The 50,517-nt window shown below is 40.5% G+C and overlaps 2 protein-coding genes across 2 annotated transcripts; both read right to left on the minus strand.

Annotated features, from left to right (window-relative positions):
* Positions 1-807: 807 nt before the first annotated feature.
* LOC100567015 (serpin B10) lies at positions 808-16,997 on the minus strand. Its single transcript, XM_016996345.2, has 8 exons — positions 16,955-16,997; positions 13,200-13,376; positions 11,940-11,984; positions 10,606-10,743; positions 7,563-7,680; positions 5,690-5,832; positions 3,640-3,807; positions 808-2,390 (listed from the first exon to the last, which is right to left on the minus strand). Exons 2-8 carry the CDS (start codon positions 13,365-13,367, stop codon positions 1,986-1,988), a joined length of 1,185 nt encoding a protein of 394 aa, XP_016851834.2. The 5' UTR covers positions 13,368-13,376; positions 16,955-16,997; the 3' UTR covers positions 808-1,985.
* Positions 16,998-17,691: 694 nt separating this feature from the next.
* Positions 17,692-32,507, minus strand: LOC100552019 (serpin B10). The gene is made up of 7 exons (XM_003225584.4): positions 32,156-32,507; positions 28,859-28,972; positions 26,232-26,372; positions 22,758-22,875; positions 21,959-22,101; positions 20,390-20,557; positions 17,692-19,178 (listed from the first exon to the last, which is right to left on the minus strand). The coding sequence occupies exons 1-7, from the start codon at positions 32,321-32,323 to the stop codon at positions 18,774-18,776; spliced, it is 1,257 nt and encodes a 418-aa protein (XP_003225632.2). The 5' UTR covers positions 32,324-32,507; the 3' UTR covers positions 17,692-18,773.
* Between the last annotated feature and the right edge of the window lie 18,010 nt (positions 32,508-50,517).

The raw sequence follows: 50,517 nt of genomic DNA on the forward strand, positions 1-50,517 counted from the left end.
AATAATTTGTTCAGAGGACAGGAAAAAATTCAACAATAAAGCAGGAGAACCATTTCTGTTGATATTGAGCCTCAGCAGCTTGGCCAATGAGGGATGAGGGAAAGGCAAAGATTTCCACTTGGCATTAAGTCCAGTCGTGTTTGGGAGTTGGTGCTCATCTCAATTTCTAAGCCGAAGAGCCAGTGTTGTCCGTAGACACCTCCAAGGTCATGTGGCCAGCATAACTGCATAGAGCACCATTATCTTCCCGCCGGAGCGGTATCTATTGATCTATTCACATTTGCATGCTAGGTTGGCAGAAGCTGGGGTTAACAGCGGGAGCTCACCCCCTCCCCGAGTTTGAACTGCTGACCTTTCGGTCAGCAAGTTCAACAGCTCAGCAGTTTAATCCGCTGTGCCACTGGGGACTCTTTGCATGAGGGATCATGCAAGTGGCAATTCATCAATTTTGGAGGATCAAGTTCCTCAGCCTTGCAGTATAGTCACTTTAATATTTGGTTTTATAAATATCCTCATATTTCACTTATATATGTGTAGTTTCACAAAAATCTTAGTGGAAGGGTGTGGTAGACAAAAAGGTGACAATTATGGTACATATCAGTAGAGACACATTTGGAGAAATGGTTAAAGACCTAAAGAACAAAATGTCATGGTGTATCCTGCACTGTACTTCTAAGTGACTCAAAGAAGAGAAATACATCACTTTTACAAAAGCTGTTTTCAGAACAGAGCTTCTCAACTTAAAAAAAAATAGATAATCATCAATGACATCCAGCGTAAAGCTAATGAATCAAAATGCATTTCGAGTGACAGTGCCAACTGATCTTGTATTATTTATACATCCGTGTTTACTAAAATTTTCAAGACATGTAGCTAGACATTCTCCTACATTTATTCTATCAAAATACAAGATATAAAATGCCATGTGAGTATAATAAAGAGTAACAATTTTCAAACAACATTCACAAGAAATGGCTAAACATTCATTTTCAAATACAGTACTACATGTGCCATTGCAGCACCAAACCAGGGCCAACCCAACTTTTCTATGTTTAAAAATTAAATGTTATCACATAGCATCTAAAACTTTTCTATGCATGTATAGTCTGCTTTAAAAAAGAACAGAAAAAATGATCAGAAACAGTAAAGTACAAAAGTGTTCATGCCGTTGGAGAATAATATAAATGTCACTGACTTTTATCTTTAATTACACATCCTTTTATGTTATAAAATTATAGACTGGAAGAGACTTCAAGGCGATCTAATCTCACCCCTTATGTTTTGATTAACTATTTTAGAGTATTTTGAGAACTAGGTGGGACATTGTAGCTCAAATCTTAATTGTAAGTTGCAACTAAATTGTAAATTGCACTGAATCAATGGGAGCTTGGTAAGTCAGCACTTAAGTCATTTCAGTTGATTTAATGGTTCTATTCTAGTTGAAGCTAACAATGGGATTTGGACCTACGTGAGTTTCAGTTTTCCATATTCTCTACGTTGAGCCATAGCAGTATATTCTTAAGCCCCAAACCATATAGGAAGTTGCAATGCACTCTATGATTGTATGAAAGGCAGGCATGCAATACATGGAAAACTGGCCCATGCAAAATAGATGCTCTAAAAGAGCTTGGACAAAAAGGCTACAAGAGAAGAAGCAAAAGTAAAGAGAAAGGGACACGATTGAGGGAACACTGACAGGGGTCTTGAAAAAAACAGGATGTGTCTCTTTTTTCATTTTACAAAACAAGACCCTCTGACAAACAGAATTGGTTAGCATAGATATTTTTCAGAGATCAGGTAGAAATGCTTATATGCATTGCTGTTTTTTAAAAATCAGCATTTATAATATTATAATATGATATTTGCATCTTATTCCTAAGCATTTTTGTTCCAGCACAATCCTGCTAAGGTCAGCAGAACATCCCACCTAGTGAGTGCACTTCAAATTTCAGCCTTTTAGCGCAACCTAGAAGCTACAAAGTATTCTATGGAGAACAGAATCTGCCAAAGAAAAGGATGTTTTTGGTATTGTTATGTCTGATGAAGAAGAGAAAAGGATGGTCTGCGTTGATTTTTACAGGCCGCATTGATGACCTTATTACAACCACAGCTCCGGTGGCAGCTGCTGCCTCCGTGCCCTCTTCATTCACTTCCACAAAGGACTTGTGAAACACCTCTGACAAAAACAAGTCATTTTTGCTTGAGATTCCTGAGAGATTGGCTTGGCCTTGGCTGAAGGCATCTTTCATCCCCATGCTGCTTAGGGTAGACTTGAGGTCATATCTCTCTTCCAGTTTGAATCTGGGCAGGTGGAGTTCCACTTCTATGTTCTCCATCATGTCTGGACTCGTCCATATCGATAATCTCTCGTATGTTAATTCTTTCTCCAACTATGGTAAGATTAGAGAAACGGTTAAGACAGCAAAACTGGAACTGGTCCTTTCATACTACACTATTATAGGACTACTTCAACTGGCGGTTTTAGATGCTCCTCCCAAAACTGCTAATGTAAAAATCTCATAGTGTATTGCCACAACTGTTAACGTGCAATCACAGTGCTATAATTGTATGATGTGAATGGACTGGGAGAAGAGGATCTGTAGATATTCAATTCAAACTGTGGCCATGTACATTGTAAATTTTTAAACATGAAGATGCAAGAACACAAAAGATAACCACTTCTTTACCTTTCTAGAGAACAATCCTATTCTTGGCCTCAACTACAGTAGACCAATAAAACCAATGGTCACTCGACAATTCAATATTTATGTAAATTTGAATGGGCTTGTTTGAGTTGAGAGTGACATAATTTAGGCTATAGATTATCTAAAATACTGTGTTCATCAGAGGTGGACAACTTGAGGGTTTCTAGATGATGGTGGACTACAATTCCTATCAGAGCAAGCTAACAGTGAGGATAGCTGGGAGTTGCAGTACAAGATCTATTAGGTCACATTTTGCATTCCCTAAGTATATACACTGACCCACGACTCAGTTACTTAACCTAATGGCTCTTTACATCTAAATCAGTGGTTCCCAACTAAATCAGGTTGGGAATCACTGATTTAAATAGACATGTCTTGAAAATACACAAACCAAGCAGTCGCCCCACTTACCATAATGGGAATTATTATTATTATTATTATTATTATTATTATTATTATTATTATTATACTGACACAAAAACACAGTATGACACAGCAAACGAGATGTATATGCTAGATTTCGTATCATAAAAAAGTCAAACACTTCCCAGGCATTTAGGACTGTGTGATGTATTATTGTTATTGTTATTATTTGATACACAACAAGATTAGTACACAGCAAACAAGATCACTGTGCTGGCTTTTGTATTGGATCACATGTCGGACACTTTCCAAGTATTGTTATTATTATTATTAGTAGTAGTAGTAGTAGTAGTAGTAGTATATTTATACCCTGCTTTATCTCTCCTGAAGGGGGAATCTTGACTCCACAGTTGCACTATAGGAAACAGGAAGGAGTTATACAAGCCTATAATTTATTGAATTCCTAAGCCTTCTCTGAGTCAGTGGAAAAACTAAAACACCTTTCTTCTATCTGCATCTGATTCCATATATGCTAGCCAAGTCCTCTGAAATCTGAAAATAAATGCTTTACCAGTTCTAATCCAGTAGACTCATCTGTGATGTCTTCTGGCAGCAGGATGATCATGCTGAGTTCCTTGCTAACATAAGGGAGCTCAAGAACATAAACTTTCAGAGTTTCAATGTAGAAAGCTGGAAGTTTGTCCTTTAGAAACATCATTTGCACAGGCTTTGACTGGATCTGTAATTTTTTTTAAATGCATGTTAGTAGTTTTTCTACATAAATTAACCACTTTTCAGGCTTGGCAAACCACAGGTTTCAACAGAGGTGTGTGACATGTAGACCTTCTGGGGTCATTGGACTGCAATTCCCATCCATCGTAGCACAGATAATGGTGAGAAGTGATGGGAACTGAACTCCAAGATCCAGATCAGTAACAAGTTGATTTGTATTTCTCTTTCCAAAATACTAGAATATGAGCGAGAACAAGAAAGAGCTTCATTTCCCTGATGTAAAGTCACGAAAGGGTCGTTTCTATTATACGAGGGTTATCCAGAAAGTAGATTATGTTTTGGTATTAAAAATGAACAAAGTATAGGAGAAAACATTTACCATATGCAGTTGAAAGCCACACCCAAATACAACTTCTCAACATAGTTGCCATTCAAATCTAGGTACTTATCATAGCAATGAATGAGCTTGGCAACTCCTTCCCCACAAAACTCTGCCGCTTGTGTCCTCAACCAGCCGGTCACCCCTTCCTGCAGCTGTGCATCGACTAGCGTGGAGGAAAGTTGAGTGCGGGGATTTTGCTGTTTCATGGGGACGCCCGGCCCCACACGTGAGTTCTGGAGTCTTTTGGGTGGGAGTTGTTTCCTCATCTGCCATGCAGTCTGGGCCTTACACCGAGCGACTACCACTTGTTTCCAATGACGATGCGCAGCTGCGGGAAGGGGTGACCGGCTGGTTGAGGACGCAAGCAGCAGAGTTTTGTTAGTTATCCAGAACTCACTCAACCAGAATTCTCAAGCAACAGGCAAAAAACTGAAGAAAAATTAAAATACATATATAATTCAATAAAATTATGTTACATTGTTTTTATTTGCATTTAATTGCTTTATTTCAGTATTAATATCAAGTCAATACAGAGTTTGTGGTACGTATAGTATGGGGTATAGCATTACTTAGGTCTATTTTTTAATACGAACTCTCAGACAAACACAAACTATATGAATCCCCATGGCTTGTTGACTGAGAGTCTAAGCTTGCAAGAACATTATATGGAAAGCTAAAACTATACCAACTGGGACTGAAAAGAGGAATGGGTTTGTTCACAAGGAAAAGGCAGAACTACTCAACACCTATTTTGCTTCTGTTTCCTTTCACCTAAAGAGAACTGTGTGCTTCCATGCATAAGCCTCCTTGGCAAGGAATCCCATTGCAAATCAAGACTGAAAAAGAGATAGAATAGCCTTCAAAAAGCTTCCTGGTGGGGATATTTTATCTGCACTGAGCATGATATTGGACTCGATGGCCCATGAAGCCCCTTCAACTCTACAATTCTAATGATTTTATGTTTAAAATGAGACAGGTCAGTGTTAGCATGGATAACATCTGAGCAGTTAATTGAACTAGTGGTTGTTTTGATAGCAAACACATTCTAGTGATCACACTCTTTCCTTTCTTGGAGTTTCTGTATCTTCTGGACATTAATTTACAATAATATTACAATACTTTTGATAAAGCTCCACAATAAGAGCCTCAAGAAAACAAGGTATGGGCGCAACTGTTTTGTCTGGATTGAATTTCAATTTTTTGCCCTCATCCAAATAGTCACAGCCGCCAAGCATTGAACAGCCTCCTTAGCATTGGGTGGAAAGGAGTGATGAAGTTGTATGTCATCTGTGTACAAACTCTACACTGCCATATAATCCAGTTCAAACCATATAATCTGGATTTTTTGCTATATGAATTATGTTTTACTATATGAATTAAGTGCTTTAGCAAGCCTTCTTTGTAGACTATGCTCAGGGTTACAAGTAATATTATAATAAATCAACGCCAGTAAAATTTCCCCATGTCGTAGAATGACATACTTAATTTTTTATTTACAGATGCTTACCTTACTGAGTCTGAAAGACTTCTCTGTAGTATTTTCTTTTTGAAATTGTTTGTCCCACATTCCTTTGAAGTAAATGGCATTTACTAGGACTAATGCTGTCTGAGAATCAACAGCACCATCAGGCAACAGATTCTTGATTTTGTCTTTTTTTTTTTTCAAAGAAAAGGATAGTATAAGTATTGATATCTCCAAACCATGTAGCATTTTGAAAAATAGCTTTCTACTGAGTCAGATCATTGTCCCATCTAAGTTCTTCATCTCATACTTGCAAAAGTAACATGAAAAATTAACAAATCAACCTTACTCATTACAGAATAAGTAACATGAGAAATTACTACATTGTCACCCCTCCTCAAAAATCAGGCATTATTATTATTATTATTATTATTATTATTATTATTATATTGATATCCCACTTTATCTCCCCAAGGAGGACTCTAAGCGGCCTGACATAAAGCATTAGTATACAATCAGGGAGCAGGATTCTCCTCCTCTTCCACTCCTCTTGCCCCCATCTTTTTCCAAGATGGTTATTTTTATTATTAGTAGTATTTGGCATTTTAAAATTTAACCATATTTATAATTGCAAAATGGTTTTTTAAATTTAATTCAAAATTACAGAGCAACAGAAATCCAAGAAGATGGGATTAAAATGGTATATGGAAATATGAATGTATCCACATATCAAGAATTTATGAATTGGCACCGTTGCATGAAGATGATAATGAGGGAGTTCATGCAGGTAAGTAGCCACTCTTGGTGATTGTATAATTGTGGTGGCAGAGCGGTAAAGTCCAATATCCACAGTTCTTGTTATCCTCCCCCCTCCCCCACTCAAAAAAATGTTTCACTTGGAAGAGTTTGTAACCATCTTTAGATCTTCCTGTGTGACTCTATGGTATGTTTCTAGCCCAAATAAACTTAAAAATAGGGTTTGATATTATCCGCATTTTCACATACAGTATGTATATAGAGGTCTTGGAATGTATCCTGCATGGATACAGGGGTCATATTGTAACTGATAATGGATCCGTGTTTCCCCTAAAGCAGTGGTTCTTAACCTGTGGGTCCCCAGATGTTTTGGCCTTCAACTCCCAGAAATCCTAACAGCTGGTAAACTGCCTGGCATTTCTGGGAGTTGTAGACCAAAACACATGGGAACCCATAGGTTCAAAACCACTATAGATGCACCCGTTGTCTACTTTCTAGTCTAGTCTGACCTACCTGTGTTCTCAAGGCAACTAAGATATGCATTTTTACTGTATTGGAAATTTGTGGTAAGGAAAAACAAAGATATTCTAACATGTGGATAATGAAAATATATTTGAGAAAACTCAGGAAAGATTTCAGACTATATTGGCAAAAGGATTCTAACAAATTCAGTTTTCAGTCTTTGAAATCCAGGAGCTACAAACACCACAGATTCAAAATATAAGGTAAACTGGCTGGGATTTCTGGGAGTTGAAGGCCAAAACACCTAGGGACCCACAGGTTGAGAACCACTGCCCTAGAGGCTTATGGGGGCAATTTTGATACGGGTTCCCCAAGTGATTTTAGAATCGCTTGCCCCGATATTTAAAAATTAGCCGCTTCTAGAAACCAAAATAGACCCTCATTTTCAATGACCTGGCTTGGGGGCTGTGTTTTGACAATGATGTCTTGTTTTGACAATGATGTCTTGTTTTGAAAACTATGTCTGGCAATTAAGGAAAATATAACAAAAATATTTTATGAATGTGTATTGTTTCATAACTAAGCAAAGTTTGTTAAGTGCTTCATAAAAAATAAAACATATGAGAACTACAGGCTTCACATGACTTCTAAAGTGTTTTTAGGAGAAGCTCAGATATCATGAATTAATTAATTAACTTACTGTCAGTTTGTCGTTCCACCCAAGAATTGATCTGGCCTCTGACTTGTTCAGCAGCACGCAAAAAGTCAACAGATTGCGGCTCTGCATGGTAATATTTCTTAACAAGTTGCAGATATTCCTGGAATGTATAAATGCAAATTATTTTCTCCTTATACTCATGTATAAGTCTAGAAACTTTTGTCAAAAAATTAACCCAAAATATTGTATCAACTTATCTATGGATCAATGTGGATCTTACTGTAGTTGAGAATGGGTACTAAACATTCACTTAAAAAAAAAAGAACCATCCCCTTCTTTGAATAAACTTGCAAAAGGTGAGACCTTAGTCCATCCCAGGACAACATGAAAAAAAAACACAGTTCACTCTACTCCCTCCACCATGGTTCCATTTCTGGCCTTTTTGAATGCATTCCTTTCCATTGTTTTTTTTTCATGTCAGGAGCAACTTGAGTTGCTTCTGGAGTGAGAGAATTGGCCGTCTGCAAGGACGTTGCCCAGGGGATGCCTGGATGTTTTGATGTTTTGTGGGAGGCTTCTCTCATGTCCCCGCATGGAGCTGGAGCTGATAGAGGGAGCTCATCCGCACTCTCCCCAGGTGGGATTCGAACCTGTCAGCCTTCAGGTCAGCAACCCAACCTTCAAGTCACAATGCTTTAATCCACTGTGCCACCATAGGCTCCATGGAATGACCTTCAATTTATCCACATGTTATCAAAATCCATAATTTTGGACGCAAAGCCTGCCCTTGGCTAATACATAAAGTTTATTTTTTATCGTGTCAGAAGCGAATTGAGAATATAATGGTGTGAGAAAATTGGCCGCCTACAAAGACGTTGCTCAGGGGATGTCCAGATGTGTTACCATCCTGTGGGAGGCTTCTCTCATGTCCCCACATGGGAAGCTGGGGCTGACAGACGGGAACTCACCCCATCTTGCAGATTCGAACCGTTGACCTTCAGGTCAGCAGTTCAGCCGGCACAAGGGCTTAACCCATTGCACCACCACAGCTCCTTATACACATAGTTGTCTTATAGTAGTACATGAATATATACAGTAATCTCTCTCACACACTCTTTCTCTTTCTCACACACATGTAACATCCACACTTTCTAGCAGGATTACTGAATAATTCTATCATGTTCAAGCTATTCTTCCCCCATTTCCTAATGTTATAATTACACTGAGTGACTGAACAACGAGAAGAAACAAGAGCAAAGCTACTGCAGAGAAATATATTCTATAGAAAGAAGTGAAAATAATCAACCATGGCTCTCCAGATAATGTAGAACTACAACTTCAAGCATGCCCTACCATTTACTATATTGGTTACACCTGCTATGACTGAAGTTCACCAATACAGTAGAGTCTCACTTATCCAAGCTAAATGGGCCGACAGAAGCTTGGATAAGCAAATATCTTGGATAATAAGGAGTGATTAAGGAAAAGCCTATTAAACATCAAATTAGGTTATGATTTTACAAATTAAGCACCAAAACATCATGTTATACAACAAATTTGACAGAAAAAGTAATTCAATACACAGTAATGTTATGTTGTAATTACTGTATTTACGAATTTAGCACCAAAATATCACGATATATTGAAAACATTGACTACAAAAATGGCTTGGATTATCCAGAGGCTTGGATAAGCGAGGCTTGGATAAGTGAGACTCTACTGTACTTGGATAATGACATGACTTTCACCTCTGAACTACTCTTAAGGCAGGCACTGAATCTCCTCACATGGGGACAGAGAAGAATGCCTGTTTCCAAATTTCCAGCTCAGCTAATAAAGCTCCAATTTGCAAGGATTTATTCATTTGTTGCTGTAACTTGCAATGACTTTCCCACAGTTGTGTGAACTTTTTATTTTCTTAATTGTTTTCCTCCTTCCCTCCTAGTTACTGTGATGCCAGAGCTCACCCTTCACTCTGATTTTCATCCACCTTCTGGCTGAAAGCTAAATGATGAGATGAATTATTCAATACCCCGCTTCTTAAGAAAATAAGAAAAAAATACCTTCTTCCAAGAATAGGTAAAGGTAAAGGTTTCCCCTGACGTTACGTCCAGTCATGTCTGACTCTGGGGGTTGGTGCTCATCTCCATTTTTAAGCCGAAGAGCCGGCGTTGTCCGTAGACACCTCCAAGGTCATGTGGCCGGCATGACTGTATGGAGCGCTATTACCTTCCCACCGGAGCAGTACCTATTGATCTACTCACATTGGCATGTTTTCGAACTGCTAGGTTGGCAGGAGCTGGAGCTAACAGCGGCCGTTCACGCCGCTCCCGGGGTTTGAACCTGGCACCTTTCAGTCTCCAGCTCAGTGCTTTAACGCACTTCGCCACCGGGGCTTCCAAGAATATAATAGTCAAAATTTCTGTTCAAATTTCCATATAGGAGTTGAAGTTTGGTGAAGTACTAGCATCCTTTAGCAGAGAAAGCTAAAGGCTTTATAAAACTACAACTCCCATTATTCCATAGCATCGAGCCAAGGCAGCTAACGTAATATCAAAATGCATTAACTCTACATTATAGATTCACTCTCCAACACTCACACCACTACATTGCATCTCTGGTTGATGATTAAGGAAAATTATTTAAAGATGGCACCAGTGGCTATCTTAAGATCTGAGACCCCTTCTACACTGCAATATAAAATTCAGATTATCTGCTTTGAACTGGTTTATCTGGCAGTGTAGAATCATACAATTGAGTTCAAAGTGTAGAATCATATAATTGCTTTGATAATCTGGATTATGTGGCAGTGTAGAAGGGGCCTCATATTTTGGCCCAGAAATCTCTTGGATGAACTGGCAACTCTGAATTCCTAGAGGATATTGATGGGTCTACTCTCAACAATCCCATCTCTGCAGTCCTTGTTGAACAAGAAGGTTGAATGAAACTCTGTAATCATCAGCATCTCAGTCCAAAAGTTCACTGTCATACCTCAAGGAATCTTGAATCTTGGTTGGGTCATTCTCTATATTAAAGTAATTCCAATTTAGAGGTTTCTGTTAAATGTAAATAGTACTATACTTACATCAACAAATGGGAAAGTCTTTTCTGCATATAGTCGGTTGGCAGTTTTAAGCACGTAAGTCCTCTTGGGTTGGTTGATTTCAGAGATCAGTTCCTTGAACAGACTATGAATGGTTTCACCTTCACTGAGATCTGGTTCCTTTCAGAGAGACACCATTGCCTATCAAAATCTCAGTTGCATTTGAATACACACAAGCAATTTTGAAAATGAGTACAGTTAAGCAAAATGTTAAGACTAAAACCTGGAATGTGGAGTGGCACTTAAGCATCACTAAAAAAAAGAGACATTTATCAAAAAGAGTGGATGAGATACGTGCATAATATTGACATATACTAATTTTGTATTAATTGAAACAATTTTTAATGTTTATATTATTTTTAATGTTTATATTTATATTCTCCAGGGGAATATAAAGAGTACTGTGATCAGATGAACCATATGCTTGCTTAGTGCACAGTGCACATGCTAAATTGTGTCAAGACCTCTGCTCCACTTTCTTTAAACTGGAGTTGGAATGGAAAGCTATATGAGAAGATTACTATATCTAAATTTTAATGCCTCTTAAATGGAGAACTGTGCCTCTACCAACTTGTTCTCAGTTACCCTACTCAAAAAGGATGGTTGAAGGAGATACAAGCTCTACCAAAAGGACAAGGTTTGGAGAAAGGGTGGTATCTGTGAGGAGGTATTATGATATAATGTGTTGACTGGAAAGGCATGTGTCGACAGCTGATTGGCTGAGCCAGCCAGGAGCCAGATTTCTGATTGGCTGCTGTCTCTAGCTTGCTGCTGAGACAAACTGTTTTAACTGCCACTTTCACCTCAGAGAGTGCTGACTGGAAATGGTCAGAAAGGAAATGGCTGCCAACTCTCCGAAGCCTGATTATTTATAAGGCAAATGAAGCATATTTAAAGACTGTTTAAATGGATTGTTTATTTCCTCTGTTCTCTGTGTCAATTCAGAGAGACTGCTGTATATATTGTTGCCCTCTTTGATCTTTTGAACTGCAGTAAAGTTACTGTTACTTGTTACACAAGCCTGAGTGACACTTTATTATACTGCAGGGTTTATCTTGATTCAGAAACTGTGGTAAAGCTTCTATTTATTTATATATACAACCTTCAACAGTATCTTGAATTAGCTAGCTTCCATCTTTCATTTTCCTTTTTTTTGGGGGGGGGGGGCTTTAGTATGTTTGAAACACTGATATTTCTGAGGTTTGACTGTAGTTGGTCAATCCAGCCATTTTACAAGGCAATATTAATTCTTCATAACTATATGCAAAATTGCTATTTCTGTTTTCCACCTTTCCCCTATGATGGTATGATATTACCTCTGAAGAACGTTCAGTTCCTTTTGCCATAATGAAATAAAGCACCTGTAATAGAGTTGTAAAGACAAAAATTGCAAAATTGATTACATTATAGAGAAACAGAGTAGTACTGGGTATATGGCATATAATATTAATCAAAATGAAACTATACAAAATAAGATACATTTCATAGCTGTAATACTTACAGTACAGTCATACCTACTATGGCAACAGCGAAGATGAAACTGCTAAAATCCATCCTTTACTAAGATCTTTGATCTACTATGCAAAGCTATATTTCAGAACAGAATAATTTCTTCTTTAAGTCAGTGGTTCTCAACCTGTGGGTCCCCAGGTGTTTTGGCCTACAACTCCCAGAAATCCCAGCCAATTTACCAGCTGTTAGGATTTCTGAGAGTTGAAGGCCAAAACATCTGGGGACCCACAGGTTGAGAACCACTGCTTTAAGTGAAATAGCATTTTAAAAATACCAAATCAGTATTCAAAATAATGATCAGCTTTGTTACCCAGTATATTTCTGAAAATATCTTCAATCCTGAAACTGCACAAAGCGTGTTTCACTACCTTCTATATTTATGTTTCCTTTGTCTGGTTCATAATTGGCTGGTGATATCAGCATCAAAGGATTTTCAATATTCTTGACCATCATCTATATGATATGTTATTTTCTCTTATGTGAAAGCAGCCAACAGAACAATATCCAGTTAGTGAATCCTGAGATGTTGTCAAACTACTACTTCCCTATATAGAATAAGGTTGAAGTCCTACAACATCTGTGGACTCAAGGCTAAAAACCATTGGATTAGTACAGTGTTGTATTAAATCTTTAAATTATGTGAAAGACAGAACTCTTTGTCCATCGTGTATACAGTAGAGGCTCGTTTATCCAACCTTTGCTCATCCAATGTTCTGTATTATCCATTGCAGTCTTTTAGTAGTCAATGTTTTTGTAGTCAATCTCTTCAATATATTGCAATGTTTTGGTGCTAAATTCATAAATACAGTAATTACTACATAATGTTACCATGTATTGAACTGCTTTTTCTGTCTATTTGTTGTAAAACATGATGTTTTGGTGCTTAATTTGTAAAATCATAATGTAATTTGACGTTTAATAGGCTTTTCCTTAATCCCGCCTTATTATCCAACTTTTTCACTCATCCAACGTTCTGCTGGCCTATTTATGTTGGATAAGCGAGACTCTACTATAGTGTCATAAAAAAGGTCAAACACTAAACCATGCCCAATAGAAGAACCTACTTCAGCCATTTGGGTGGCAGTGTTGTTTCTTGCTCCCATAAAGACCATGGCCAGAGAAGATACAATACTCCAGGGTGAAAAGAAAAGGTTTTTGCCTTGGGATGATTGATTCAATTTTTTGAAAAGATCCAAGGTGAAGTTGCCATTGGATGTTGCAAGGGTGTCCATTGCTGAAACCTATGACAAATATAACAAAGAAATAATAACATGGGGAATGAAGGGTGTCATTTTTCTTTCTCTAAACCTATGCACATTAATGGGAAGGCAAACCTGATGAATTGAACTGGTTAACTCCCTGATAATCTTGCCTTTGAAGTTTTCTCAGTTGCCATTAAAGTAAACGGGTTATCCACAACCTAAAAATAAAGCAATATCTTGCCGGAGGTTACTGAACAGGGCGGCTTCACAGGAATGGCTGTTCCAGTATCTGATACTTTTAGACCTGCAGCGATCGGCTGCAGTGTGTTGGTGAGTCATGTGAATGTAATGAGAAACCTCTGAGCCTATGTGAAATTGAGCAAGTATTAGTAACATTATTGATGTTAGTTTTAGTAACATATTGTTACTCATAAATGACGAAAATATTGGAAATGTATGCTATTAGCTTACACATCATATATTTTTAAATATATAAATGAAAAGTTTTCATGAGATATGTTGTGTCCCCATACATTTCGTCATTACAACTTATGTACGCGTCTTTATTTCTTATAAGAGGTTGGTTTAACTTCCGGTTTGCTAGTAAAACTGAATTATGGTTTTGTTTCATGAAATGATGTATGTCTAAAAGTGTGTTGCCAATATGACATGTTTGGAAAATTCTTCTTTAGACCTTGCCTCATTCTGCTGAGAATTGTCCAAAATGATCCCTAAGCCTTTGTACAACTATTAACTTGACTTCCGTTGTTTTTATGTGCCTTCATGTCAACTCTGGCTTTTGCTGACCATATCCTAGGGCAATGTTTCATCAGAGCAGGTTTAGTATTGCCTTCCTCAAAGGTTGAGACAGTGTAACTTGTGCAAGATCTCTTAGTGCAGTGGTTCTCAACCTTCCTAATGCCACAACCCCTTAAATCAGTTCATGTTGTGATGAGCCCCAGCCATAAAATTATTTTCATTGCTACTTCATAATTGTAATTTTGCTACTGTAATGTAAATACCTGATAAAAGGTAAAGGTTTCCCCTGACGTTAAGTCCAGTCATGTCTGACTCTGGGGGATGGTGCTCATCTCTATTTCTAAGCCAAAGAGCCGGCGTTGTCCGTAGACACCTCCAAGGTCATGTGGCCGGCATGACTGCATGGAGTGCCGATACCTTCCCACCGGAGTGGTACCTATTAATCTACTCACATTTGCATGTTTTCGGACTGCTAGGTTGGCAGAAGCTGGAGCAACAGCGAGCGTTCACTCGGCTCCCAGGATTTGAACCTGGGACCTTTCAGTCTGCAAGTTCAGCAGCTCAGTGCTTTAACACACTTCGCCATTGGGGTTCCTAAATATCTGAAATGCAGGATGTATTTTCATTCATTAGACCAAATTTGGCACAAATACCCAGCACGCCCAAATTTGAATACTGGGGGGGGGGGTCGTGGGGAGGGTTGGTTTTGTCATTTGGGAGTTGTAGTTGCTGGGATTTATAGCACCTACAATCAAAGAGCATTCTGAACTCCACCAATGATGGAATTGAACCAATCTTGGCACACAGAATTTCCATGACCATCAGAAAATACTGGAAGGTTTTGATGGGCATTGACCTTGAATTTTGGAGTTGTAGTTCACCTACATCCAGAGAGCACTGTGGGCTCAAACAATGATGGATCTGGACCAAACCTGGCATGAATACTCGATATTCCCAAATGTCAACACTGGTGGAGTTTGGGGGAAAATAGACCTTGAAAAAAAGGACAGGTGGGGATATCTTCAGCATTCTCTGCCAAAGGGGTCCCTAAGACCATCAGATGTGTGTTTTCTGATGGTCTTTGGAGACCCCTCTGACACCCCCCTCATGACCCCCCATGTCACCCCCAGGTTGAGAAACACTGTCTTAGTGGGTTTCCAAGGCTCTGATTTCACAGAGTCCGAATCCAACGTTCAGACCATTACACCATATCTCCAGCTGAGGGAGCAATTCCACATCTTCGAAACGGTTTTGAAGTTATGAGAAAATATGCCCTTTTTCCTCACTTGTTCATAACTTGTAAAGCTTCAGAAGCACTGTGGCTCTCTCATAGCTTTATTTATTACATGTGAGTTTTATAACTAAATCTTTTGTGTAGAATGACATACAGCATAACAATATCTTAAACATTGATACACAAATGATCAAAGGCAGCTGGTGCCCAATATTGGCAGTGCAAGATGGTCAATGGAAGAAACTAAAATCAACAATTCTGTGAAATAGGTAGGACTGACTCATTTGGGGCTAGCCTGATTTTATGTTAGTAGACGGTGTGCTCTACTTGTCCACAATCTTAATATTGACATATCTCCAATCAATACAACAAATCTTTCTGTTTCTTTATAGATGCTAGCATTGTTAGACCTTCTAAATAGTGTTGAATTGAAACTCCAAAAAATCTTAGCCATCATAATCAATGCAGGTGGAGTATTTCCCTTACCTGAAATACTTAGGAGCAGATTTTTTTTAAAAAAAAATAATATCCAGATCTTGGGACACATGTATTTCCAAAGATATAATGAAGAAGGCATGTAGGGAAAGGGGGCTAGTCACACATTTAGTGCCTATTGAGTTTTACCTTCAAGAAGTGGAAAGAACAGAAGGAATGACTCTGCTCAAACAAGACCTCTGTAAAAAGCAGATACTCCTGGTGCTTCTCCGGCTGTCAGCACTTTCCACCCTTTTAATATGGAGTCTCCCGTGGCCTAGGGGATAAAAGCCTTGTGACTTGAAGGTTGGGTTGCTGACCTGAAGGCTGCCAGGTTCGAATCCCACCTGGGGAGAGTGCGGATGAGCTCCCTCTATCAGCTCCAACTCCATGCGGGGACATGAGAGAAGCCTCCCACAAGGATGGTAAAAACATCAAAACATCCAGGCGTCCCCTGGGCAACGTCCTTGCAGACGGCCAATTCTCTCACTCCAGAAGCAACTCCGGTTGCTCCTGACACGAAAAAAAACCTCTTTTAGAAAAGTAGCTTGGAAGGAAGGAGAAAATCCTCAGTGACTACGAGCTATTCTCATTATCTCTGGCCTGGATACAGTCAGCAGTCAATTGGATTGATCTGTGCACTGCCCGTTGCCATTGGCACATACTGGATATGTGAATGGGGGTTAAAAAAAATCTTTTTTTTTTTTTTTAAAAAAAAGCATTTCAAACTTCTAGTTAAGGGAAACTCAACCTATAGTGAGAACTGCCGGACCAACAATTCTAAAATCTGAAGTTCAACTATTCTTACATCCTATTTTTGAAGACTTTAATTAATTAAACAGGCAATCTTTTGTTAATTTAATCCTGTTAATTTTTGAGGGATGCTGGAGTTGCACTTTGAAACCATTTAGAATTCAGTTGTTCCTTCAAATTATTAATTCATCCTTTCATATTCTTGTTCTTCCTTTAGAACAGAGAACCACTGCTTTAGAAGAATAGCAAGAAAAATCTGCCATCAGAAACTGTTTATTCTACTAAAGAGACTGCAAAAAACAAAAACAAAACACCAACCTATAAAAGAAATAATAGCAATTCATATCTGACATTGAACATGTAATAGTTCATAATTGACATTGGCACTTTACAATACCTGGAGCTGCTCCAATTTATGTGCTTCCTCAGACTGGTTTGCATTTGTTTGTGAAGCAATCATTTTGCAGAAATGTAAAGCAACCCTTACTTCCCCTTAATTACACCAGTCAGATAAACATCATGTTCACCCCCACCTGTCTGCTGGCAAGTTCAAGTTTAGCTGGATAATACTATCTAAAACTATAAATACTAAAATATATGTGAATATTATTACAAGAGCATTTATTCTGATAGTTTGGACTGCGTGTTAAATGTGGTAAATAGTCGTGAAAGACTCCCATATTATTAAGGCGTTACTATCTGTTAGATCAACTGTGGATATTGAAAAGCCAGCATTGGAATCAAACTGAACTTTTAAATATATAATTGTAAATGTGAAATAAAAGGAACTTGAATAGGGATGTCATTGTAAATTGCAGTTTGCATGATTATGGTAGTAACTAAAAATTCTTGATAGGATTCAGAGTTTGTCTGATTATGTCTGGTTATGTTGGTTTGTGATGACAACTGCTGTACACAGTATATAATAAATGTTCATTTTTTGTTCAACAATAAATGTGAATTCTTCTTCATGGAAAAATAAGACATCCCCTGAAAATAAGACCTACCACATCTTTGGGAGCAAAAATTAATATAAGACACTGTCTTATTTTCGGGGAAACACGGTAGTTATTTCTTGATTTGTAGAAGCAACTGCTAGAAAAAACTAAACTTTATTTCACTTTGAGACAGGAATTGCTTTCACTCAAGTTTATTTTCCATTTGTTCAACATGTACATTTACAAAATCTTACAAAAGACACCCGAGTGCCCACACTTTCCTGTTTTTGCAAGGTAGTTTTTACTGTTTAAGAGGATAGTTAAAATATGTCAACAGATATCTAGAGAGGAACATGAAACATAACTGTAATTCTTGTGCAAGCAATTTATACAAGATAACTTATTTGGAATATAGAGTTCAAGTTCTTTGGCCGTTTGTGATCTCTTGGTACGCAGTTCGTTAGTCAACATGTATATTGGTTGTCTTTTGTTCATACTATATGCCCTGCATCTTCTTTTTGCCTCATAGATTTCATTGACCACATCCCGTGCCTCGGTTCTTTGACACAGCACTTTGTTGCTGACTTTATCTCTTATTGTTATGCCACATATTCTTCTTTCCATTGCTCTCTGAGTCACTGCCAGTTTTTTTCCAATATATATAACATTTATTGAGACATTTCTATGCCACTTTTCATTTCAAAGATTCCAAAGAGTTTTACAATACTACCATGTTAAGAAATCATGAAACACAATCACATTTTTAAATAAAACAGGAATGAGGTAACAAAATAAAACAATTCATTGTTAATAAATTAATACAACTCAAAATGATCCCATGTTTATATTACTAAATGTAACACCAAGTGGGACCATCTTTAGCTTATAAAAATATAACCAGGAGGATATAAATTGATTGATTTCTAGGACAACTTCCATTAATATTTGCAGTTTGAAAAGGCTTAGATCAAACTTCTTACTCTAGTTTGTATTGGTACTAAAAAAGCAATTTAGGAAAGACATGAAAATTACCAAAAAGAAAATGCAAATGTGTTGAGTGTGGTTTTGGAGGTTTTCTGGATTTATTTTAAAACAGTGACTTGGCTACTTGATGCGCATATCTTTTGTAGCCAAATGCACTTTCTGTCTTTCCCCATACATGTAAGAAAGTGCAGAAACCTCACCTTATTTAGACATATTTGGACAAACTGTCTGTGTTGTGTAAATTCATGCCACAGCAAGATCCTTCCTGTTTGCTAACTGAGAAGCTGAAATATTTTAGGGTTGACAGAACCGGCCAAAGAAGAGAATGCTCTTGGTTTTATTATGCCTGATAAAAAACAGGAAAGGGTGGTCAGCTGCAAATAAAATGGCACCATGGTCACTTCGTCCATCTACACTAGCAGCACTTGAAGCGGCTGCCTCAGTGCCCTCTTCATTAATGTCAACAAAGCACTTGTGAAAAACCTGGGACAGGACCAGCTTTTTTTTCTCAGACATCCCAGTGAAATCGGCTTGGCCTGAGCTGAAGGCATCCATTACCCCCATGCTGCTCAAAGCTGATTTGAGCTCATAGCGGTCTTCTAATTGAGCCTTAGGGAGATATACGTTGGCTTCAACTTCTTCCATTTCTTCCGGACTAGTCCACTTGGATAAGGCCTCATAAGTCAATGTTCTTTCTAGCTACAATTATTTAAAAAAGAAAAGACACATATTGTTACAGATCAGATCCTCAGATACATTCAATTAAATGTCCACAACTACGAGGGCTATCCAGAAAGTACATTACATTTTGGAATTAAAAATGAACAAAGTATAGAAGAAAACATTTACCATATGCAGTTGAAAGCCACACCCAAATACCACTTCTTAACATAGTCGCCATTCAAATCTAGGCACTTACCATAGCGATGAAGGAGTTTTGCAACTCCTTCCCCACTAAATTCTGCCGCTTGTCCTCAACCAGCCGGTCACCCCTTTCCGCAGCTGCACAGCGTCGCCAAAACACTGCGTTGCCAGCCATGCCCCCATTATTGGAAACAAGTGGTTGAGGAAGCAAGCAGCAGAATTTAGTGGGGAAGGAGTTGCAAAGCTCCTTCATCGCTATGATAAGTGCCTAGATTTGAATGGCGACTACGTGAGAAGTGGTATTTGGGTAAATGTTTTCTCCTATACTTTGTTCATTTTTAATTCCAAAATGTAATGTACTTCTGGATAACCCTCGTATGTTTTCTGGAATGTCTAACAGAACAATGACAGCAGGACAACAGTAGCTTTCCCTGGGACTTATGACAATTCACAGGAGCCCCCAGTGGTGCACTGAGTTAAACTCTTGTGCCAGCAGGACTGCTGACCGACAAATGTTTGACTACAGTTCCCATTATCCTTCACTATTGGATATGTGTGCTTGCTAAGAGCAATCAGAGTGCAAGATACAACATTGGAAAGTCACATGTTCACCCCCGCCCCTTGTTTAGAAAACAGGAATGGAACATGACCAGTAGAATAAAATACATAATCACAATGCAAGGTGAAAGATTATCTTAGATTCTGGCTGGGCGTGTAATTTAAAATACAATTTTCCAATATAAGTCAGAAGCAAAGAAAGTGAAGGATTTTGTGAGTGGAATTTCCGTTATGGCTGCTAAAATAAATACTATAATACCTTCATATCAGACATCTCTTTCTTTGAGGAACTGGATGGGGTCAAAAGCAGAGATCATACTGTGTAACATTTATGAAATTTTATTTTGGAGGAGATTTGGTGGCAATCTAGTTTGTGCACAGTTTGCTTATGTGTTTTTCCCACAACTTCTGAGACTTTGCTCATCATCTATATGCCCCAAACAGATCTCTTGATTTTAGAACAATTTAAACACAAAGCTTTGACTTACCATTTCCAGACCAGTGCTTCCATCATTAATGTCATCAGGGAGTAAAATAAACATGCTGAGGTCATTTTTGAGATATGGAAGCTCAAGAATTTGAGTCTGTAATTCTTTTATGTAGTTCCAATTAAATATATTGTGCTGGAACATCATTTTCACCGGTTTACTTGTGTTCTGAAAGATAATAAACACACTTTGTATGTTCAGTCGAATATTTTTTTTAACCTGCATGCACTTGGGGCTGCCAGGATCATGAGTCCTGCCATGTTTATTTGATACATATCATTTTGGCCCATTTTTTCGGTTTTTGTACTTGTTATTTTATAGCTTATAACAACTATGTGTATGCATTCTAAATGATGGATTTTGCCATGCTTTGAACATGTCAATACGTGTTTGCATTTACAGGAGTCTGTGGGGAAATCTCTTCTCAGTGAAGAAATGTTTATCTAAGCCTAGAAAATTATTATGCTACTGAAATCAAGCGTCTATTGCCAACCCAGTCTCAAAGTCATTCTTATGACAGAAAGAACTGAGAGCTGGACTAAGGACCAATGGGGAGAAAGCCTGTGCAAGATTAATTTGAAGCTTCATCTTGAAAAATGAGATGAAAGCCCATGTAATACAGTGATATCTTGAGTTAAGAGTTTAATTTGTTCAGTGACTGAGCTCTTAACACAAATTGCTCTTATCTGAAAGCAAATTTACAATTGAAATGCTATTAATCTGTTCCAGCCCCCAAATCCCTCTACCCCCATTTTTTTGTTTGTTGTTCATTTGTTCAGTCACTTCTGAATCTTCATGACATTTTGTTACATGTTTTTAAATAAGAAAATGTACTTTATAAATAACAAATAATGTATAAATGCACATTCACATGGAACAATAAAAAGAAAGATCAATGATCAATGATAGAAGCATAAAGTTGTGACAAGGAAGCACAAAGCACAAAGTAAAGGGGCAGAAGCATTATTTTCTTCATACTGTACTCATTCCAGCCTCCCTCCCTCTCTTGCTCTCTCTCCCTCTCTTTCTTCATGAAGTCAAACATACCAGGAATAAAAACCACACAAAATCAACTAACCCAAAGTTCCTCAAAGCGGACAAGAGCAAAGCAGACAGCAATCTCCCAAAGTAGACAAGAGCACAAGTCATGGAGGCTGCTCCCTTGAAGGTTTAAAGCCCTGTAGTCTGGTGCTAGTGCTCCCTCTGGCACTATCTCTTAACTCAAAATGTGGCTTGTATGTCAAAGCAAAACCAGGGACTTAGCAATGATTTTTCACTCAAAATGACCTTAAGTTGAGATGCTCTTAAGTCAAGGTTCTGCTGTATTATAATTGTGTTGCCTAGAAATGTATTATGCAGTTACTATTTGCCAGGTCTGACAATGTCCTTGGTATGCCTAGCAAATCTGAAATAAAGTTTCTATGTTTTTGAGAACATCATTTTCTGTACTGAGTGTGCATGTACTTGAGAAGGATCTTCCTTTTCTTTGCTAGTACATTGCATAGTTATTGAGTGATGAACTGGAGTGCTTTATTGTTTTTGTTCATTTAGTATCATGTAATTTCATACCTTGTTCAGTCTGAAAGGCTTTTCTGTCGTGTCTTCTCTCTTAAACGTTTTCGACCAGTTTCCTTTGAAGTACAGTGCATTCACCAAGATCAGCTGAGTCAGTGAATTTAGAGAGCCTTCATTTAACAGGTTCTTTATTTTACCTTTCCGGGGAACGACAGAAAGAGTCATTATACATTTTTCCAGCGTTATTCATTTGGATAAAAGAGGGAAGTGTGGGTGTTGAGAAAATCACTTAAGAGATGTGACTTCACCATTAACATTGATCTGTGGTTTTGTCCATTCACAAGAATACAGGGAGAATAATGCTAGATCAGGCCAAAATCACATCTAGCTCATTGTTCTGATCCCATAGTTGCTGCTCAGATGCCAAGCTGAGCATGAGAAAAATACCATCCTCCTGATTTTATTACCTAGCTACAGTCTATAGTACTGGAAATAGTATTTTGATACCATGACTATACAGTACAAGAAAGTTTTTCTTTCTTGTTTTCAACCCTTGTGCATGTATGTGTATGACAGAATTTAGAAGAGCGACAATTGAGGTGTAAAATTTAAACCCTTCTGTTTTGCATGTGATGTCCAATGAAGATCAAGTCATATAAAAAGTTTCCAGCTGCATCTTGGATACAGCATGTATTCAACTGTAGTATTGGATACTAGAGAGTGGGAAATACATTTCCCCATCTCGTTTCTACACAGCATGCTTTGTTTCTCCATGCTAAAAATCCTAGACTATGTTGCATTTTCTCATAGTAGTCTGTTGCAATCGCTTTATTACTTTACACTTGGCACTTACCTTCTGTCTGGTGTTCAACCCATGCATTGATCTCTTTTCTAACTTCGTCTGCAGCTCCTTGAAAGTTTACTGTTTGTGGTTCTGTGTTATAATATGCCTTCATTGATCGTACATATTCCTTAAAAGTAAAGCAATATTTTGGTATTTAACAATACCATATGGCCAAACGGGGAGGCAAAAAACTTATCTAAATAAATATTTTAAACATCAAGAGAAGCAAATTAAAATGGGAATATACTCCTGCAGTTAAAACAAGCAGTTATTACAGGTTGAGTATCTGTTACCCAAAATTTGGACCAGAAGAAGCTATACAATCTTCCCTCACTTATTGCGGGGGTTACGTTCCAGGAATACCCATAATAAATGAAAATCCGCAAAGTAGGGACACTATATTTATTTTAATATTTATACATTATTTTATACACTATTTTAAGTTTTTATCAACCAATTGTGTGTTGATAAATCGCCTCCTTCTCCTCCTGTTGCCACTTGGGCTTCTTTTCTCTCCCTTCGGCTTCTCCTTCCTCCCTTCCTCAGGCTGTAAACTGTATTTTTTTTAATGATTTATAATAGTCTTCTAGCGTTTATTGAAAAACCGCAAAATAGCGAATCCACGAAAAGTGAACCGCGAAGTAGTGAGGGAACACTGTAGTACATATGCCTTCTTAATGAGATATCTTGGAGATGAGATCCAAGTTTCAACATGAAAATATATTTGCTACATAAATGCCTTGTGCACATCGCCATAAGGGAAATTCATTCAATATTTTTAACAATTTTGAGCATGAAACAAAGTTTGCACACCGAACTATCATCTCATTACCTTAGCGACCCATGTGGACAATTTTGGAGTATTTCAGATTTTGGAATCCCAAATAAGGGATGCTCAACCTCTACATGTTTATATCAGCTTTACAGTCACAATTCCATATGAATTAGAATGAGGTCAAATATGTTTCAAAATATTTAATATTTAAGAAAATTAGAATGAGAGGAGTGCCTTATATTTTCATTCTGGTGCAATATGCCAAGCACAGATCATGTAAATAAAGAGTGCATATTTAATGGGGGACTAAAGAACTATTTCTAGCATCTCTGATCCAAAGGTAAGCAACAACACACAGCTATGGTTGTTATTCCTTCATACTAAAATGAACTTTCGGACTACTTCCAGTCACTTCTGAAATAAATAGTTTGCGCTTTCAGATTTTTGAGCCTTTCAAAACAGTATTTAAGTGCACCTTAGAGGCTTTTTTCAGCTGAAAAATCACCAGAGAGTAGAGGAATCTGGTGATGTCTCAAAGACCAGATGTTCTGGATAATATGATTTCCACTCTTGATCTATACCAGTGGTATTCAATCTTTGGGTCTCCAAGTGAGTTGGACTTCAGCTCTCAGGATTCATCACCACTGGACAAGTTGGCTAGGGATCCTGGGATTTGGAGTCCCAAACACTTGGATGACCAAAGATTGGACACCACTGAGCTAGAATCTGCTGAAGGCATCTGTAAGGCCTCAGCTACCATATTATAAGGTTCGGACAAGGCGGTCTCTTATATATTACCAAAAAGACTGAGGACATCTCCCCCACTCACCCTAATAGTATTAGAAACTTTCACCAGGCCTATGTGCCTTCTGCTGAACATGCTCTCCAAGGAGAACTTCAAGAGCCCTGTTTTTCTTTCTTATAGAGTTTTTATTAAAAAATCTTTACATTGACCAAATAAATCAATCAAATAAAAATGCCTCCAAATAAAAGGCAATCCTTTGGCAGCCCTTCAAAGAGAGGATTTGGGTTTTAATCAGGATGAGCTAGGCACAGACTTTAACCTTTGCATTGTTGTGGTTGCTAGGCATTACTTTTGCTTTGTCTTAGTACTAAGATAAAGTGAGTGATGGCTTTTGAATCCACTCCAGATGTTAAGCTGGGCTTTAAAGGAGTTCTCCAATGAGCTGAAAATTATTCTTATAACCTTGGCTACCTCCTTTAATTTAGCACAATCCTAGAATAGATTCACCACCTCACTGGCAAAGAAGACATCAGCTGCTATTGCAGAGAAGACAACATTACAACTACAGTTTAGTGGATGCCAGGTAACTCAAGGTATCAATAGAGTTCCACAACACCCCAGACAACTTCATTGGGCCCTTCCACACAGCCCTAGATCTCAGAATATCAAGGCAGAAAATCCCACATTATCTGAGTGTGAACTCAGATAACACACTTCAAAGCAGATATTGTGGGATTTTCTGCCCTGATATTCTGGGATATAGGGCTGTGTGGAAGGGCCCTTTGCAGCACTTGACTTGTCATACTGAGATACTTTCAGATGGTCTGTTCCATAGTGCATCTACACTGTAGAATTAATGCAGTTTGACACCATTTTAACTGCCATGATTCAAGGCTATGAGATCATGGAAGCTGAAGTTTTACAATGTCTTTAGCCTTCTCTGACAAAGAGTGCTGATGCCTCACCAAACTACAATCCCTATGGTTCCACCGCACAGAGCCATGACAGTTAAGTAGTGTCAGGCTGCATGCATTCTTCAGTATAGATGTACTGTGTTTTGCCAAAAAATATGACAGTGTCTTATATTAATTTTTGCTCCCAAAGATGTGCTAGGTCTTATTTTCAGGGGATGTCTTATTTTTCAATGAAGAAGAATTCACATTTATTGTTGAACAAAAAATTTGAACATTTATTATATACTATATAGTAGTTGTCATCACAAACCAACATAACAGGACAAACTGAATCCTATCAAGAATTTCTTGTTACTACCATTATTTCCATGTACAACTGGTATGTACATTTACCAATTCTGCATGCTCTGGTGTTCTGTTTGGCAGGCGCCAGGCATGCTTCTAAACAAAAACTTTGCTAGGTCTTACTTTCGGGGGAGGCCTTATATTTAGCAATTCAGCAAAACCTCTACTAGGTCTTATTTTCTGGGGATGTCTTATTTTCAGGGAAACAGGGTACCTGCTGTCTACTGTCTAGTCTGACCTATCTGCTTTCTCAAGGCAACTAAATTTACAGTGTTACTGTATTGGAAATTCATGGTAAGATAAAACGATGATATTCTAACATGTGGCTAATGAAGATATATTTGAGAAAACTCAGGAAAGAGTTCAGAGGATATTGGCAAAAGGGTTCTAACAAACACAGTTCTCAGTCTTTGAAATCCAGAAGCTACAAACACTACAGATTCAAACTGTAAGGAAACCAGGCTTTACAAGAATGACTTTTTAAAGCAGTGGTTCACAAACCGTGGGTCTCCAGATGTTTTGGCCTTCAACTCCCAGAAATCCTAACAGCTGGTAAACTGGTTGGGATTTCTGGAAGTTGTAGGCCAAAACACCTGGGGACCCACACATCGAGAACCACTGTGCTAGAGGATTTTTACATACATTCATAGAGTATATTTATGCACATTTTGTTCTACTCAGTAATTGGTAAAAAGCTCACTTACTGTTTGGAAAGGCACTGATCTGTCTCCATAAAGCTGATGGACACTTCTCAGCAAAAAATGTTTTGAAGGTTGGTTGATTTCTTGGCTAAGCGCCTGGAATCTTGAATGGATGTTGCTTGACATTTCAACTGGTGGTTTAAACTTAAAAAAAAAACACCATACTACATTACATGCATAGTCTTGTCTACATATTTTCTTAAATATCTCATTATTTCTCATTTATGTCTGTAGATGTTATGTGACCCACCAGAAATTGTTTTGCTTCAGCTCTCTTCTGCTACTGCCGATGGGAGATTAATAACATGTTGCCGAATGCTTTCATGGTTGGGATCACAAGGTTGTTGTATGTTTTTCCGGGATGTATGGCCATGTTCCAGAAGTATTCTCTTCTGACGTTTCGCCCACATCTATGGCAGGCATCCTCAGAGGTTGTGAGCTACGTCACTTCTGAGGATGCCTGCCATAGATGTGGGCGAAACGTCAGGAGAAAATACTTCTGAAACATGGCCATACAGCCCGGAAAAACATACAATAACCTTGATTAATAACAACCTTTACAAGGCTATATGTTCCCTACTCAATACGTTATATCAAATATTTATGTTTAGAACTAATGATTTTATTCTGATATTGTCAAAATACAGTAGAGTCTCACTTATCCAAGCCTCGCTTATCCAAGTTTCTGGATTATCCAAGCCATTTTTGTAGTCAATGTTTTCAATATATAGTGATATTTTGGTGCTAAATTCGTAAGTACAGTAATTGCAACATAACATTACTGAGTATTGAATTGCTTTTTCTGTCAAATTTGTTGTAAAACATGATGTTTTGGCGCTTAATTTGGAAAATCATAACTTAATTTGATGTTTAATAGGCTTTTCCTTAATCCCTCCTTATTATCCAAAATATTAGCTTATCCAAGCTTCTGCCAGCCCGTTTAGCTTGGATAAGTGAGACTCTACTGTAATTAGATTCACCTAATATTCCATTCTTTTCCACCTTGTTTGGTCTGAAGACAGAGCCTATGGCTTATTTTCTTTTACATACAACACCCCTTACTAGTACTGGTTATTGAATCTGAATTTGTATGAGCTCCTTTGGGAGGTTAGCTTTGCCTGAAAAATGAGGCCAATGATATATAATAAGAAAATGCTAATGAAAATATCAGATCAGCACAAAATGCTGTGATAAATTCATGGACACTCTAGTTTCCCCAAGATCAAATACAACGTTTTATGGAATAAAAGTGGGGTACATGTAACCATCCAGATGTTTCTGGACTATATTTCCTCTTTCCCCTGTATTCACTATTGCTTGGCGGAATTAGTTAGGGCCAATGGGAGATATAGTCAACAGCCTCTCAAAAGTAGTATGTCTCCTACTGGGTTTAAGAAAAAACATGGGATGAAGACAAAAAATATTAAATCATTAGAATCATAGAGTTGGAAGAGACGTTGTGGGCCATCTAGTCCAAGCCCCTGCCAAGAAGCAGGAAAATCGCCTCAGAGCTTCCCCTACTGATGGCCATCCAGCCTCTGTTTAAAAACCTCCAAAGAAGGAACCTCCACCATACTCTAGGGCAGAGAGTTCCACTGCTGAACAGTTCTCACAGTGAGGAAGTTCTACCTAATGTTGAGGTGAAATCTCCTTTCCTGTAGTTTGAAGCCATTGTTCTGCATCCTAGTCTACAGGGCAGCAGAAAACAAGCTTGCTTCCACCTCCCTATGACCTCTCCTCACATATTTATACATGACCATCATGTCTCATCTCAGCCTTCTCTCAATCCTAACTACAATTACACAATAGACACTTTAACAATTCCGTATTTCTCAGTGATTACTTCACATTCACATTCGCCGAATTTCTATAAAGGATGTAAAAGTACGCATAAAGTACATCTAGTTTCAGCTGAAAATGAACAACGAAGTAGTATATTTTGGGAATGTTCACTTACTGTGGGCTATAGTTTGTTGTCTCACTTGAGTGACTCATTTAATCTTTTAATCTTTAATGGTAAGACTCGAAGTCTTGAATTTGAAGAACTTTGTGCAAACAAGTTTGTGTAAACTAGGAAGCATGCCATTCTCATTGCTTTAAAAGGTACAATTCATTTTTCAAAGTCAATTAGAAATGTTCAAATACAGTAGAGTCTCACTTATCCAACACTCGCTTATCCAACGTTCTGGATTATCCAACGCATTTTTGTAGTCAATGTTTTCAAGACATCATGATATTTTGGTGCTAAATTCGTAAATACAGTAATTACTACATAGCATTACTGTGTATTGAACTACTTTTTCTATCAAATTTGTTGTATAACATGATGTTTGGGTGCTTAATTTGTAAAATCATAACCTAATTTGATGTTTAATAGGCTTTTCCTTAATCTCTCCTTATTATCCAACATATTTGCTTATCCAGCGTTCTGCCGGCCCATTTACGTTGGATAAGCGAGACTCTACTGTAGCTTTTTTTTGGGGGGGGGGGGGAGTCGATGACTTGTCAATCTTATCATTATTTCCATTCAGCGTTAGAGTATCTGAATTTTTCAAATGCTGCTTAATGAAAAGGCAAATACTGTGTACATTCAAGTTAACTATGTTTAGTGTTTGTTTTGAAGATATTACCTTCTGAATAGAGATGCAGGGATTGTTCAACAGTTCTTCCAGTTTGGAATATGCTCGTGGTTTACTCCTAATCTGCATGGTCTCAATGCCCCCAGCTTTATCAAAGTGAAACACCTGCAATTTTGATAAATTTGGGGGAAGAAATTAGACTTTTAGAGCATTTACCCATTGTTGCCTTGCTAGGGTTTTCTTCTACTTATTCCATTTTTTTTTCTTTATCAGAGGGAAAGAGGGAATTGGTGCAGAATGGAAGCCCCAGGAATCCTCTGTCTGGTAGCTTAGAATAACTACCAGAAACCAATGAGTCATTATGACTTCTAATATGCTCATAACTCATGTCTGTGTCACTAGATTAAAAAAAGATTAGATGCAATTTATCCCTAGACATCAACATTGTCAAGTATCTGCCTGTGCTATTGTGTTCTAGGTACTACTCTAAGCTCAGCTCAGAAAATATTTAAAGACATGTTGCAAATGAAGAACAAGGTGATGACCCAATCTTACTCTGTCCTTTAAATGGAAAACGAGATGAAAATTAGAGGAAGTTCTAAACATGTTGTGACAAATAAAAATGGCCCTGAGATTGGTAAAGAACTTCTTTTAAATGAGCTCTTTTTATTTTGTTAGCTACTGGTTTATTTTGTTAACTACTGGGCACAGCAGGTTAAACCGCTAAGCTGCTGAACTTACTGGCCAAAATGTCGGCAGTTCAAATCCGGGGAGCGGAGTGAGCTCTCACTGTTAGCCCCAGCTGCTGCCAACCTAGCTGTTTGAAAACATGCAAATGTGAGTAGATCAATAGGTACTGCTTCAGTGGGAAGGTAACAGTGCTCCATGCAGTCATGCCAACCACATGACCTTGGAGGTGTCTACGGACAACGCTGGCTCTTTGGCTTAGAAATTGAGATGAGCGCCAACTCCCAGAGTCGGACACCACTAGACGTCATGTCAGGGGAAAACCTTTACCTTTACCTACTGGTTTCCTCTCTCACTTTTCTTGGTGAAGATCCAGGCTGGCATAAAGTAGCATTCAGTTATCATTAGAATTGATTATTTTTCATCAGCCCCCTTAATATAAAAGTTGTAAACAATGTGTGGAATTCAAATAACTACTTTTGCCATGTTCTAAATTTTGGATATCTCCATAGGACATTTTCCCTTGAATGGCTTGTTCTGATGCCATATCAAAGTGTTTCTGGAAACTTTTCTTTTTTTTCTTTTTTAAAAATCATTCAACATTGTTAGGCATGTTGGATGGATGTTGTTAAGAGAAATACAAAAAACCCCTTTGTGTTATTTTTTGCATCTATTTGCAAACAAGGCTTTTGCTATACCTTACCTGGAATTTCATAGTGAAGTTTAAATTATGTTCTCAATCTATACGTTTCCTCTGCTTTCTCACCCTTTTGTCACCAAAAAATAAAAAATTGTGAGGAATATACAGAATAGCTATCCTTTATGGAAGTATCCTAGATTACTACAGCATGATTATTAACAGTTTGAATTCTGCCAGAGTCAATTAAGGACTATTTTCCAATGCCATACCACAGTTAACACATTTCTATGATGATAGTGTCACTGTTAAAGGGGAAAATAATAGTCTTGACTGTGTTTAGAACAAAAACCCATTTAATGCCATCTGTACAAGTAGGCAGGAGCTCCGGTGGCGCAGTGTGTTAAAGCGCTGAGCTTCTGAACTTGCAGACCGAAAGGTTGCAGGTTCAAATCCCGGGAACGGAATGAGCGCCTGCTGTTAGCTCCAGCTTCTACCAACCTAGCAGTTCAAAAATATGCAAATGTGAGTAGATCAATAGGTACCGCTCCGGCGGGGAGGTAACGGCGCTCCATGCAGTCATGCTGGCCACATGACCTTGGAGGTGTCTACGGACAATGCAGGCTCTTTGGCTTAGAAATGGAGATGAGCACCAACCCCGAGTCGGAAATGACTGGACTTAATATCAGGAGCAGGGCCGGTCCAACAATGAGGCGAATTAAGCGGTCGCTTCGGGCGCAAAACATATGGGGGCGCAGTCAAGACTGCTTTTTCTGTTGATTTCTTGTAAAACATGGTGCTTTGGTGCTTAATTTGTAAAATCTTAATGTAATTTGATGTTTAATAGGCTTTTCCTCAATCCCTCCTTATTATCCAACATTTTCACTTATCCAACGCTTTTATTTTTCAGTGATTGGTTTCGGGGGGGGGGGGGGGCGCCAAAATTCTGTTCGCCTACACTTGAAAAATACCTAGGGCTGGCTCTGGTCAGGAGAAACCTTTACCTTTTACTTACAAGTAGGCAAAGAAAATGTACCCATGCAGCATGAACTTTGGATCTCAAACATAATAGCGTGTGCGTATAATACTTATATGTACTAAGAGAATGCTGACTTTGAGTAATTGTAAAATTTGCAAAAAGGGCATCTATAAAATTAATTAACCTGCAAACCTGATAGTAGTTAATAAAATGAAGACCGTTATAGATCTTTGACCCTTTAAGATATCTTGACAACTCCAAATGGAAAAAAAAGTTGGAGAAAGAGGGGGGAAATGGGCATTGATGGTAAGGACGTGAGATGGCTGGCCATCCCTGAAAATGTGGAAAATGGGGGGAAGGTAGGATGGTTCCCTCTGTTTTCTCCCAGCTCATGGAATAAAGTCCTTAATATGTCATATTGAGCAGAAAGTCATCTTGTTCTTTGTCATCCACCTTAATAACCCAAAACGTTTTGGGACAGCTAACGCTGGTTTGAATGAGGTGCTGAATACAAACAGGGCTATGCAGACAAATTACTCTTCAAGTTATTAATTAGCATCAGTTATGTATTTCACAATGTGGCATACATAAAAATTAAAGGCACATTGATTCCTCACCATGTACTTTACTATTTGCATTCTAACAAGTTTGAATACTAGTTCAACGAATTTTGAAAATACAAAATGCAAAAATACAGAAAAGAAAACACACAGCTAGGTAATAGCTTCATTAAAACTGACCTCAAAGGCACAACTGTAGAGTTTCATTTTCTGTTTTGTTATCTTTCATAGTCCAGGGATATCATCATTGTTTTTGCTTTTTTAGCAATTTGTAGGGAGGAAAAAGTATTACTGAATGAAGTGTACCTCCCATTTTTATCCAAACACACAATATAATAGTTATTGAATGATTGGGAGACATTGCTGCAGTTCACAAATACCTTTCTATACAGACCCTTTTATGTGTGGTAGCTACTCTAGTTACACACAGTAGTAGCAGGAATTCTCCTCAATAGCTTTAAGGTAAAAATAAGCACAAAGCTTACCTTTGCAATCTGTTCTGCAGTACGGCCTTTGGTTCCAAGATACACAGTGATCATGACGGATGAAATACTCCACGGTGAAAATAAGATATTTTTGTTGTTTTCAACCTTGCACACATATTTGAAGAAGTCAATGGCAAAGCCAGTGTTTGCTATCACCAGAGGCTCCATTTCTATTTTAAACCTATTGAAATTAGACACAAAAATACATTTCAGTGTATGTCTATTCCCTAGGAGCAGTTATCCAAGCCTTGCTATTACAGATACTCTGCAATTTTTTTTGGGAAAAAGAAACAGGCAACTGGCCTGAAAGATAAACTTTCTGGAACAATGAATCAGTCATTTTGGACCACAGAAAATGCCTCTCCATCATTTTGTCACTGGCTTTGTGGTATTAGACATTAAGCATCATGGTATCATACATTATTGTGTGACTTCAAGTCTTTTCCTGTCAGCATTGGGGGTTTTTTTGTGATGAAATATTATCTTTGGTTTGTGACATTAAGTAGTCTAAGGCCAGAATCTTATTAGTGGAGGAGACCTCCTGGATGGATAACCAACACTTACATATTCAATTGAGATACCCAATCTAAGGCCTTAAGCCCCTTTTACACTGCCATATAAAATTCAGATAATCTGTATTGAACTGGATTATATGGCAGTACAAACTCATATACTCCAATTGAAAGCAGATAATGTATATTATCTAATTTGATAATCTAGATTATTTGGCAGTATAGAAAGAGCCTAAGTCTGGTTAGATCAAGCAGGATTCCAGGAACTGTGATGCACAAAGCAAGCCACTGCCTAAAGATATTCACTTAGGTCTTGTCCTTTACTTTCTATTTGCTAGTGGCCACTGGGAATTACTCCTTGTATGCTAGCTACTAGATATACAGTTTGTTCGTGGGGAAAACAAAAAACTCAACAGCCACACAGATTTCTGATAATAACAGAACCCCCAATATAAGATATTAAAAGCTAAAGGTTTCCCCTGACGTTAAGTCAAGTCATGTCTGACTCTGGGGGTTGGTGCTCATCTCCATTTCTAAGACGAAGAGCTGGCATTGTCCATAGACACCTCCAAAGTCATGTGGCCGGCATGACTGCATGAAGCGCCGTTACCTTCCCGCTGGAGCTGTACCTATCAAGAGCCGGCCCTAGGTATTTTACAAGTGTAGGCAAACAGAATGTTGGCGCCCCCCCCTCCCCCCCCCCCAAAAAAACAATCACTGAAAAATAAAAGCATTGGATAAGTGAAAATATTGGATAATAAGGAAGGATTAAGGAAAAGCCTATTAAACATCAAATTACATTAAGATTTTACAAATTAAGCACCAAAACATCACATTATACAACAAATCAACAGAAAAAGCAGTCTCGACTGCGCCCCCGTATGTTTGGCGCCCGAAGCGACCGCTTAATTCGCCTCATTGTTGGACCGGCTCTGGTACCTATTGGTACTCACATTGACATGTTTTCGAACTGCTAGGTTGGCAGAAGCTGGTGCTCACTCTGCTCCCGGGATTTGAACCTGGGACCTTTCGGTCTACAAGTTCAGCAGCTCAGTGCTTTAACACACTTCGCCACCAGGGCGATATTAGCTCTCATGAAAAGTGTCTTTTTGAACCAGATACTAAAGAGCTCAGCATGTATTTGTTTCCTTGTCCAAATTTTATTCAAACATACCAGGAAAGTTGGCCACAAGCTTTGCACAAAACCCATCCCTAGAATCTCTATCCTTGATCAGACTGGTGTTAGTAAGCTTGGTTTGGAAGAAATGTTGCTGTAGAGAGTGTTTTCAGGATCCTTTTGCTCCAGTGGTTTATTTGTCCACTCCCAATAATAGTAATTCAAGTCTAGACTTGCCTCTCACCCTCCCAATAATTTTCTTAAAAACACTTTCATAATTCCACTCCTTAATAATCCAGTTCCACCCAACTGAGCCACCTACGTATAATGCCATGTCCAATTTTTCCCAGGCCACATTAATCCTTGTTAATATTTTAGGAGACATGGCCATCTTTACACATTAATTAGGATGAGATGTTGAAAGGGGTAATGCGACCTTTGGTGACTAGTGGTCTTAACAGGAAGTGCTCCTCATTTAGCCACTGAGGTGAGAAGTTGTATCCCCATAGTTCGCCAACAAGCCAACTACACAGAATAGATAACATCTTCAAAGCTCAATGGATGCCTGCTATCATGTCATGGTAATTATGCATTGGGTGTGGAAGATTACATGTAAACCTGTACATAAATAGGATTTTGAGATCTCTATGGCAAAACCAAATATACAGCACCCATTCCCAGCCATACTTTTCAAAGACCCACTTCATGCATTTAGCACGGGAAGGGGATCATCATGTACCCTTTTACTGCACTTAATGTCGACAAAGTCCCCCACGACCTTCTGGCAAACAAACTAGTAAAATGTGGGCTAGACAAAACTACGGTTAGGTGGATCTGTAATTGGCTAAGCGAACGAACCCAAAGGGTGCTCACCAATGCGTCGTCTTCATCATGGAAAGAAGTGACAAGTGGAGTGCCGCAGGGCTCCGTCCTGGGCCCGGTTCTGTTCAACATCTTTATTAACAACTTAGATGAAGGGTTAGAAGGCACGATCATCAAGTTTGCAGACGACACAAAACTGGGAGGGATAGCTAACACTCCAGAAGACAGGAGCAGAATTCAAAACGATCTTGACAGACTAGAGAGATGGGCCGAAACTAACAAAATGAAGTTCAACAGGGACAAATGCAAGATACTTCACTTCGGCAGAAAAAATGGAAATCAAAGATACAGAATGGGGGACGCCTGGCTTGACAGCAGTGTGTGCGAAAAAGACCTTGGAGTCCTTGTGGACAACAAGTTAAACATGAGCCAGCAATGTGATGCGGCTGCTAAAAAAGCCAATGGGATTCTGGCCTGCATCAATAGGGGTATAGCGTCTAGATCCAGGGAAGTTATGCTCCCCCTCTATTCTGCCTTGGTCAGACCACACCTGGAATACTGTGTCCAATTTTGGGCACCACAGTTGAAGGGAGATGTTGACAAGCTGGAAAGCGTCCAGAGGAGGGCGACTAAAATGATCAAAGGTCTGGAAAACAAGCCCTATGAGGAGCGGCTTAAAGAGCTGGGCATGTTTAGCCTGCAGAAGAGAAGGCTGAGAGGAGACATGATAGCCATGTACAAATATGTGAAGGGAAGTCATAGGGAGGAGGGAGCAAGCTTGTTTTCTGCTGCCCTGCAGACTAGGACACGGAACAATGGCTTCAAACTACAGGAAAGGAGATTCCACTTGAACATCAGGAAGAACTTCCTCACTGTGAGAGCTGTTCGACAGTGGAACTCTCTCCCCGGGGCCGTGGTGGAGGCTCCTTCTTTGGAGGCTTTTAAGCAGAGGCTGGATGGCCATCTGTCGGGGGTGATTTGAATGAGATTTCCTGCTTCTTAGCAGGGGTTGGACTGGATGGCCCATGTGGTCTCTTCCAACTCTACTATTCTATGATTCTATGATTCTATGTATGAAAGCAGCTAACATTAAGCCAAGAGGATTAAACTGAGACTGTCGGACTTTGGTCATATCATGAAAAGACATGACTCATTTGGTCAAGTAGAGGGCGGAAAGAAAAAAAGGAAAACCACATTCTAGATCAGTGGTTCTCAACCTGTAGGCCACAGCCCAACCGTGGGCCACAAGAACGAAAGTCCGGTCCACAAACCTCTTTCCTCTTTATTTATTTATTTTATTATATTTATTTTATTTCTGCTCCTTTCTGCAGAGCTGACCATTGCACTGGATAGACCACACCAGTTCTAGATTATTAAATATGGTTTTCTGTGGACAAGCAGATGGCGACTACTGGATGGCATATGTTCTGTATCTGAAACTAGAGCTAATGTGGTCTATCCAATGCAATTTTCTGAATCAGCACCCCAAATAACCAAACCGAATCTAAAGTTGACCAAAAACTGATTTGAAACCCTTTCGATACTAATATTAGAGAGTGATCCCTGGTCAAAGTGGTCCCTGGTCAAGTGGTCCCTGGTCAAAGTGGTCTCTGTTCAAGTGGTCCCTGGTCAAAGTGGCCCCTGGTCAAAAAAAGGTTGGGAACCACTGTTCTAGATACAGTAAAACCCCACTTGTCCGAGCCACCGTGCAATCCGAGCGGGTGAACGGGAGGGCCGCAAAGGCCCTTCCCGTTCATCTGCTCGCTGGCGTGTGTGTTGCTAGGTAGATAGCAAGTTACCTAGCAACATGCACGGGATGCTCGCCCCTTGGGAGGTGCCCCCTGCATGTTGCTAGGTAGATAGCAAGCTACCTAGCAACATGCAGGGGAATATCTATCTAGCAACACACACGACTGGCTCCTTCGACATACCGGGCACTGGTGCTGCCGGCCCCTGGCGTGACAAAGGGGCCGAGGCACTGGCGGCTGAACGGGGAGGGCTTTTGCGGCCCTCCCCCTTCACCCGCTCAATGGCTGGCCCAAACGCCCGCCGAAGGGAGAAGTTTCCTCTCCATTAGGCAGGTGCTTGGACCCAGAGAAGCAGCAAGCTCCCCTGGATCCAAATGGAGGCTTCCCCTCCGTCGGCCCAGCCTGGATTCAGAGGAGCTTGCAGCTCCTCCGGATCCAAGCTACCTCCCAATGGAGAAGCCTCCTCTCCGTTGGGACGAGCCTGGATTCGGAGGGGCTGCAAACTCCTCCGGATCCAAGCTGCCTTCCAACGGAGGAGCCTGGTAATCCGAGTCATCCGGGTTGACTGAGGTCCGCCCATTTAACTCAGACTACCGGGGTTCTACTGTAGTTAGATTCAGGACCTCATCAGATGGGGGACAGTGGGGAAAACAGTGGGGCAGCATATCGTTTTGTTTCCTTACCATCATACGATGTTTTCCGGCTGCCCCTAGTTTCTTACTGTGCTGTTCCTGCCTCAGTGAATTAGAACACGTGTTCTCAGGGCTGCCTCTGACCATGCTGCTGAGATACAGCCAGGACAGAGCCCCACCAGAAGTAGCCCTGCATCATGTGAGGGACTCCATCCTGGCTGCGTCTCACCAGCATCCTAGGACGGGGAAAAAGCTTCATGTGATGAACTCATCACTCAGGAGAGCCATGGCCTTAAGTCTGCAAGAACTGAATTGGGCTGTGGATGATAGGGTGACTTGGAGGTCTCTCATTCTTGCAGTCACCATAAGTCAAAGTTGACTTGATGGCATTTAACAACAATAACAATATATCACAAGCCAAATATAATGATTCTATTCATTACTCTCTTTGCTTCTGAAATTCAGAAGTGTAGACCCTGGAAGCAGAAGCAGCATAATCCAAGGAAAAATGAGAGCTTCACAAGGTTTGGTCTGGTGTCTTTAACAATAGCTTGGTGGGCAAAAGTCTGTAGGTAATGTCAATGTTATGTGCCTTCAAATCAACACAAACCAAGTTTGCCAAGATTGCCTACCTCCTTCCAGTGAGTTGGCTATCCTACCTCACTACATGATCCTCTAGGGAAGCTGGCTCACAACCTCAAAGAACTGCTGTGAGTTGCCATGTGCTCCCTAGTTGTTTTCCCCCTTCTCCCGGGAACAAGCATCCCTATTGACATTGGTGCTGTCTTGCTTCGCAAGATTTATTCAGAGGAGGTTTGCCATTGCTTCTCTCTTAGGCCAAGAGAACATCACTTGCCCGAGGTCATGCAATGATGGCTATGAATGAGAAGTGATTTGAACCCAGTCTTCTAGAGTTCTAGGCCATCACAAATAAGCATAATTCATTGGCTGGACATTATGAACTGCCATTTCTACCAATAAAGCTAGTAATAAAAGTACAAAAGAAGAATATGGTAATTGATTAATTTGATGCTTCTGTTTGATGCTTTGCTTCATATTGATATATTTGTTTGATAGATTATGTTGTACCTTAATTTATATATTATGTTATAGGGTTGTTGTATGTTTTCCGGGCTGTATGGTACCTCACAACCTCTGAGGATGCCTGCCATAGATGTGGGCGAAACGTCAAGAGAGAATACTTCTAGAACATAGAACATACAATACTTCTAGAACATAGCCATACAGCCCGGAAAACATACAACAACCCTGTGATCCCGGCCATGAAAGCCTTCGACAACACATCGTTATTGGTTGTTGTATTTAGGCATTGAATGTTTGCCTTTTGTGATTGGAATCTGCCCTGAGTTTCTTTGGGGGAGATAGGGCAGAGTATAAATAAAGTTTTAATAATAATAATAATAATAATAATAATAATAATAATAATAATCTTGGAAATCTATCTGGTCCAAGTCTTACATTTTCACTCAGAATTTGAGGAAACTATAATGATAATATTTATTACAATTAGCATTACTTTTGACAACAGATTTGACCACAACAACAGAATCAGTGATTCTGAGTGTTGTAGTAAAAAGGTAACAACATTTCCAAGCTCTAACTACTATATTATTCTGAGCCAAAATCTGTGATGACTCATGGGCCTTGTAGTCCTGCTCATGACATGGTGATACCTGATGAAGAAGAAAACTTGGGTTTTTTACCTTCCCAGTCAGAACTGGAATCTTCCCAGCCAGATTCTTCCCAGCCAGATCTGGGAACCTTGCACCTGCAAGAGGGTTGTGTTCCAGAAGTATGTCAAACAAACCCTGAGCCTACATCTCCTGTGTTTTCTCGCCATGAGTTTTGTAAACAACAGAGAGGTTTGGAAGCGGCCTCGCGCAGGAGTGCTAGAATAGCTGCTAAGAATTTAGCCAATTAAGCCTGCTTTCCATGAGAATCTTTAAGGAGTCAAACATCTGGTCTCAGAGATTAGCTTTCGTTTCTGGTTCCCAGAGAACTCCTCTCGGCGGGAAAGTTAGACTCTATATAGGTGTTTTACCCGCGAAGTAACTTCGCGGAGTCAATTCGTCAGCCTCCGGAGCGAGTTGTGTTTGGACAGCGCGCTCCGTTTCAAGCCTCGTTCCTGTTCAAGCCTTGTCCTTGTTCTCAAGCCTTCGCTCCTGCTTCCCAGCCTTGTTTACCTTCGGATCTTGCCTCGCCTTCCAGGACTAAACCTTGCCTTGTTTCACGGATTTTACCAAGTAATTCCACGGGCCTTGTTCTTGTTCCACGTTACCTTGTGTCACGATTCAAGCCTTGTTTTCAAGTATCAAGTTAATTCCTAGCCTTGCTCAAGTTCATGGACTAAAGGACCTTGTCATCTCCCCTCGCTTTGCCTGGCAAAGTGAGTGTTTCGGTTATTGGATTACAACTTTGGACCTTAATATTTCATATTGGACATTGTTTTCTTGGACTAATTTTGACCTTTCCTGAAAGGTCTACTCCTGGACTATTTCATACACTTGCTTTTATTAACTTTATATATTCCTTCAATAAAGATATTAGATAGATTCTGGCCTCTGTGTATGGTTATTGGTGCCTTGCAGTCTGGGTCCTGACAGTTTGACTCCGCCACCATAAGCACCAATTAACCAAGGCCAGAATGTCTACCGGAGCCGTGCCGGGTGGACAGCCACTTAGCTACACCATCAGCAAGGACGAAGTGGACCGCATCCGTGACAGACTCAACGCGCAGGATGGAGAAATAAAAGGGTTGAGGGAGCGCGGAATCCGCCTCCCGGCCATGGCGTTGCCAACCAAGTTTTCTGGAGAAGCCTCCAAGGTCCAAGTATTCCGCCGCCAGTGCCAGGCTTACCTAGAGGCCCGTGCCGCCGAGTTTCCCCAAGAAGACATCAAGGTGGCGTGGGTTTACAGTCTTCTAGACGGGCCAGCGGCCAACTGGGCGACGGCACTGTTCGACCAAGCCTCTCCACACCTAAGATCAGCGCAACACTTCTTGGACCACCTTAAGGAGACCTGGGGAATCGAGGACAATTTGGAGGCAGCCGGTCACAAACTCCGCCGCCTCTTTCAGGGAGACAGACCCATGTCTCAGTACATAGCCGAGTTCCGAGTGCTGGCCCACAACACCGGCTGGAACGATGTAGCCCTCAGAGGACAATTTCGGGAGGGTCTCAACATTGAAATGCTGGAGGAAATCTCCAAGGTGGATCCTCCCCACACTCTTGAAGCACTCATTGATCAATGTTTACGGGCTGAAGTCATGATTGCCAACAGGAAACAGTGGGTACGAGGCCAGAGCGGTAGAGCTGGGGCAAAACCTCCCGCTCCCGCCAGCGTTCAGCCGCGTCCAGTGTGGAGACCCCCACCACCATCCCCATACCCCAGAGGGAGCGAGGAGGTGCCGATGCAGTTGGGCAATGTGCGTCCCAGATTAGATGCCGCCGAGAAGGCCCGCCGCCAACGCCTAAACCTCTGTTGGTATTGCGGGAACGGGGGCCACTTCGCCAGGGAGTGCCCAGCCAAAGGGAAGCCCGCCGCCCGTCTAGCGGCGGCGTCCTCCACGGAGACGAAGGCGTCTGAGGCGATTGGCACACAGCCGGCGGGGGAAGCCAACGACCGGGCGTAGAGAGGCTCGCCAACCCGGTCAAAAAACCCATTCAAGAGCCACCAACCGGGGTCCTGTTCCTTCTAGTGGTCACCTTATGGTCAGCAAAAAAGGGACCCGTCATGATCCACGCCATGATAGACTCAGGAGCCACCAACAATTTCATTGATAGAGAGTATGCCGACTCTCTGGGATTACAATATCACGACTTCAAGAATGCCCGTGTGGTGCAAGCCATCGATGGCCGCCCTCTCAAGACGGGTCCCGTAAGCCAGTGGTCGGAACCCACCAGGATGTGGATAAGGGAACATATGGAAGAGATTTCCTTCTTTGTTACTGAGGTTCCCCATTTCCCTGTGATTTTGGGGATTCCATGGCTGACACTTCACGACCCAAACATCTCCTGGTCCAACAGAGAACTGCAGTTTGCCTCAAAGTACTGCCAAAACCATTGCCTCGTAGCCAAGGTCTGCCATGCCACAGACACCGAGCCCATTATCACCTTGCCAAAGAAGTACTCCGAGTATTGGGATGTATTCAATGAAAAAGAAGCCGAAAAATTACCCCCACATAGACCTTATGACTGTGCCATTGACTTGGTGGAGGGGGCCCCGATCCCGCGAGGGCATCTCTACTCCCTGACTGAACCGGAGCAAGAAGCTCTCAGGGAATTCATAGAGACAAACCTTCGCAAGGGATTCATCAGACCCTCTCAATCCCCAGCCGCCTCCCCAGTGATGTTTGTGAAGAAGAAGTCAGGGGACCTACGCTTGGTGGTGGACTATAGAGCATTGAACAATATCACTAAGCGGAACAGCTATCCCCTGCCCTTAATCTCGGATCTACTAGACCGACTTCGAGGAGCCAAGGTCTACACCAAGCTGGACCTACGGGGGGCTTATAACCTAGTTCGCATCAGAGAAGGGGACGAGTGGAAGACCGCCTTCCAGACTAAATTCGGATTATTCGAGTCCCGAGTTATGAACTATGGTTTATGCGGAGCTCCCGCAACGTTCCAGCATTTTGTCAATGACATTTTTCAGGACTATCTAGATCGGTTCTTGATCATCTACCTGGACGATTTTTTGGTGTTTTCTAGATCACAATCAGAACATGAGAACCACGTTAAAATGGTGTTACAACGATTGCGGGATCATGGGCTTTATGCCAAGCTGGAAAAATGCGCTTTTGATCTACAAGAGGTAGATTTCCTGGGGTACCGCATCTCGCCTCTAGGGCTCTCCATGGACCCGGCAAAAGTTTCAGCAGTATTGGAATGGCGAGCGCCAACCAACAAGAAAGAGGTACAGCGATTCTTGGGGTTCGCGAACTATTACCGCAAGTTCATTCCAGATTTTGCCCGCTGGTCTGACCCAATCACCAGCTGCATCCGTGGGAAACAGCCCTTCCGCTGGACTGATCAAGCAGAGAAAGGGTTCCAGCAACTAAAGAAATTATTCACGTCCCAGCCAATCCTTCAGCATCCAGATCCTGAAACCCTTTTTGTTGTGCAAGCGGACGCCTCTGATGTGGCAATTGGAGCTGTACTCCTACAACCGGTGGGGGATCACCTTCATCCTTGTGCCTTTTATTCTCGTCAACTAACCGCACCAGAGAGAAACTATACCATTTGGGAAAAAGAACTATTAGCCATAAAGGCAGCTTTTGAAACTTGGAGACATTGGCTAGAAGGGGCCAAATTTCCCATTGAAGTCCATACTGATCATCGGAATCTAGAACATCTAAGAACTGCCCGCAAGCTAAATCAGAGGCAACAACGTTGGGCTTTATTCTTTGAACGTTTTAACTTCCAGATTCATTATGTAACCCCAGCCCAAACCAAGCAAGCAGACGCCCTGTCACGTAAACCGGAATACGCTGCAGGACGCAAAGAGACTTTTGAATCCCAACTACTACAACCCGAGAACTTTGCCACGCTCACAGTGGGGAACACCAAATCCACTCTCATTGATTCAACTCCCTCTACTCCAGGGCCCCTCTGTGCTCAAGAAATCAGGGCTAGTCAGCAAGCAGATGCCTGGGCGCAGGACCAACTTCGCCAAGGATTGCATTTTCCCTTTTCGCTTAAGGATGGACTGCTTTGCTATAGAAATCATGTTTATATCCCCCCAGGACCGGGCAGGGAAAAAACACTTCGTCTGTGTCATGACTGCAAGCCAGCAGGGCATTTCGGACTATTTAAAACCATGCATTTGATCCTAAGAGATTTCTGGTGGCCCAAGATCCGCAAGGATGTGGAAAAATATGTCAACACCTGCCCAGTATGCCAGCGCTCCAAGACAAGAAGGGAGAAGCCCTCAGGGCTTTTACACCCCCTTCCTACCCCATCTCGCCCATGGGAAATAATTTCTGCGGATTTTATCACTGACTTACCACCTTCCTGTGAATTTACCACGATCCTAGTGGTGGTGGACCTTTTCACCAAGTTAGCCCATTTCATTCCCTGTGAAGGCCTTCCCACGGCCAAAGAGACTGCAGATCTATTCCTCCAACATGTTTTCAGATTACATGGATTGCCCAAGAGTTTGGTCACAGACCGTGGATCCCAATTCACCTCTCGTTTCTGGAAGGCACTACCAAAACTATTGGGCATAGACTCTCGTTTATCTTCAGCTCATCATCCCCAAACAGATGGGCAAACGGAGCGCACCAATGCCACTTTGGAACAGTACCTTTGCTGTTATGTAAACTACCAACAGGACAATTGGGCTTCTCTGTTACCACTGTCGGAGTTTGCCTACAACAATGGAGTCCAGGCTTCTACAAAAGAAACGCCGTTCTTTGCAAACTACGGCTTCCATCCACGTTTCTTTCCCCCTGTCATTGAAACTTCAGAAGTTCCTGCAGCAGAGGATTGGCTACAGGAACTCACAGCGGTGCAACAACTTTTGCTCCAACAACTGGACCAAGCCAAGGAGGACTATAAACGTCACGCGGACAAACATCGCCAGCCGGGGCCCGAAATCAAGGTAGGAGATCGGGTTTTCCTGTCCACTCGCTTTTTGCCCTCCCATCGCCCTTGCCGGAAGTTAGATGCCCGTTTCATTGGCCCCTATCCAGTGGTGGCGCAACTTAACCCCGTGACTTTCAAACTCCAACTTCCACGTTCAATGCGCATTCATCCAGTGTTCCACCGCTCCCTGCTCCTTCCGGCGGATGGTGTGCGCCCTGATGCTGACCGGCCGGCCCCCGTCCCTGTTTTGGTGGTTGGGGAGGAAGAATTCGAGGTTCAGGACATTTTGGATTCTCGCTTTCACCGCCGCCGCCTGCAATATCTCATTGACTGGGTGGGTTTTGGCCCTGAGGAACGCTCTTGGGAAGACGCCTCCACAGTCCATGCTCCTGATCTAACCCGTCGCTTTCATCAGACCTATCCCGCCAAGCCACGACCTCGCGCCCCGGGGAGAGAGTCCCAGTTTGGGAGGGGGCTTGAGGAGGGGGATAGTGTGATGACTCATGGGCCTTGTAGTCCTGCTCATGACATGGTGATACCTGATGAAGAAGAAAACTTGGGTTTTTTACCTTCCCAGTCAGAACTGGAATCTTCCCAGCCAGATTCTTCCCAGCCAGATCTGGGAACCTTGCACCTGCAAGAGGGTTGTGTTCCAGAAGTATGTCAAACAAACCCTGAGCCTACATCTCCTGTGTTTTCTCGCCATGAGTTTTGTAAACAACAGAGAGGTTTGGAAGCGGCCTCGCGCAGGAGTGCTAGAATAGCTGCTAAGAATTTAGCCAATTAAGCCTGCTTTCCATGAGAATCTTTAAGGAGTCAAACATCTGGTCTCAGAGATTAGCTTTCGTTTCTGGTTCCCAGAGAACTCCTCTCGGCGGGAAAGTTAGACTCTATATAGGTGTTTTACCCGCGAAGTAACTTCGCGGAGTCAATTCGTCAGCCTCCGGAGCGAGTTGTGTTTGGACAGCGCGCTCCGTTTCAAGCCTCGTTCCTGTTCAAGCCTTGTCCTTGTTCTCAAGCCTTCGCTCCTGCTTCCCAGCCTTGTTTACCTTCGGATCTTGCCTCGCCTTCCAGGACTAAACCTTGCCTTGTTTCACGGATTTTACCAAGTAATTCCACGGGCCTTGTTCTTGTTCCACGTTACCTTGTGTCACGATTCAAGCCTTGTTTTCAAGTATCAAGTTAATTCCTAGCCTTGCTCAAGTTCATGGACTAAAGGACCTTGTCATCTCCCCTCGCTTTGCCTGGCAAAGTGAGTGTTTCGGTTATTGGATTACAACTTTGGACCTTAATATTTCATATTGGACATTGTTTTCTTGGACTAATTTTGACCTTTCCTGAAAGGTCTACTCCTGGACTATTTCATACACTTGCTTTTATTAACTTTATATATTCCTTCAATAAAGATATTAGATAGATTCTGGCCTCTGTGTATGGTTATTGGTGCCTTGCAGTCTGGGTCCTGACAAAATCATGGTCATTTTTGTAATTTAAAAACTTGTTGTATGTGTTCAGACAATTTTATGTGCCACTCTATACATTTTCATGGCTGCTTGTCCTTGTATATAAGAGACAACCTTGAAGGTACAGTTGGCCTTCTGTGTTCACAGATTTCACCATCAACAGCTTCAGAATATATTTAGACATTTTTAAAAACTTTGATTTTGCCTGCACCCTACTCCCACCAAAGACATTTATGTCCACCCTTGATGGATGGAAGGAAGGAAAGAAGGAAGGAAAAAATACATTCAATTCTAGTTATGATACATTTTAGAGTATTACTCCATGAACGTCAGATGTAATCTTATGCATATTTTCAGAAGCAGGTGTCACCGAAGATAGCAGTGAATAAACATGCATCATTAAATGAATTCACATTGAATTGGAATATAAAGTACAATTTTGTTTCTTAAATAAACTAGTATAAACACACAATTTCTAACACTGCCCTATTAGTACATTATGTATATTTGTTGTGGCAGCATCACCAAGAACTGAAGATATAAATCTTTACATACCTTGTTTTATCCAACAGCTGAAGCAGGTACTTTACCTTAATGTACTTCTGAGGGCATGCCACACTGTTTATATAGGATTTCTTACCACTCCCAAAGAAACTCTTCCAGTTTCTCAATTTGAATGAGGCAATATGTCCCTGTGGAAAAACTGAAGCATCCTAAAGTCAGTATGACTTTTAAAAGTATGTAAGAATGACACAATAGAAATTGTGAAGGCCAGTTGTTCTTATGCTTTAAAATTGCTACAGTACGAATCACAGCTTTTTGCTGTTGTCATGGGAAAAACCCATGAACTTGTCACCTTAATTCAATATTAAGACTGAATTATATATTGGTGTTCAGATAAATAAAAATAAACCTTTTTAATATGTGAATGACTCATGCAAAAAAGACCTTATAGTTAGATGAATTTATTGAAGAGAAAATTGTTTTTCACTGTAAATGGTCTACTTTACTCCTCAAGACCTTACATCAGGAGCCAGCAATCTCTATATCTCCAGTTGTGGTTGGATCAAAACTCACATCATTCTTACTATTAGTAAAATGAGTTAGATGAGCTCTAGGGTGCATCTGCACTATAGAATTAATGTAGTTTGATTCTACTTTAATTGCCATATCTTAGTGTTTTGGCATGTTTGGGATTCTTGGTTTGATTAGAAACCGGCGCGCTTTAGCAGAGAATGCTATCGATCTTGTAAAACCACAACTTCCATTATTCAATAGTAATAGTAATAATAATAATAATAATAATAATCAGAACAAATGCAATTAAGGCCAAGATCAAAAAATCAGCTGATGACCCAAAATGCAGACTGTGCAAGGAAACCGATGAAACCATTGATCATATCCTCAGCTGCTGTAAGAAAATCGCACAGACAGACTACAAACAGAGGCACAACCATGAGGCCCAAATGATCAATTGGAACTTATGCCTCAAGTACCACCTCCAAGTAGTAAAGAACTGGTGGGATCACAAACCTGCAAAAGTATTGGAAAATGAGCACGCAAAGATACTGTGGGACTTCAGAATCCAGACTGACAAAGTTCTGGAACACAACACACCAGACATCACAGTTGTAGAAAAGAAAAAGGTTTGGATCATTGATGTTGCCATCCCAGGTGACAGTCGCATTGATGAAAAACAACAGGAAAAACTTAGGACCTCAAGACTGAACTTCAAAGACTCTGGCAGAAATCAGTGCAGGTGGTCCTGCTGGTGATCGGCACATTGGGTGCCGTGCCAAAAGATCTCAGCCGGCATTTGGAAACAATAGACATTGACAAAATCAACTGCAAAAGGCCACCCTACTGGGATTTGCATGCATCATCCGAAAATACATCACACAGTCCTAGACACTTGGGAAGTGTTCAACTTGTGATTTTATGATACGAAATCCAGCATGTCTATCTTGTTTGATGTCATAATAAAATAAAATAATAATAATAATAATAACAACTTTATTTTTCTATCCTGCCACCATTTTCCCGCAGGGACTCAGGGTGGCTAACACGTGGCAAAGGCCCAAAAGCAGTAAACAAAGTACAGCAAATAAGAAAACATTACAATAAGTAAAAACACAGTAAAGTCGACATTGTACAAAAACAATGCCTTATTGGGATCAGACTGCAGTACTTCAACAGTGTATAGACACCTGTAGTCTGCTTACATTTGAAGAACATCAATTTGCCTACCTTGGCTTTAGAAAACCACACAATTTTAAAATGAACCCCATTATAAAAAACCAGTTCCATACTTGCCCTTTTAACAAATATAGTATATCACATGGAGGACATAATGTATGCATGTTTTATATACATTATTAATTAATATAGAAATATTAACATTAACAAATAAGCAATATACAACAATAACCACAACTGAGCTGTCCATGTCCAAAGGTACATTATTTTTGGAAATCTGCTCTAAGGGAAATAAGTAACATCACAAATCAAACAATCAAATTTGTTTTATGATCAGTAATTTAAGGAGACAACCACAATTTGCCAAACAAAGAATTGATATCATTATTTCTAACAGAAGTGGTGCAGTGGTTTAAACGTTAAACTAGGGCACCTTATATACTGTCTCTACATCCCAGGATGTGATCTCAGATAATCTTCTTATTCCAGATTATTCAGCACTGTAGATTTAGGCCCTTTCCACACAGCCATAAAACCCAAAAAAATCAAGGTAGATAATCCACACAATCTGCTTTGAACTTGGTTATCTGAGTCCACACTTGCCATATGGGTTTCCCCTGATGTTAAGTCCAGTTGTGTCCGACTCTGGGGGTTGGTGCTTATCTCCATTTCTAAGCCGAAGGGCTGGCGTTGTCCGTAGACACCTCCAAGGTCATGTGGCCGGCATGACTGCATGGAATGCAGTTACCTTCCCGCTGGAGAGGTACCTATTGATCTACTCACATTTGCATGTTTTTGAACTGCTAGGTTGGCAGAAGCTGGAGCTAAAAGTGGGCGCTCACTCCGCTCCCGGGATTTGAACCTGGGACCTGTCGGTCTGCAAGTTCAGCAGCTCAGCGCTTTAACACACTGAGCCACCGAAGCCACCATATAACCCAGTTCAAAACAGATAATGTGGGATTTTCTACAGCTGTGTGGAAGGGACTTCATATAATCCAGTTTAAATCAGATAATCTGGGATCAGATCCAGAGATATAGGGCAGTGTAGAAGGAACCTAGCACATTGGGAGATTAATTCCCACCATTAAAACCCGTTGGGTAGTCTTGGGCAATTCACAATATCTCAACTTCAGAGGGAAGCAGTGGCAAACCCTTTCTGAACAAATTTGGCCAAAAAAAAAAAACCTGTCACTGATTTATAGTGTCCTAGGATCATTCCACACAGCCATATAACCCAAAATATCAATGCAGATAATTCACAATATCTGCTTTGAACTGGATTCTCTGAGGCCACAGTTCCATATAATTCAGTTCAATGTGAATGTTATACAACTGTGTGGAAGGGCCTTAGAGTAATCATACGTTAGAAATGACTTAAAGATGCACAACAAACAACATCTCATCTTGAAATAGTGCAGGGATGGAAACATGTGGATCAACCACTGGATGAACAGAGCTTGGACAAATTCTCTATGTGTTTACATGGAGATTTTTTTTTCGTGTCAGGAGCAACCTGAGTTGCTTCTGGTGTGAGAGAATTGTCCGTCTGCAAGGATGTTGCCCAGGGGACGCCCAGATGTTTTGATGTTTTTACCATCCTTGTGGGAGGCTTCTCTCATGTCCCCACATGGAGCTGGAGCTGATAGAGGGAGCTCATCCGTGCTCTCCCCGGGTGGGATTCGAACCAGGCAGCTTTCAGATCAGAAACCCAACCTTCAAGTCACAAGGCTTTAATCCACTACGCCATCGGGGGCTCCTACATGGAGATAAGCCCCATTGTACTCCACATGAATTATTCACCTGGACACAGGTAAAGTGATAGCCCTCGAGATTAACATCTAATTTGTGAGACAAATCACAACAAATAGGGAACTGAAAGTCTTGGACCACATTTCGATCAAAAAACTGTGAAGCAGGAAGTTCTATGAAGTTTTCATGTTAGCCTAGTGGTGTCTCCATGTTCAGAGGTAATATCTCTGAGTAACAAATGCCAAGGATAAACAATTAGAGATACTTTACACATTGTTTGTAAACTTCAAGAGGTATATAGCAAGGCAATACTGGGAAAAATTCTAGGCAACATGATTCGGCAGGTTCAGAGGACCACCTTAGGCACATGTGCCAGACGGCCTCCTTGCCATCTTGTCAGTTACTAGGAGCCAATGTCTTCCTACATTTTTATGGTATGGTGAAAGCCAAAGATACTATATTGCCCTTTGCTTTTAAATGGATAACATTGTAATAATGTAAAATGATAGAATGAAAAATCTGTGGCACAGTTTGACTGTATTTGACCCTCTCTTGGCATGTTATTATTTGAACACATGGCCAATATGCTAAAGGTACCAGATTTGGAGGTTAAGTAGATTCGGACCGAGTTAGCACTAGAATGGGAGACTGCCATAAATATCAAGTGCTGCAGGCTACATTTGAAAGGAAGGAACTGACAAAACCAACTTTGAGCTTTCTTTGCCTAAGAAAGTCCAATGAAATTCATAGAGTAACTATAAATTTGCGAGATGACTTAAAGGCATATAAATACAATTTCAGAGATTAATGTATCGTACCAGTTAAGTAAAGGTAAATGTTTCTCCTGACGTTAGGTCCAGTTGTGTCCGACTCTGGGGGTTGGGGCTCATCTCCATTTCTAAGCTGAAGAGCCGGCGTTGTCCGTAGACACCTCCAAGGTCAAGTGGCCTGCATGACTGCATGGAGTGCCGTTATCTTCCCGCCAGAGCGGTACCTATTGATCTACTCACATTTTCATGTTTTCGAACTGCTAGGTTGGCAGAAGCTGGGGCTAAGAGCAGGCGCTCATTCTGTTCCCCAGATTCGAACCTGAAACCTTCTGGTCCGCAAGTTCAGCAGCTCAGCGCTTTAACACACTGCGCCACCGGAGACTCCTATCGTACCAATTAGGTATCTAGAAATCTAAAATCCCAAAAGCTCCAAAACTGTCTACGTGGGTGACTGAAATAGAGACACAAATGGCTCAATGTATACAAATTTTGTTTCATACACAAAATTATTAAGAATTTATCAAGCTGTATATATAAGGTAAAGATGAACCATAAATGAATTTTCATGTTTAGACTTGGGTCCCATCTCCAAGATATTTCCTTATGTATATGCAAGTATTCCAAAATCCTGCCCCCCAAATCAGTAATATGATTTGGGGGAACTTTCCTTCAAGAAACTGCCCAAATCCAAAACACAGCTGGTTTCAAGTATTCCAGATAAAGAATATTAAGTCTGTATTACCTATTA

This window comes from Anolis carolinensis, chromosome 4 (genome assembly GCF_035594765.1).
Source record: "Anolis carolinensis isolate JA03-04 chromosome 4, rAnoCar3.1.pri, whole genome shotgun sequence".
In the NCBI taxonomy this organism is placed as follows: Eukaryota; Metazoa; Chordata; class Lepidosauria; order Squamata; family Dactyloidae; genus Anolis; species Anolis carolinensis.

What these genes read in the sequence shown, in the direction of transcription:
- LOC100567015 (XM_016996345.2), bottom strand. Translation starts at nt 13,367, where the DNA reads ATGGACACCCTTGCAACATCCAATGGCAACTTCACCTTGGATCTTTTC. An exon ending in AGACTTTCCCATTTGTTGAT is followed by an intron (nt 7,681 to 10,605) that starts GTAAGTATAGTA and finishes TATACATTCCAG; the next exon opens with GAATATCTGCAACTTGTTAA. An exon ending in GGTGGAACGACAAACTGACA is followed by an intron (nt 5,833 to 7,562) that starts GTAAGTTAATTA and finishes AAAAAAAAAAAG; the next exon opens with ACAAAATCAAGAATCTGTTG.
- LOC100552019 (XM_003225584.4), bottom strand. Translation starts at nt 32,323, where the DNA reads ATGGAGCCTCTGGTGATAGCAAACACTGGCTTTGCCATTGACTTCTTC. An exon ending in CTGCAGAACAGATTGCAAAG is followed by an intron (nt 28,973 to 32,155) that starts GTAAGCTTTGTG and finishes TCAAAATTGCAG; the next exon opens with GTGTTTCACTTTGATAAAGC. An exon ending in CCTGCATCTCTATTCAGAAG is followed by an intron (nt 26,373 to 28,858) that starts GTAATATCTTCA and finishes TTTTTTTTTAAG; the next exon opens with TTTAAACCACCAGTTGAAAT.